Source organism: Malus domestica, chromosome 06, assembly GCF_042453785.1.
Source record: "Malus domestica chromosome 06, GDT2T_hap1".
Lineage (NCBI taxonomy): Eukaryota > Viridiplantae > Streptophyta > Magnoliopsida > Rosales > Rosaceae > Malus > Malus domestica.
The window spans coordinates 10,374,471-10,446,559 of NC_091666.1; the positions used below are offsets into that span (position 1 = coordinate 10,374,471).

Below are 72,089 nucleotides of genomic sequence, written 5' to 3' on the forward strand. Positions count from 1 at the left end.
CCTTCTCAAGTAATTCCATGAAATGTGTGACTTGCTTTATCAAGTCTATTCATTTAAATTATATGGTGTCACACACCATACTTCAAGTTTTAGTCATACTAAGACCTTCAATGTAGTCATACAAGAATTATCCAAGTCTTTAGTGAAGCATGGCTCCTTCTAAGGATATAGAAACTCAACCATTCCTTCTAGGTGGTTGATATAATTCTTTATCAAAACTACATAGAGCAATATTGTTACATGAGATGTTGAATTTGGATTGTCTTGTTGTTAAACCATATGTTGTGACTCATTTTGAAACTTATTCCCTTTTGTTTCATCAACTTGTCCATATGCTTAGTTATTTAGCTTGTTCTCTTAAAAGAGAATGATGGACAACTCCCAACATATAACCATTTTATGCTAGGTTGACGAAACCAACATTCAAAGACTATTCTTTAGAATGTTACACAACATAGAATTTTAACGTTTAAAGAGCTTGAGTCCTTTTAACAATTAAAATTACAAACTCTTAATAATAGTCAAGTACTATTATTCTTTAGACAACTATAAACCAATCACATTCAAGTTTATATCCATTTTCACACCTCCCACTATTTCTCATGACTTTAATGAGAAATCATTTCATACATTCAAAATGTATAAAAGTGGATTATATTGGTAGAAGACATTGTGTAGTAGCTTAAAAAACTTTTAAGCTCATTTGTTTCAATCTTCACTAAGTTAATGTCTTGTTATTAAGTGACTAAAGTCTTTAAACATTTTATAGATTTAGACACTTCTTTCTTGGTTTAATCACTAACACAATTGACATTTTAAAACCTTTGAAGAATGCCCAATTAGTTGTTCAAAAACTACTAATTGAATCAAGAGTGATCTTGATCATTGTGTTTCAAGTGACAACCATATAAGAAACAATTTTCTTATTTACTTATATCATTATAATGTGATCTTCCTTTTCATCAAGAAAGGATTCTCTAGACTTTTGTCAATTCATATAGAACTCATAGGTAGACAAATGGAACCAAATCTAAAGATTCATTGTATCCTTTTATGTCCTACATGTGAGATCTATCCATAATTGATAAATCTAAAGTTTGGTTATCACATTACAATAAGTGATATAACTCTTGTATCTCATCTAGGATACAACAAGACAATTTTCAATTCATAACACTACTTTAAGGAAATAGTAAATTAAAAAGGCATACTTCACATTACATTAATATGATAGTTCAAACATTCATAATGTTTAATACAAAAATATTAGCTCTATACATTTAGAGTCTAATTTAAATACCTTTATACATTTAGGCACTTATAGTGGTCTTCCATCATATGAAGCCACATAATAAGTTCTTATCAAAATAAGAAAGTTTAAAGACTATCTTTAAATGCCTAACAAACTTCCTAAGTAGTAAGCAAAAAACATGGTGGCCGAACTCTTCTCCACACTTTTCCTTGCTTGTTCCTCTTCTACTTGGCTCATCCACCTATATACAATTATACAAGTGATTAGCCCTTTATATCAAATATAAATATTTAGAAGATCTAACATTTAGAATTGAAGATAAGAACATAAACCATACCTTGTGGCTTGTCCTTAAGAGTTGCAAGGTATAACCTGCAATTCCTCCTCCAATGCCCCTCCTTTCCACAGTGGTGGCAAGTCCCTTTGGGCTCCTTTGCCTTCTTTTTCCTCACTCCTCCTTTTGGCTTAGGAGTGGGTGACTTCTTCTCCTTCCCTTTGCCTTTGCCTTGCGGCACGGCCTTGGAAGAGGATGGCTTGTTGTAGGCTACTGCAGCAGTCCCTACAACGTTCTCTTTCTTCATAGTCTTCTCGGAAGTTACTAACATATTTAGTAACTCAGAGAAAGTACTATCCATCTTATTCATATTGTAGTTCATTACGAACTGCGCGAATGAATCAGAAAGAGAAGCCAATACGAAGTCCTGGGCCAATTCCCCGTCAAGTGGAGTACCAAGGTTCTCCAATTGTTCAATGAATCCTATCATCTTCAGTACATGTTGGTGTACTGGAGCCCCCTTGACCATCTTGGTCTTCACAAGTTCACAAACAGTGCTAAAGCGACGGTTGCGCGTCCCTTCACCATATAACTCCGTAAGATGGAGTATTATGGAAAATGCACTGTCCATGCCCTCGTGCTGTCTCTGTAGCTCCTCATTCATGGAAGCCAACAGATAGCACTTGGCTTGTGTGTCATCCTCAACGTGCTTGTCATACTTAGCACGTTCATCCTCAGTAGCCTCAGGGCCGAGAGGTATGTGAGGTGGAGCCTTGTCTAGCACGTAAACAATCTTCTCCAATGTTAGGAGAATCTTGACATTACGATACCATGATGGGAAATTGTGCCCCTCTAGGCAATGTTTGTCGAGTATTTTCGCGAGTGTGCTTCCAACCATATCTATATACATAAACAAATAAAATAATTAGATTGATTGTTGATTAAGTCAAACGATTCGGGTCTTTAAACCGAATGACACCACCCACCATTTTTGGCAAATTCCATATCCCTCATGATGGAATCCGGGAGATTTCAAAGAAAGCTCCTAGCGGGTTATGGGAGACTCACTATTACCAAGCCCACCTCACGATTATACGATGTTGGCTAGCAAAAATAATAATGAGAGGGTACGCTTACCCATTCACAACAACCTCTTGTGATTACCCATCTATTTGGCCTCTAGAGAACAATGCCTCACGATTATACGATGTTGGCACCATTTCTCTTAGTTAAGTTCTTTCCCACCATGCCGGTTTAGATAGGGGTTCAAGCATGACCTCACGATTATACGATGTTGGCCACACTCGTTGCCTACCTTCACCTCATCAAATGTTTTAAATAAACTCCTCCTGAATATAAGCATGCACTTTGTCACTTCCCCATTATAGGGTGAAGGCGGTGTACAAGTCATAAACGCTTGGAGCCTACCACGGTGGAAGGCCACGAAAAAGTGTTCAAAGCACTCTTACGCTTACAACTTAATATTGTTTGGTAGAGGGATTTTAAGGTCTCATCAATTTTATTTATTTAATCACAATCAAATAAATAATGTCCTATTACAACTACTAGTCCAAAGTTAATGAAATTAGTAGCATATGATATCCCCACTATTCGTTTTCATAAAACAAATCAATATCAAAACATTTTTCAAAATATTGGAGATATATATAACTACTAATTGTTTTCATTATAGTTTAGTAGCGTATGATACTCCCACTATTTGTTTTGAGAAAAACAAATCAATATCAAAAACGAATTTTTCAAATATTGGAAGTAACTACTACTACTAAGGTTTTTGCATTCCTTTGAATTTGGACTTTATAGTTATCTTAGGCTCTTGGATGACCATGGACTTATTAGGTTATTGCAACAACGAGCCAACATTGTTGAATATAAACTCGGGGAGGTTGTGTCAATTTAATTACGTGCTTATCAATCCAATTAAAACATTTTCATTGAGCCATTAGAAATGAAAGACAATCATTCATTGCTAATTTGGGCATTGGACCCTTTTAATCTTTAATCTCATGTCAAAACCCTCTTTTAGTTATGTCTCTTTACTAATAGTTAAAGAAACTCTAGTCTAGCACTAGAGGGAATCAACTAACGAATAAAGATTAAGAAGTAATAAGAATTACAAACCGATTTGTACAAATTCCTATAAATTACATATACTAAAAGGGGAGAGATAGATTAATGTCAAACGTGACAAGGTCCAATTAAACAGTAATTAAAACACATTCCCAAGGTTCAAACAATTTGATTTTAGCGCCTTATCTCATAGCTCAATTATCGTTTAAGGCATAAGTCCATAGTCACCCATTTTATAACTACTTAAACACATTTAAATAATCATAATGGAATGCAACATAAACATTTAGATTTAGTGCATATGGGCATAAGAGTATTATGAGTTTAAACAACTAACAAAATTAAAATCAAATATTTTAACTTTCTAGTTAGTAGGGGCCTAAATGTAAATATGAAAAGTTAGGGGTAAAACCGTAAATATTTCAAAGTAAATATCAACTTTTCAAAGATTACAAAATAGCCCCACAAGTGGATAAATCCACTAGGGGAGGCCGGCCACTTAATGGAGATGGGAGATCTCTTACACAATCTTACACAACATGCATTAAAAGCCACATTATGTAGAAAAATTAAATTTTGCTTGTCACTTGGTTTTGCCATTAAAACTTAGGTGAGATGGGTGATGGAAATCCTCCTAGTCAAGTCTAGGGTTTTATAAGTTTTAATATGGTTATGGATGGTAAGAACATCATCCAAAACCATAAAACCATGCATGAAAACCAATTAAAACCATTTTCACCCAAAACCAAACTATGAACACCAAGAACAAAACCATGAACACTTTTTCAAGATTTGTATATTCTTGGTGATTTTTCAAACCTAAAAACAAAAGTGACAAGAACCCCTTTTCAAGCTTTAAAAAGGATGTGTGAGTGGTTTACAATAAAACACAAACACAACCCAAAACCACCCCCAAAACCGTGCCAACCACAAAGAACAAAAACCCCAAATTTTGTTCATGACTTATTCTTCATTCATGCATACAAAACAACTTTTACATGCACATCTTTTCAACTCTTGATTTATATTTTTCAACCATTGAAAATCAAAAGACAAACATACTTTTAAATGAAGAAATAATATGTCAAACTAGTTCTAAACTCTTTTTTTTTTTCATTCATGCATACAAAACACTTTTGCATACATATCTTTCTCAACTTTTGACTAACATTTTTCAACTATTGAAAAACAAAAGATAAACATACTTTGAATGAAACAATAATATGTCATACATAACATTAATACCCATATGCATAAAATCCAAAAGGACACATTATACATAAACCTTTGGCTCTGATACCACTTGAAGGGAAATCTATGAGATTCATGAATGGGATTTCTTAATGACTATCATGCATATACAAATCAAATTTAATATACGAAAGCAGCGGAAGCATTTATAACATATTATCAAAGCTATAGTCATGCAAATCCCCTTCAAGGTTCATAGGTTTATATATAATGCATCAAATAAATTTTTTAGAGAAAAGAACAAAGTGAAGGTTTAGTCTTATACCTCTTGATCTAGACTTGAGACCAAGGATGGACCACCTCCAAGCCCTTTGTTCCTTGAACTCCTTGAGCCTAGCTTCCCTCCTTGCCTCCTCCACTTTGATAGAATGAGTGCTCCTAGGTTCTCTTCAAGTTTCCAAAGTAGGAAACCTCTAAAGATCCTCACCCACTAGTGTAGTGAGAAGGATGAAGGAATAACCAAAAGGGTGAAAGATTGTTAGCTAAAACACCCTCTAGGTGGCCGGCCTTTGTGGTCTTAGAGAGCTATCTTTCTTTTGCCTCTTTGTTGTTCAAAAACACACAAAAACCCTAATGAACAATATCTCTATAAAGTTCCTTATATAGACAAAAGAAACCTAGCCAACAACTTGACTAAATATCTCACCCTTTCCACACCTAATATGGCCGGCCCTCTTTGTGTTGTTTGGGCTTTGGGCTTTCATTTATTTCAAGTCATCCAATGCTTGAATAAAAGCCCAATGGGTTTAGGCCCAATGGGCCCAATTAAACCCGAACGTTTCTTTAAGCCCAAAACGATCTTTATCACTTTTATGATTTCTTTAGACTTTCTAAATTAATCACAACACTTAATTAATCCAATTAATTGTTTCCATCATCCATTAATTACTCACTACAATAGTGTATTGGTGAACAATCTTTTAGGTTCTAATTAGCAAGGCAGTGAGGTGATTTGCATTAATCCAATTGATTATATTAAATTCAATCACTTAGTGAATCAAAACTTCATTTTAATTCACCTTTCTTCTTTGACGACTACATTTAATCATCTAGAAGAACTCACAAGCTATGAGTGACATCTAACCATATGTCATAGCTACCCAAGCTAATGTAGAAGTTTATTCGGAGAACCTATTCAGTTGGAATTACAATGTAATTCGATCCTTCTCTAAAACAATACTCTCAATCACATCATTAGGGTATGGATATATTATGTCAAACCCCTAATGTGATTATTCCTTCTTATATGATTCAATTGAGTCGTATAGGAACGCTTTCCTTTATTACGCTCGATACTTCGGCCGAAGATTCCCGAATCATATCTTAGAGTATTCTTCCTCTCTTATCGAGGATTAGAGATTCCTTGTTGCGCATACACTTGCCTTCATGACTAAGTGGCTTAACCCCAACTATGCCGTTGACATTCTAATAGAGTGACTTTTGACATAATCAAAGATCAAGTACTTAACCACAAGACAACGACGATGCCTCAGGTCAAAGGACTACTTACATTATTCCAACCATTAGAGTTACTTGCTTGACATGTGAGTAGACCTCCATGCAAGTACTCTCGTTCGATTGTGTTCAGTGAACTCATTCCCTTAATGAGCACCTACATACTTGTCTTAATGTCACAACACGAATGGGATGAGACTTTCCATCCTTCCAATTGAAGCGGACACAGTATGTACCGGTCTACGCATTGTCAGTATCCCTCCGACAATCCAATGACCAGGAACCTTTTTGGACATTTGGTTATGTGAAGAAGGTCGCTGTAGTCTAACATCATTAGATTACTTCTTCAATCGATCCATTGTCCATGGATACACTATTTAGGACATATATCGTTTATTGAGATAGTCCTAATTAGTATCTTTGCCATTTGATGTATAAGAGTCATCCATACATCGATTCAATTGTCCTGAAAGGTTTCTTCCAAAGATTGACTTTCAGGGCATATTTCCAACATTGTGTTGGTGCGTATTGCTTGGTATAGAAGCCCGGAGGTTGCTGCCTAAAGCCTCCTTGTTGTTGGGGTTGTTGGGGCTCCCTCCACCTGAAATTTGGATGGTCTCTCCAACCTGGATTGTACATATTAGAATATGGATCGTTCCTTGGCTGGTTTTGACCTTGAAATCCAATTGCATTGGCACTTTCCCATCCACCATTTTCAATCAATTGCGGGCACTTTTCAGAGGCATGTCCTTGGATAGAACACACACCACATACACTTGGTTCTTTCATCCTCATTCCTTCGGCCATCTGAGACACAATGGAAGTAAGATTAGCTAATTGCAATTGAATGTCGGATGTGGAATTTACCTCATTCACTTGCTACCGTAGGGTGTCCCTTTGACCAACGCCTTCATATTGTTGAGCATTCAATGCTCGGTTAGCAATTAAGGTCTTGGCAGCCATGGGTGTTTTGTCCACCAAAGCTCCTCCCGCTGAGGCGTCTAGCATTTGGCGTTCAATTGGTAGAAGCCCTTCGTTGAAATATTAAAGAAAAAGCTCATCCTTCATCTGGTGCTGTGGACATGAAGCATCAAGGGTTTTAAAACGCTCATAGTAAGTAGGAAAGGATTCACCTTGGTTTTGCTGAATGCCACTAATCCTTTTGCGTAGTAGAATGACTCGAGAGGTTGGGGAAAACTTCTCCAAAAATGCCCGCTTCATACTCTCCCATGATGTGACAGTTCCGGGGGCTAGCTCATACAACCAATCTTTAGCCTTTTCTAAGAGAGAAAAGGGAAAAGCCTTCATTTTCAGAATGCTTCCATCAATGTTCACAAGGGTCATGCTCGAGCAAACAACCTCAAACTCCTTCAAGTGTTTATTAGGATCTTCCATGGACATCCCGTGGAACTTAGGAATGTGATGCAACAAACTTGATTTCAATTCGAACTCGTCTGTCTTCCCTAGGGCAGCCGTGGGGTATTGGATGCATAGGGGAGCGGCATTGTCCAATCCTGAAGTGGAAAGCTCCTTGATTGTTCGATTGTCCGCTGCCATGTTGGGATTTTCCTCTACAACCTGTGCCGTGGGCTACTCTTGCTCTTCTACTTTGTCTTCTCTAAGATCTGGTGCAGGTTGAGATGGTTGGGGTTCTTGTTGATTCCTTGCTCGTCTCAAAGTTTGTTCAAAATCATCGTTAAAGTCACGGATGTGCTTATGAATAGGTTGAGAACTTCGAGTCATAAACCACCTAAAACAAGAAAACAAGTAACGTCATCAACTAGGAACAAAAACACATGAAAATAAACAAAAAGAAATAACAAGGGATTAGCAATTTGTTAATCCCCGGCAACGGCGCCAAAATTTGATGCGATGAAAGTTAAGCACTCAAATTAAACCCTCTTGTTGTCAAATTGTAGTATAAATGCAAGTAGCGATCGTTCTAAACCGGAGATTATGAGGGCTTGCTAAACCTCTAAACTTACTCAAAAACATAAAAACAAAGTTAAAAACGTTTGAATAGACTCAAGGGACTCAAAACAGATTCTAAAGACTCAAAACAACTTAAAAACACTCAAAACTGCCTAAAAACACAAACTGGGCAGATTTGACTCTAACACAACTTTGGACGAATTTAGTGTTTTGACTTAAATCAAAACACTCTAAAACACAAACAAAATAGATTTTAAACACTTTGGAACAAGAAATTAAAATGGGGGTTTTGATTTGGATGAATTGGAAATAAACAAGCAAGTTATAAAACTAGGCAGATTATAAAATGAATTTGAGAAATAAAATGATGGAGGGATTAGTTAGAGGTCCGTTCTTCACACATGACACACTTGTACATGAATCGATTTTCAATTGCTTTTCAATAAACTATGATACTCAACACCCCAGATTAACCGTGATGCACAAATTAACCCTCAGATTTTCCTTTACTCATTGAATTGGATGAATGCATGCGACAACCCAAATCATTCTCTAAAAGTCCCCTATATGAATGCATAATAGAGATACAATCAGAGATCATTACGTTCAATGAAAATCATAAGTGTTGATGAGGCAATTATAACTATGAATGCATGATACAATTGCCAAGAATTCAATTAACGCGATTGTGATAGACAACCTTCACTACTCATGAATATAAACTTGTAACGATTAAGTGAAACTCATTTATATTCTAGCATCTAATACATGCATGAAAATTAAGTATGCATCCTTAATAAACATACAAGAATCAGTTATGAATAAAATAGATAATTGAATTGCAATCACAACTTATCAAATCACAATTGGAAGAAATCAATTCAAATCTCAAGCATGTTCATGGCTTCAAACTTCCCCCTAACTAAATAGGGGTTTAGCCACTCATAATTGCAACAAAATTAGAAAATAAAAAGTAGACATTGAAAGCAAGAACAGAGTACACCTAAAATGCTCCAAAGTTCCAGGCTTGAAACGTCAAGGACCCTTGTTTTCACCACCTTGTTGTAGCACAAGTGTCTAGGATGTGTATGGATATATGGATGGAATGGATTTGCACGACTAAGAGATGAAAGTGTATGGATTGGTGAGATGTAGTATGGCTAGATGAATGGATGGAGGTCACGGCAAGGAAATTGTGTTTGTGAATGAAGTTGTGAGATGTGAAATGTAGTGTCTTTGGATGATGGCCTCCAAATTATGGTGAAGGGTGGATATATTTATAGGCTAGGGAGAGGAGTGTATGGAGTTGTAATGAGTGGATGTAATGGGTGTAGTGGGTGAGTGTTGTGGTAATGAGTGGATGTAATGGGTGTAGTGGGTGGATGTTTGGTAATGAGTGGATGTAATAGGTGTAGTGGATGAATGTTTGGTAATGAGTAGTGTTTGGTAATGAGTGGATGTAATGGGTGTAGTGGGTTGTGGTAATGAGTGGCTGTAATGGGTGTAGTGGGTAGATGTTTGGTAATGAGTGGATGTAATGGGTGTAGTGGATGAGTGTTTGGTAATGAGTAGTGTTTGGTAATGAGTGGATGTAATGGGTGTAGTGGGTGGATGTAATGGGTGTAGTGGATGAGTGTTTGGTAATGAGTGGATGTAATGGGTGTAGGTGAATGTGTTGGGTGAAATGAGTGGATGTAGTGGTAGGTGAATGGATGTGTTGGGTGAAATGAGTGTGCTAAAATGGTTATTTATAGGGAGAGGATGATGCACAAACTTCAAATTTCGTCCATTCCTTTTGCTCCAAGCATATGCCATCCATTCCATGCCCAAAAATGCTCCAAAATGCACTTCTTTGCCACATTAACCCTTTGGACCTACAAACACACGAAAATAGCTTAAAATACTAAAATAACTACGAACTAACAACATAAATGCCAAGAAACAAGCTAACTAAGTCGCATAAATATGCTCCTATCAGTAAGATAAATGGAGTTCATATTGGGTTAGATCATTCACTCCCATTTCAACACAACCTTCATCCAAACACATCCATTCATCTTCACATCCATTCCTCTATACAAACAAACCTTCAAACACTCACCAACACCTTGTGCCGTAGCAAAGGAAGGGAAGGAAAGTGCTTGGACGTGCTTGCTGTCCAACTTGGATCGTTGGAGCGCTTAGGTGTTTTCTTTCTTTTGTTTCTAATGTTTAAATTCATTTCCTTTCATTTTGTTGTAAATACGAGTGGCTAAACCCCTCTTGGCTAGGGGTGATTTCAAAGCCATGACTATTTTTATTGCAATATAATTTGATAAATTCTAGTTATGAACTCTTGAATCGTGAATGCAATTGGCTTAACTATTTGATCGATAACTTATTTGTATTTGTTGATTAAGGGTCGACACTTAATTGGCATGCATAAATCCGATGCTAGAATATAAGAAAGTTTCACATAATCGTTACAAACTTATATTCATAAGTAGTGGAGGTCGCTTATGAACGATCGCGTTAAGTTCAATTCCTAGCATGAGTGACATGATGTCATAGTTGCAAGTGCTTTGTCAATGCTTATGATTTTCATTAAACGTAATAATCTTTTATTGTATCTCTATTATGATGTCATGTAGGGAACTTTTGAAGAATGTTTTGAGTTGTCGAATGATGTCATCCAATCCAATAGAACAAGGAAAATCTGAGAGTTAACTAGTGATGTCACGGTTAATTTGGAGCATTGTCATTCATAATTCAATGAAGTAGTAACTGGAAATCGAGTTATTTGCATACATGTCATGTGTGGAGAAAAAGCCTCTAGCTATCCCATCCATCATCTTATTTCTTAAATTTGTTTTACAATCTGTCTAGTTTTTCATACTTGTTTGTTTGTTTCAACTTCGTCCAAAACTCAATCCCCCTTTATTTTAGTTTGTCTAATTAGTTAGAATCTATTTTAATTTGTGTTTTTAAATGTTTTGATTCAAGTAAAAGTCAATTTTCGTCCAAAGTCATTCCTAGTGTCTAATTTAAGTTTATTTAGTTGTTTTAAGCTGTTTTGAGTATTTTAAGTTTGCTTTGAGTCTTGTGAGTCTTGTTAAGTATTTTTAAGTTTAGTTTTATGTTTTTGAGTCAGTTTAGAGGTTATTAGCAAGCCCTCCTAATCCCCGGTCCAGAACGATCCCTACTTATACTTATACTACAGTTGTCAAAAAAGGGTTAAATTTGTGTGTTAAGTTAATTTTCGCATCAGGTGGTGGGGGAGTTTTGGCAGAACATTACGATTAGCTACTACTCGTCGTGTCCTTAGCCAGAGCTGATTTTGGGCCTACAGTCCCATTCGGATTTTGCGGCGATCACGCTGCTGGTCCAAGATGAGGTAGGCAGGCTTGAGATGCTTAAGGACGGCGATTGGGTGCCAGTGAAGCCTTTGGGCGGCGACGCTGTTGATGTGCTCTTAGCTGACCAAACTGAGTAGGGAATTATTAATTTGTCTGTGGGGACTTTCATGATACAACCTACTATCCCATTACCCACTGAAAAAACCATCAGACAGCTCAACCACTCCCACAAAAGAAAAGGAAAAATGACCTCTAGGAAGGCTAGAATGTGCAAGAAAAGAAGAACTTCTTTATCAAAAGCTACAGCATCCCCCAAAGGACAGATGTGGAGCCATACAATGCCACCTTTTCCATCCATCAACTTGTCGAAAAAGCGGAAAGCAAAAGTAAAGCAGAAAACAAAAGGTCCCAGCAGCAACCAGGCCGAAAGCAAAAGCAAAGCAGAAAAACAAAGTAAAAGCAGAAAGAAAAAGAATATAAAAAGAAGCAGACATAATTGCAGTGGTGATGGCATGCATAAAAGGGAATTATGGGATTGACCCATTGAGCTGAGGGTTGGATTTATTTTTGAATGATGTGATTTATTTTTCTTATCTTTCGGAGACATCTGTATAACCCCATCAGAGGGTAATAAAAAAAATGGCAAGCCCAAAATAATGGGCTAGAATGTTATGTGGAGGGCGAAGGCCCATATGCCCAAAAGAGCCAGGCCCTCTATTATCACCAACCAGGTGATCAAAAGTACGTCCAGTACTACAAAAAATTATTCGGCAGCCTACCGCCATTATCACCAACCAGGTGATCAAAAGTACCTCAAGTACTACAAAAAATTATTCGGCAGCATGCCACTATTATCACCAACCAAGTGATCAAAAGTACATCCAGTACTCCAAAATTATTCGGCAGCCTGCCACTATTATCACCAACTAGGTGATCAAAAGTACGTCCAGTACTCCAAAATTATACATGAGCATCACTCATGTCAATCATACATAAACATTCATGAGCATCACTCATGTCAATCATACATAAACATTCATGACCATCATTTATGTCAACATTCATAAGCATCACTCATGTCAACATTCATAAGCACCACTCATGTCAACATCCATAAGCATCACTCATGTCAATCAACATAAACATTCATGAGCATCACTCATGTCAATCAGCTTCGAAAGCCTTATTTACAGGGTTTTAGCTTCGAGAGCTCCAACTTCAAAAGCTTCATTTACAAAAGCTCCAGCTTAAAAGCATCACTTGCAAAGCTTCACCTACAAAGCTTCAGTGCATGGTCTACAAAGACCGCCTCCGAACAACCACCATTTCGGCCCATACATGGATTGAATTTGAAGTCTCCGGCCAACAGCCTCTATTGGCTGAAGACTTGGGGGACTACACTATGTACCATATATTGGGCTTCCACAACTGGGCCTCATGAAAAATACTTGGGGGACTTAGCCCATTATTTATGTATTGAGGAAAGAGCTCTTATTCTATAAAAGGGACTCCCTCACTTTCATTAGAGAACACTTATTATTCATGTACTGAGGAGCGAGCCCTTATTTTATAAAAATGACTCCCTCACCTTTATTAGAGAGCATCGCCGCCAGCTGAGCAACCGCCTCGCCACAAGCATCACTTCTAACCCATTATTCATATACTGAGGAGCGAGCCCTTATTCTATAAAAGGGATTCCCTCACCATCATTAGAGAGCATCGTCGCCTACTGAGCAACCGCCTCGCCGCGAGCATCAACTCTAGCCCATCATTTATGTATTGAGGAGCGAGCCCGTATTCTATCAAAGGGACTCCCTCACCTTCAAATGCCACAAGCCGAGCCAACCAAGGCAACATAAGCCACAAGCCGAGCAGCCTCACAACATGTGCTACTTCTAGTTGAGCATCATTTCAGATTGAGCACCGCCTCATATCGAGTATCAGTTCAAGACGACATCTAGTTACTTCGGCCCACACATGGACTAAATTTCAAGTCTCCAGCCAAAAGACTCTTTTGACTAAAGACTTGGGGGACTACTGTTTGTACCATACTTAAGGCCTCCGTATTTAGACGTCGTATAAATACTCGAGGGACTCAAGTGTAGTTATGTAATGAATGAAGGGGCAAATATGTACTAAGTGAGGAGCCCTTAGTCTATAAAAATGACTTTTCACCCTCACAATCCAGAGGCTCTCATCCTCACAAACAGAGAGCTCTCTCAAACTCTCTCTTTCTCTGAGGGACTCCCCTTACCTTTGTAACCCATACATACAGTTAGAGAGAAATACAATCAACATCAGTGTGGACAAAGCCCAAACATTGGGGTAAACCACAATACATCTTGTGTTCTTTACTTTCTTGCAGATTCACGGTCGGATTTACGTTGTTCCAAGACCCCTCCGGTTTTGTGCATCAACACACTATTTACAAGGCGCTATTGATTGTGGTCTTTATTATTCTGTTTCACAAATTCTAGATTTACAAGCATATAGTGATGCTAACTAGGCCTCTGATCAACTATTGATTTTGTTGTGCTTCTGGGTAAAAGAAGTATTTCTTGTAGTTCTACAGAGGCAAAATATAAGCGCTTAGCCAATGTTGTTGCAAATGTTGCTTGGATTAGATTAATTTTGATGGATTTGCAAGTGTTTCTGCTTCTCCACCACTTTTGCATTGTGATATTGTTTCAACATTTGCTCCATTTTCAAATCCTGTTTTTTCATACAATGATTAAACAATTGGAAACAAATCTCCACTTTGTGAGAGAAGGGGTACATAAAGGGGACTTCCAAGCAGTATATTTCAACTGGTGAAATAGCAGATATTCTTACAAAGGGCATTCATTGTCCTACATTTTTCCAACATTGTTACAATCTCAAAATGGGATTTCCCAGTTCAGATTGAAGGGGGGTGAACATGTGACATGATCTTGTAAACTTAAATTGTTCAGTAGATAGAAAGGTTGCTTATTCATTAAGCTAAATGTGCTATATATAGTTAGCTCACTTCTCTCTTCTTTTACAGCTTCATTCTTCGTTAATTCTATGATGAACTGTTATGAGTATTAATATAACATCCCACATCGCCCAGGGGAGTGGAACATATAAGCCTTATATTTATATTCTCATCTCTATCTAGCAAAAGGCATTTTAGGAGCTTACTAGCTTTGGATTCCATCGGAACTCCAAAGTTAAGTGAGTTCGCATGAAAGCAATCCCATGATAGGTGACCCACTAGGAAGTTCTCATGTGAGTTCCCAGAAACAAAACCGTGAAGGCGTGGTTGGGGCCCAAAACGGACAATATCGTGCTACGGGGGAGTCAAGCCCGGGATGTAGTGAGGGACCGAGCCGGGATGTGACAATTTGGTATCAAAGCCAATTCATGGGCAGAAGTGTGCCGACGAGGACGTCGGGCCCCTAAGGGGGGTGAATTGTAACATCCCACATCGCACAAGGGAGTGGATCCTGTAAGCCTTATATGTATATTGTCATCTCTACTTAGCATAAGGCCTTTTGGGAACTCACTGGCTTCGAGTTCCATCGAAACTCCGAAGTTAAGGCGAGTTCGTGCGAGAACAATCACATGATGGGTGATCCATTGGGAAGTTCTCATGTGAGTTCCCAAAAACAAAACCATGAGGGCGTGGTTAGGACCCAAAACGGACAATATCATGTTACGACGAAGTCGAGCCTGGGATGTGGTGTGGGGCCCGAGCCGGGATGTGACAATTAAGTGATGAACCAGCTCATGTTCGGATACACTAAAAAAAATTAGTTTATATATACAAGAATGGAAACATAAAAGATTAACTAAACAGTTATAATTTAATTTCAAAACTCAATATATTAAGTCAAACTTAATAGCATTTACAGTATTGTTAACCTATTGTGAGGCTAAATATTATATTTCATTTTTAATGGGGATAATATCATTTGTTTATAAAAAAACCCACTACCAAAAAATCAAAATAAATTATGATGAAGTGGCTAACTTCTTAAACATAAGATAATTAATACATAGGTCATCATTTAAAACCATGCATTATCCATCCATTACGCAATGAACATAGGACGGCCTTGTTTTTTTCTTCCCGTAAATATTATTAATTAATACAACCACAGTTATCTGACACGTTGGTTGTCCATCCCTGTCTCTTCATTTTTTCTGACACGTTGGTTGTCCATCCCTCTCTCTCCTATTATGCAGGATAGAGACTGTATAATCATCCAGCGAGCAGACCAAGCAGCCAACCAATGTATAATTAATACAATCAAATGTTAATCCAACATAAAAGAAGAAGTTATATTTTGAGTAGGATTCTCTTCTCTCTTATTCTCACTTATTTTTTTTTCTTTCTCTCACATATTATTTTTTGTCTTATTATCTTTATAAAAAAATTAATATAAGATGTTGACGTAATTGCCGTAAACGTTCAAATAGGAAGGGAGGGAATGAGAGAGAGATTAAGAAGGAGAGAATCCTACTCTGTTATATTTTATTTACCAAAAAACAAAAAAAACATAAAAGAAGAAGTTATGATTCATCCCCTTTTCACATGCTGTCAGCTGGTTCATTTTATTGTATAATTATTTCAATGATTTATGCAAAACTAAAACTTCGTGCTCCTATTTTTGTCAATTTCACTCCATTTAAATGAAGTTTAGTAGTTTTTCAAGGTTGCATTAATAAAACGAAAAACATCACCAATCAGAAATACAGTCCCAGGATAACGTTTGCCTGGATAACATTTAGTAGTTTGTTTACAGATAAAATTTAATCCACTAACGCTATTGCTCTACTCAATTTGTTTTAAACCACTATTAAGTAAGAAACGAAACACTTTTGTAAAGAAGTAATGACATATTTACTTACAAGGAATATATTTATAAGAAATGAGTCTCATTTTCATTGCCCTAAGTTGGTCGTGCATTTGGCATTTCCAAGTTTCAAATTTCAATTTCATATTTAATCAATTGCATCCAAAATCATACAATGGTAAACTTCTAACTCATGACAGATAGTTCTGCATATCAAAGTATTAAATCAAGAATAATGTGGTAGTGTTTTATTTGCTCACATATTGACCTAAAGTATATTTATTTATTCTAACACTTAAAATTAAAGCAGTCATGAGTGTAGTCATTGTATTGGTTAGAGTGGATTTTACACGATCACTCGAGTTCAAATTCTCTTTTTTTATACTTTAAATTAATTTAAATTAAAATATCGTTTGTAATAAGAAGATAAAATATTAACATGTCACCTATAAATATTAACACTAATGCTTTTGAAATTATGAAGTATATGTTGAACTATTTTGTGTTCAAACTTAATTATTGTCTAGCACTCTGTTTCTACCAAGAGTTGTCTCCCAAAAACCCCGGAGCACGCACATAGAGAAATGAAAGAAATGGTAAGCACTCTTACCTGAAAATATAAAAGAAAACACCACAACGTTAACGCAACAATTGGAGGATACAACTAAGCTAAACTAGAAAAATCAATAGCCAAGCCACAAACCAAAATACCAAAGACAACCATATAATTTATGTCCAACAAATCACAACCATATATGTTCAGAAGTTCCATGACTATTAGAAAGTGGGTGTGACAAAATATGAGGCTCCCAAGCAACTAAAAACAACTATTTGTGCGTATACCTAGGGGAAACATTTAGTACTATAATTCAATTGCACTTTCTTTTTCTTTATATACGCCGTGAAAGTTATAATGTCGAAGTAATGGCATGCGGGTGGAAGAATCTACGGTTATAAACGAACTAAGGAAAAAGAAGCAAGATAATTTAAAGGGAACATCATATTTCATTCAGGGAACGAGAATAGACGAGATTTATATATATATGAAAAAATGATTTCAAGACAAGGGTATTTGCAAATCCAGATTTGAAAAGACAAAATAATAATCAAGATTTAAAATCTAATATTATTAAAGTCTCCTGTTTATGTGCTGATAGTACTATGCATTCATCCCAACTTGCAAACCAGAGATTTTAAGTTTGACTATAATAAATCACAAGTTAGACATTTAATTATGGTTGGCCTATTAAGAGGCCTATTAAATAAATCCTCCATTAATATTTTATTTTTTAACAAACGATATCATTTGTACGTGGAATGGGAATTTGTGGGATTGAAACCGTACCATAATGCATAAGCATTATTGTTTTTCGTCATTGCAGTCAAGCTTCATCTACATTACTATTCCATCTAATTAGCTGGATATCACCTCTAACTATTTCAGCTACACATCCCTTGTAATATGTAAGGAACTTGTAATTTAGTTGGCTAATAACATCCACTCTTGCACTTGAGGTTTCAAGTTTGATTCTTCACTCATCCAATATTTCTTTTTAAGAAAGAAATAGTAGCCATGTGTAGATATATGTCCCATCTGGGAGTGATTACAAGTCAACAAGAGAAAGAGAAAGTTTCTTTCTTCAAATGGAAAAACTTTCCTTTTTCTTCTTTTTTTTTATTACTCCAGACTGGGCTAAGAAAAACAAAATAGCTTAAACTAGGGATGGAGCAGGATGAAAATGAAAACTTAAATCAACCAAAATAATCCCCCATTTGCACTAACAAAAACCTTAATTAGGCTTTGTTTATGTCTAGTGAGATTAGAAGAGATATTTTTTACATGTCTAATACATCCTTTACCTTCAACTTGTACAGGATTTGAAAATTGCATCCATGTTTCATATAAGGTATAATGAATATAAAGAGTTATCCAATTCAAGTCAATCATAAACACCAAACAAGACCTATGACACTTGAACATCGATTACAAAGAACTTCAAAGCTAAAGAAATATACACAATTGAAAATAACTCTTCTACTCTTTCTTCTCTCCAATCTAAGTGGCATTCTTATATTGGAGATTACAATAGTTCTATTGCAATCTAAGGCATGGGAATCAAGTCGTTTTCCATTATTTTATAGTTACGAATGTAACATAATTTTCCATACAAAATTCATAACTTAGCAACCGAACATATATTGCAGCACAAAGATAAATTACACTGATGTCGTTCTAATCTTTGAGTCATTATCTTGACTATTTTTGTTGTTTTGGGAATGTACCATAATGACAAATGTTCTGCAGTGGTAACTTAAATCTGTCCGCCCGTTTCCATTTTGTGTAAACCTTGATCCCTTCGTGTAAACTTTTGTGTAAACCTTTGGAAATGTAGCATAACGACTATTTTTGTTGTTTTTGTTGTTTATACAAGCATATGCTCAAACATCCATACATTTCCACTATGTGTAAACCTTGATCCCTTCAATAACGCATGGGATTAATAATATTCCAATTTATAGAATGATTATTTGGTCTTAGAATGTGCGACAAAATCAAGCTAGCTAGGCTACAGGTGTCATTTCAAAAAAAAGGAGGTCTGTTTGATCAATGATCCATATCGATTTATATAGAAAAAAAAAAATTCTTATATAATGCACAATTTAATATGCTGCCACTGTCATCTTCTATCTATGCAACCTCTTTTGCTATAAGCTCCCACTATAAAAAGGCCACAAGCCTTTGCATCCATTGTGCCAGACTCTCGCCCTCCTTACATATATAGTTGACAAACATTTTTGGCCTGAACCAGAACAAGAAAATTAGTGTCGTTAATTAGTACGATGAGTGATAGTACTACCCTCCCAGATACACAAGGAAAAATCACCCTCCCAGATGCATGGGTCTACAAAGGCTGCCCAACCGAGCGGTCAAAAACTGGCGGCTGGACGGCGGCCGCCATGATTCTAGGTATAACTAGCTACCCACCCTGCCTATGTTTATGTGCTCCCTTCACTCAATTGCTTCTTGCATACACAGTGCTGGTCTTTGATATTTATTTATAAAAAATTTTAGGTGGAGAGGCATGTGAGCGGCTAACAACGCTAGGAATTGCTGTGAATTTGGTGACTTATTTGACGGGCACCACGCACTTGGGCAGTGCTACCGCGGCCAATACCGTCACCAACTTTCTTGGAACTTCCTTTATGCTCTGCTTGCTCGGCGGTTTTGTGGCAGACACCTTTCTTGGCAGGTAATTAGTTTTCAATTGACTTCACATTTTTATTTTGGATTTGCCAATACCATAATCAATGTCCGCTCATTCTTGGTGTATGTGCGCTTTGAATTTACTTACAAATAATCATTCATGATTTATCTTCTCATACGAAAGGATCTCATTTATATTAGATTTAGATGTTAATTAATTATAATATAATTTGAAAAACTTCTCTTACATTACTTTTCAAATCTCGGCAGGTACCTGACAATAGCAATATTTGCCACCATCCAAGCAATGGTAAGGCTTCTAATTTACCATTGGCATTGAGAAGAGACTCTCACCCAAAATAAATACATAATCAATTCATTTCTAGGTGTATTTCTAAATACGTATCTTATACCATTGATGAAGTCCATTAACTAGGGTAACTTGCTCTTTTGTATAAGCACACACATTAATCAACCCTACTTGTTTTCGTGTTGTTTTTTATTTTTTCTTTCTTTAATTTCTTGTTTTGGTAAATAGGGTGTGACAATATTGACCATCTCAACCACAGTCCCCAGCCTCCAACCCCCCAAATGCACCGCTGGAACCGGCTCGCAGTGCCTCCCGGCCAGTGGGAAGCAGCTGACGATCCTCTACACAGCCCTCTACCTCACCGCCCTCGGCACAGGAGGCCTTAAAATCGAGCGTTTCAGGGTTCGGCTCTGACCAGTTCGACGAATCGGACAAACAAGAAAGAAAATAAATGACGAACTTTTTTAACTGGTTCTTCTTCATAAGCATAGGCTCACTCGCTGCAGTCACAGTTCTTGTTTACATCCAAGACAACTTGGGGAGGCAATGGGGTTATGGAATCTGTGTCTGTGCAATTGTGCTCGGCCTCATTGTGTTCTTGTCAGGCACACGACGGTACCGTTTTACGAAACTTGTGGGCAGCCCTCTGACCCAAATTGCAGTGGTGTTTGTGAACACGTGGAAGAAGAGGAATATGGAACTGCCGTTGGACTTGACTTTGTTGTACAACGTTGGTGACATAGATGATGGACTCACGGAGAAGAAGAAGCAAATGTTGCCTCATAGCAAGCAGTGCCGGTTAGTGTTATCAACCCTAATTCTTACGTATTTAACTACTTCAATTTGCATCAACTGTTTTTTAACTTATTCATCACATCCTTTGTTTACAAAATAATGTGTTTATATGACTTCTCAAAAGAAAATACGATTTAAAGTGAACTCAAATTTAAATTATCTAACATTGTTAATTTATTTGATGAATAAAATTTGATAATTTCTTTTTGCATCTTACAAGCTTTGAATTAATTACAACGTATCTAACCATATAACACGTTAAAAAGTTGAATTAACAATCTATCTAACCATATAATACGTTGAAAAGTTTAATAATATTACATATAAAATTATTCCAGAGTGAAATTTACATGAAGTCTGTAGTGTTTATTGATTAGTCCAAATGTGAAATTAAACTTATTTGTGCATCAAGCATTATTGACGAGTCAATTATTTAGGTTAGCTCTTAGCTGCTAATACTAAAGACTTGAAATAGTTATTGAAGAAAAGATTTAAAATTATTGAACGTAAAATACTACAAAGAGTGGTGTTCGTGTACTTTGTCCCTACACTAGTTAGGGGATGTGACAATTGTAAAGGGGCTTATCCTCTCTTTTCTTTTTGGATCATTACATGCACCAACCAATAGGCAACTTTAATTATCCAATCAGTGAATACATATGAGGACACCTAGTTTTTGAAAGGATGAAATGATGAAATGATGAAATGATGAAAAATATATACTGTTCGGATCACTGAAAAAAAATTACATATTGCATCGTACAAAATGATTGTCAAATCTAAAAATGAGTGTCTGATATCCTAACCCATTTGATATAAGATTCTTGGTTATCGGCCTGCAGCGAGAGAAACCTGGCCATGAAATAGACAGCTAACTGACTTTTGTTTGAGAACCCATGCAATTTATGGAATACTTATCAACTAATTAATATGTATCACTAGATGTATGTACCCATTCAACCAAACTTATCTTTGCTATTATTCCTATGTAACAATTTGTCCATTCATGCAATTATCGGGAGATAAATTAAGTTTTCCTCATTTGAAACAAACAACCAAAATCATTTTTCTTTTTCATAATTCATTTCTAGCCTTGGGATCATTTATCCATTTGTGATATCATAATTCTATGTGTCTTATTTATTTACAATATGTATACGAAAAAGATTAAATTATTTTATATATATGGACAAATAAGTTTTTACAAAGACATTCTAAAATGAGTATCGTTTAATTTAATGGATATAGATTTTAGATTTGGATGATTTTTAGTATAGATAATCTTTAAGAGAAAACCTGAAAGATACACAATTGGATCGTTGAAATACATAAGTGTGCACTAAAACAATATATGTCAAAATGTGTGTCAACAAATGTACTTGTCCATCGATTCTAATCCATATATATAGAGAGTTACGGAACTTCTATATATCATATATTTCAATAAGAAACTATATAATCAACAATTTAGATTCTGTTGGACACAACTCATGGACCAATATTTTCTCACATATATTTTGTTACATATAAAAGGATAATACTTGCATCCGATCATGTGGGAATAAACACATTCTTTTATTTGTGAATAACGCATCTTGACCGAATAAATTCAATAATCAGAACATTTCAATTTATTAATCCTTATTTGAAGACCACTCCTACAAAAAATCATTCAAATTGGGGATTGTTTAACATATTAAACAAATGGACAGTTCATCATGATATGTTATTTGGTACCTTTACTGTCGATTTGTTTTATACATTTGAATGACTAAATGACTTCAAATGAAGATTAAGAAACTGAAGATTCTCTAATTTGTATAGTCAAAATATGTTATTCACAAACCCCAGAGGAAATGAAAGTACTATCCTATGTAAAATGGTGAGTGCATATGTATGTGTAGTATGGTGCTATATATAATTTGGAGAGAATCAAAAGGAGTATAGATCCTCTCCGGATCTAAAAAAACAAAGTCTAAGTATCAAATGATCCGGACCGTTGAAATTTAATCTAACGGTTACAAACAAGGGCCCCCTCTAAAAATTATAATAATTGTAACCATTTGATTAAATTTCAACGGCCTGAATCATTTTATTCTTAGATTCTGTTTTTTTAGATTCAGAGGATCTGTACTCAATCAAAAGCATATCACGAGGGACGGGGCCAGTCTGTCCTGCATGAAATTCAATCGATCCTCACGCTATTTGTGTTTTGGAGTTTGGTTCTAGTTATCGCCATCCCCAGTCATCCAAAACCAAAAGTCATCATGTTCCCCAGCTCCATCGGTCACGGACATATTTCCTTTGCTTATATATTCCACTACCTCCTTCTGTCCCTGATTTGCGTTGTTCCCTATGCATTCCATCACACACTATTATCATTTGAAAAATCTTTTCTTGGCACAAGAGAACAACTCCCAAAAGTAAAAAAATAAAATAAAACAAAAGTGATGATCATGTGGCTCACAAAACTTCCCTTGTGCTTGTTCACATGACTATGTTCTTATATTTGTGTTATTATTTGGAACAAATTTCTTTTTTTCCCATAATTCTGCACCTAGAAAGATGTTCAACCTTAACTTGGTCACACATGTGCAACGTAAAACTACAGAAAATGGAAATAGGTAAACTAATTAAGAAAAAGTTAAGTGGAACGTTTCTTTCACGTGACAAATCTAATAATATGAAGAAGAAAAAAAACTTATAATACCTGTCATGTTTTAATGAGACTCGATTAATTTATTACTCAACCTTTCATGTAACAGGAAATTTTCCATGAATATTTTTCTTAAACGAATGAAGATCTATATATGTTTAAATAAAATATCGTTCACTACACCACTGATGGGAACTATTTATTACATGCATACAAACGATGCTACCATGAAGAAGTACAGTTGGCTGATAAGAACATGTATTAGGGTTTAGGGTTTTGTCAACAATTTGAATTAATTGATTTCTCCTAGTGCAGTTTCTTGGATAAGGCAGCAATCAAGGAACCAAAAATTGAAGGTGGTAAAACCACGATCGGAAACAAATGGAGTTTAACAACCCTAACCGATGTTGAAGAAGTAAAATTGATCATCAGAATGTTACCAATCTGGGCCACTACCATAATTTTTTGGACAGTTTATGCCCAAATGACCACATTCTCAGTGTCCCAAGCAACCTCCATGGACCGCCACATCGGAAAATCGTTCCAAATCCCGCCGGCATCACTCACTGCTTTCTTTGTAGGCAGCATTCTATTAACTGTCCCAGTTTACGACCGGATTATAGTCCCAGTTGCAAGAAAAGTACTAAACAACCCTCAAGGACTAACCCCATTGCAACGCATCGGGGTTGGTTTGGTCTTCTCAATATTTGCCATGGTAGCAGCAGCACTCACAGAAGTGAAGCGTCTGAACGCCGCAAGATCACATGGGTTGACAGGCAATCCAACGGCTGAGATCCCACTGAGTGTTTTCTGGCTGGTCCCACAGTTCTTCTTTGTGGGGGCAGGAGAAGCCTTCACGTACATTGGGCAGCTGGACTTCTTCCTTAGGGAGTGCCCGAAAGGAATGAAAACTATGAGCACAGGGCTGTTTCTGAGCACCCTCTCGTTAGGGTTTTTCGTGAGCTCACTGTTGGTGAGTATAGTGCACAAGGTGACAGGGGGACACGAACCCATGGCCGGCTGACAATCTCAACCAAGGAAAGCTTTATGATTTCTATTGGCTATTGGCACTTCTGAGTGCTTTGAATTTGGTTGTTTATTTGTTTTGTGCCAATTGGTATGTCTACAAGGACAAAAGATTTGCTGACGAGGGCATAGAATTGGAGGAAGTAGAGATTTGTGTCCATTAATATGGTATATTTTTCAATTTACTTCCCTATCTTGTGTTTTTTTTGTTACATTAATCTTGTATGTATAAAGGATAAAGAAATGAAGAATCATTAAAGCTCGTTAATCATCACCGGCTCCACGTTTTTATAATTTTACTTTGGTTATGTTTTAGAATATTGTAATAATGCATGTACTTAAATAATTTATTAACCGCCTCTCTAATAGTTGCTGCTCCAATCCACATGTATATGAGATTGATCTCTATTAGATCATCTTCAATCGGAATTGTATATGGAGATGTATACCAATTCCGGCTTTGAGGGTGAGCAATAGTGTTAAGACTGCAGAAACCTTGAAGAAGAAAGATTCAGAATGCAGAAAGAAGGAAGAGAGAGAATTGAGCTGAGAGAGAGAGAGAGAGAGAGAGAGAGAGAGAGAGAGAGAGAGAGAGAGAGAGAGAGAGAGAGAGAGAGAGAGAGAGAGAGAGAGAGAGAGAGAGAGAGAGAGAGAGAGAGAAAACTAATCGTTGTATTTCTTGAATGTTAAGCAACAGTTTACAACAATCTGTTTTACTTGGTTACAAAGCTTTCTCACTAAGTTAGAGACTAACTACCTTATAACAACCTATGTAATCTCTTGACAAGTGTCACTCATTTTTTCCATAGATTCATCTTTCACTTGGATACTGGTTTTCTTCACTTCACTACTCTTACATCCCCCCCTCAATCTCATGCTTGAATGATCTAAGCATGAGATTGCCACAATGTAACTGAAACAATGGTGCAGACAGTCCTTTGGTCAATATATTAGCAGATTGATCAGATGAAGAGACATGTTGAATTTGAAGATCACCTCTTGTTACTCTTTCTCTTACAAAATGGTAATCGATTTCAATATGCTTGGACTTAGCATGGAATACTGGATTTGTAGATAAAGCTATGGCTGAGACATTATCACAATGAATTATGGGAGGCAATAATGCAATGTGAAGATCACAAAACAATTGCCTTATCCAGGCAAGCTCAGCTGCAAAGATGGCAAGGGCTCTAGACTTAGCTTCGGTTAAAGACCTGGAAACAGTATGTTGCTTCTTTGAAGCCCACGAAATTGGGTTTCAACCAAGAAAGACAATGAAACCAGATTTAGACCTTATGTCATTAGGATCTCCAGCTCAATCGACATCACTATATGATTGCAGATAGATAGGTCCTGGTTGAAATTGAATTCCATACTCCGAGGTACCTTTGAGATACCTAATTATTCTTTTCACTGCAATAACATGTGACTCCATAGGATTGTCCATAAACTGACAAGCTTGATTAACTGAAAAGGATATGTCAGGTCGAGTAAAAGTGAGATATTGAAGTGCTCCAACAATACTTCTATATTGCTCAGGACTATGATATGGTTTCCCATCATTTTTTAGCAATCTATGATAGGGAAGACATGGAGTAGCATAAGGTTTGCAGTCCTAAAGGTCAACTTTGTCAATTAACCCCTTTATATACTTTGATTAAGACACAAATAAACCATCAGAAGTATAATGTATCTATAGTCCTAAGAAGTAAACTCCCAAATCCTTCATATCAAACTCTTTTGTAAGATCTGCAATAACATCAGACACTAACTGAAGATCACTGCCTGTGAGAATCACATCATCGACATAGAGCAAGAGAACAACTGTGCCTTGTGATATATGTTTAACAAATAAAGAAGGATCTGCTTGAGAACTTTGAAATCCCAATCCTGGCAAAAAACTTGTAAACCTTTCATTCCAAGCTCTAGAAGCTTGTTTCAGACCATAGAGGGATTTTTGAAGCTTGCAGACATAATTTAAAGGATGATTAGGACTTTGAAAACCTTGGGGTTGTTCCATATACACTTCTTCTTGGAGTAACCCATGCAAGAATGCATTTTTAACATCCAGTTGTCTAAGAGTCCATTTAAACTGAGCTGTCAAAGCTAGAATCAATCTAATTGTTGTTGGTTTAACTACGAGACTAAACGTTTCACCATAATCTATGCCTTTTTCTTGACTATAACCTTTTGCAACAAGCCTTGCTTTGTATCTAGATATTAAACCATCTGCATTCCTTTTGATTCTATACACCCACTTGCATTCAACAAGTTTTTTATGTGGAGGGAGAGGAACAAGGGACCATGTGTTTTGAGAATGTAGAACAACAATTTCCTCTTGCATTGCAGACTGCCACTCTTGTACTTTTGCAGCTGCTTTGAATGTTCTTGGTTATGTTGGTGTTGAAGTTGTAGCTACTAAAGCAGAATAAGCCTTTTTCTTGACAATTCCACTTTTTGACCTTATCTGCATTGGATGCAGATTCATATGGATGGGAAGATCAACAATTAGTTGCTCTTGTTGGAAATCAGGATCAATAGGGATATGGAACTGTGTAAATTCATGCTGGCAAGGTTCTGTGGGTGTAGATTGTAAGTGTGTATTTGAACCATGTAATAAGGGTGTTTAAATAAAATCTGAGGTATTACATGATTGTGTTTCCAAGAACTCTGAGGCTGTAGATGTAGTCAAAGATTATGTGGCACTACATGATGATGGACTCAAGGACTCTGGGGCTCGAGATGAAGATGAATGCGTATGAGATGATGGTTATATGGCTTGATTATAAAAGGAAACTAATGGGATTTGATGATGCAGATAAAGATAGTGATGATTTGTGTATTGGTTGTATGACATGAGATATAGTGGATGATGTGGTTGAATATGGAAACTGTGTTTCATCAAAAAGAACATGTCTAGAAATATAAACCTTGTTTGTGCTCCTATCTAGGCATATAAAACCTTTGTAGTTTTCTGCATATCCCAAGAAAATACAAGTTGTTGTTTTTTGTTGTAGTTTTGAACTGGTATATGGCTTTAGTAAAGGATAGCATGCACATCCAAATACTTTGAGATGTGTAATAACTGGAGTTTGACCAAGTAACAACTTGTAAGGGGATTGCATTTGTAAAGTAACACAGGGCATTCTGTTAATCAAATATATGGTTGAAGAACAAGCAAAAAACTAGAATTTGGATAGAAGTTTAGCTGTTTGTAATAATGTGATGGCTGTTTCCAGAATATGTATGCTTTTCCTTTCTGCCAATCCATTTTGCTTTGGGGTGTATGGGCAAGATTTTTAATGCAAAATTCCTTTTGATGCTAGAAAATTTTGAAACTGGTGACTTTTATATTCACCACCATCATCACTTTGAAATATCTTAATATGTGCAGAGAATTGGGTACTTAAGAATGTATGAAACTTAACAAATATTGGAAATACTTCTGCTTTATTTTTCATTGGAAAAATCCATGTGTATCTAGTACATTCATCAATGAAACTAACATAGTACTGAAGGAAATTTTGTGAAAAACATGTTCATTTAAGCAACATCTATAGCATGCAATTAACAATTAAAAGGCGGAATCATGCTTGTATGCACTTAAAACAAAATATTAACCATGAAATTCAAAGCCTAGTAGAAACTTACTTTCAATTCTCCCTTTAGTGATTATACACGTTTAGGGCTTCCACAAACCATGAATGACACCTAGCAGCATATCATGGTTACCCAAGCTAATCAGAAGAGGTGGAGAACCTATTCAGTTTAGGATTACAAATGCAATACGGTCTTTCTCTAATACAATACTCTTGACCACATTGTTTGGTTTGATAGTTTATTCATGTCTACTATCCAATGTGATTCGTGTGCTTATATGATTACCTTGAATGTGATTTGGAACGACTTCCTAAATCTCATTCATACTCTGGCCAGAGATTCTTAATCATATCATAAAGTATTCTCCCCTAAACGGTTTGAAGGTTAGAGATCCCTTGTTGTGCATTCACTTGCCTCCATGGCTAAGTGGCTTAACCCCGATGATGTCGTGGACACCCGCGGATGGGGTGACTTTGACATAATCAAAGATCAAGGACCTAACCACAAAACAACTATGATGCCTCAGGTCAAAGGACTACTTTGCATTATCCCAACCATGAGTTCTCATGTGACATGAGTATGAGAACTCTTCGTTGATCGTGTTCAGTGAACTCATTCTCTATTGAGCACCTACGTACTTGTCTTGATGTCACACACACCAATGACTCGAGACTAGTCACTCTCCCTGAGAGAAGACACAGCACATACTGATCTTAACGGACTGTCAATGCCCAATTGGCAATCCTATGATCAGGAACGTTTAGGATGTGTCTACGAAAGAATGGTCTCATGAATCTAACTTCTTTAGATCGCATTCTCCTAATCACATATTCCTTGGACTTATCGTTTAAGCGTATAACATTTATATGAGACGGCTCAAACAATAATCTTTGCCCTTAATATTAAACTAGATTAGTTTAACATGTGAAATGTCCGTAAAGTATCATCATATGATTGGTTTTAGGGCACATTTCCAACAAGTGCCTAGACCCTTCAAAAGACAACACAGGGGCAGGTCCCCATACATCACTATGAATTACCTCTAATGGATTTACAGACTTATTTGCAGGAAAAGAGAAAGACAGTTTTGTAAATTTGCCTTCCAAACATGGTGTGCAAATAGTTTGACAAGTATCTGTGTATGCAGAAGCCTTAGTGTGCTGCAACATTGCAGAAGTGATTGCATTTGATGGATGCCCTAATCGTTGATGCCATAAGCTTGTGTGAATTGGTTTGGCTAGATAGCATGTATGTATTTTGGAAGATGCAGGTAATGTCTTCTATGAAGAATAAAACGGGATAGGATAATATCCAGCTTTACATAATCCCTTGAGGAGTATTTTCCCTGTGATTTTGTCTTGAAACCAAAAGGAAATATCATCACATAGGAATCTACATTTGTTATCCTTGCAGAGTTGATATATGGATAATAGATGTTGTGATAGTTTAGGAACATGCAATACATTTTTCAATGTAAAAGTATGACAATGAGCTTGCAGTTTAGATGTACCAATACTGGAAATTGTCAAACATGCACCACTTGCAGTGGTTATTGTATCAGTGCCTTGATATGTAGTAGCCAAGTCTAGATTTGCAAGCTCTGAGGTCATGTGAGATGTAGCACCAGTATCCGCAACCTAGAACTGTTCAGGTGGTGCAAAAAGATCGTGACTTGCTTGCATTGCAGTAAGATTGACTGAGGGTGGTCTCCCTTGATATGCAAAGTTGTTTTTGTGATAACATTGAGTGGCTGAGTGCCTATAATTCCAACAGATTTGACACTAATTGTTGCACCATGTCTAGTAGTTGGTAAATTGTGCCTTTGAAAACAATCTGCAGCATCATGCCCCTTTTTGTTGCAGATTTGACAAGTAGGAATCTCATTTGGATGATCAGAGCAAGTATGTTGAAATATTTTTGGAGCTCCAAGAATTCCAAGACCAGAATTGTATGCTAGAGAGTTTGACCCTTTGTATCCACCAAAAGAAAATGAATTGCCATTGAAATTTCCAAAGCCATATTGTGAGGATGACCCTTGTCCAGAGTTGTATTCATTAGAATGAGACCCTCTATTGAGATTGTACTCCTGGCTTGAGGATCCTATGTCAAAGCCCTAAGACTGAGATGGATTGTGATCAAGACTAAGAGCTTTTCCTTTTTCTGATTCAGTGCTTGCAACCATTGCAGATCCAAAAGGCACAGAGGACTCCCAAGACTATCCAATTATGGCTTCTTCAACAAGAAGTTGTGATCGAAATTCTTTCAAGGAGATCCCAGTTTCTCTTCCTTGAATAACACATCGAAATGTATTGTAATCCGCAGATAACCCTTTTAGAGCAAGAATGATTATATCATCATTGTTGAATAGAACACCAGTTGCAGCAAGATTGTCCCTTGCATCTTTGATTTTCTGTAGATAGACAGATATTGAATCAAATCATTTTTTAATGTTCTGAAACTCTGTCTTCATTTCAAAGATTGTTGCCTTTGTAACTGTAAAGAATCGTTCTTTGAGAGTTGTCCACATTGCATGAGAACTAGTACTTAAAAAAATGCAAGAAATCTCAGTAGATAACAATATGGCTATGAGAAGCTGCATAAGAGCACGATCGTGCATTTTCCAAACTTGATAGGCATCTATTTCAATTCCTTCAAGATTTGCCTCATCAAGAAACCTTGGGGGACATTCCTTGGACCCATCAACAAAACCAAGAATGCCATGACTTTCGAGCAGAAGATTGATCTGAAAACTCATACAAGGTAGTTTGAATCATCCAATTTCACTGTAACAGAAGATGACACAGTAGAGATGAGACTTGTAATGGGTGATTGCCAAATTTGCAATTGAGCCGCGGTAACCATTGTTGTAACAGCAAGAAATTTCTTCACTTCGGACTTTTATCGAACAGTTGATGTGCAACTATTTGTGAGTCGAATATCTTGAGAACTGGGATGTTGATGAACCCAAAAATCACACAGAATTAGCAAATCAGAGGGTTAAGAGAAGAAATATCAGATCGTATGCGAAAGCTTTGGATCCACCTATGGCGAGGATACCATGTTAAGACTGCAGAAACCTTGAAGAAGAAAGATTCAGAATGCAGAAAGAAGGAAGAAGAAAGAGAGAGAATTAAGCTGAGAGAGAGAGAGAGAAAAAAACTATTCGTTGTATTTCTTGAATGTTAAGCAACAGTTTACAATAATCTGTTATACTTGGTTACAAAGCTTTCTCACTAAGCTAAAGACTAATTACCTTATAACAACCTATGTAATCTCTTGACAAGTGTTACTAATTTTTTCCATGAATTCATCTTTCACTTGGATACTGGTTTTCTTCACTTCACTACTCTTACAGGAGCCATGCATATGTCCCCCACTATTTTTGCACCCATATATATTATATAATATATAATTTGTTCAACAATAAACAAATAGAAGATAGCCCAGTAAGAAAAAGAATACTGGATTGTTTCTCTCTCATAAGTCCATAGGTCATACTACTGGTCCCCAAATAAATGTGATCATTCAATTACTTGAATTGAAGTGTTAACAATTAAATTCATATAAGACATTTAACATGTATTATAATACGATTTTATATTGAATTGGCTTTCCAAAAAATATTAGTGTCTTAAAACATCATGTTAAGAAGAACCGTATTTAAAATTTCTGTACAGAACTTTTAAATTCTCAGAGACAGTTCTGATGTTTAACACATATACATCACTTGTTCACTGGAAAATTTTTTAATAGGCAATTTTAAAAGGATATAAAATAAGGAAAACTAATGAAAAGAGTTTGAAAATTTTGAGTTTTAACAATAAGGACAAAATAAAGGGTAAAGTGAATAGTACCAAGATTGACTTTTTAGTGTAAAAATTTAATTTTTCGTTAAAATAAACAGTACCAGGAGCTTTTCGTTAAAGTTCCCTATAAAATATCCATCTTAACATGAAAATGTAAATATTTATATAAAATTACATCTTTTATCACATCTCCAGGATAGGGAAAAATACAATATTAGCTCTGAGTTCAAGAAGAGGTGTCCAAATTCAAATTTACATCTCCCAATTGGAGTAAAAAACCACATTTACATGATTAAATCTTCCTAAAATATAAATGAGATACAATTTTACATTTTAAATTTGCAGCTCGCCATTGGAGACGCTTTTAAAAAGGTGGTCAGTGATGTGAGTAAAATATGATTGGGTTTATATTACAAATGGTCTCTAAAATTGACGCATACCATCAAAATGATTCCTAAATTTGACAATCAATTAATGTAGTTCTTGAAAATAGGCATTGCAAATCAGTGTAGTCCTTTCGTAACAATTCTATCAAAAATTCTATTATGTACTGATATGGCACATAAATGGGTCTAGCAAGTCTTTTTTTTTTTTTTATCACAAATGGTCACTGAAATTGAAAATTGATCAACATAGTCCTAATATGATTTAAATGGAATGACCATATTAATTTGTGACACCTATTTTAGGGACTACGTTGATCAATTTTCAATTTTAAGGACCCTCTTGATCGCATGGATTAATTTCAAAAATCATTTGTGATAAAAATTCTTACATCTTGTGGGTCCCATTTATGTGCCACATCAACATGTAATAGAATTTTTGACATAATTGTGACAGAAGAATTATATTAATTTGTGACACCTATTTTAGAGACTACATTCACCGATTTTCAATTTACAGAGACCATCTTAATGGTGTGATTCAATATCAGAGATAATTTATGATATAAACCCAATATTTGGATTTAAATGGCAGACTTCCAACCTGCGGTCGAATTAGAAAGGGAGAATGGAGCTGATGATTACTGAGTTATAGAGCATTCACTTGGCCTCCATAATTAGATTTGGACCACATTATGCAAAAACCAGCGGCTAGATTTCAGTCTCAAGCATGGGATGAATCTTGTCCATTGGAATTTAGAGAATTTGGACCTCTAAATTTAATCGTTTATCCGAAAGCCCGGATCACTCTCACTATAATTCAACTACTCCACTGTTCCAACTCGAGTGGCATATAATTATTATGAAAAACTAATATTAGATTCCAAGTCTAAATCATGTTGAAAACCAAAGGGGAACAAGTTGGTGCGTCTGTAGATTAACTTTAAAACGGAAATCATAATTTCAGCTGTTTTATCATATAACTCAAAATTACCGAAAAAACCATAGTTGCATATTTTGATGAGTTAAGGAATTATTACTCCAATTAGATTAAAGTTAGGGGACAATTACCACCATATTCTCAGATATATAAGACTGAGATTGAGTTTATTCGGAATCGAGTTCACCCCGATGATGGTCCTAGCAAGAACACTACTTGTTAATAATGGGCAGCCCAAAGTTATTACATTACGGAATGGTGATAGAATTACATTTTACTTTTTATTCCCAAGAAAATACAATTAAATATGAAAATGCTCAACCAATGGTTGGCACCAATACAAAGAAAACGAAAACCACAACATGTGACAGATGAAGAGAGGGAGGGAGAGGGATTAGACAAGTAAGCTAATATCCCATGACACTGAATGATAACATTACAAGGGTGTATGTATATATATATATAAGACTACGATCTAACCATCAACGTACAGCCGAATGAAAGGGAATTCTTCGCTTAAATGCCCGAATGCTATCAATCTCCTGACCGCTCTTGAACAAATACACCGAATCAGGAAATGCCAAGCTATAACGCTCGCAGTTTCGGCTGTGACCATCTCAAGGCAATTTATGTTTCCTGCATTATAAGAAAATTTACACATAAAAAAGTCTTGACGTTTCTAGTGAACGAGTTTAGTAGAGTTAAATCATATATCTACGGGAATGGAGACGTTTGTGGATATTGCAGTTTTAAGAATGTATCAAACATGGTTTTGTAGACAGTAAGCACCTACATGAATTTTAATCAGGACCCTTCTGTTTGATCATCAAGGCCTTCGTTAAATTCACCAAAAATGTCTGGGCATTCATCCCATTTTCCCTGCTTCCGTGTTTCCCAATAGCCACCAACATAGCGGAAAGGTCCACCTTCACCTTCTCTCTCGAACCACCTGGGTTTCCACCCGGTTTCTTGTAGTTTCCTCGACTGTGCATTGAGAGTTTCAAGGATTATCACCAGCATTAATAGTAATAAAGAAATACTTCAGTTAAATCATATGCCATCTGCTTGTAAACATATTTATTGGAAACTATAATACACTGGAAGTATTCCTAAAGATCTGTATATTTTTTAATGCATTAAATAATTTTCCGTATTTGCTCTTCAAATCTGTAAGGAACTCAATAATATATTGTGAAAGCGTAAGAGGAGTAAATGGGGCAAGAGCAAAGACATCCATTTTTTCTCATGTTGGAACTGGGTGAAGTTGCTGAAGTCGCTTGCAATGCAAACCAATAACAAAACTGACCAAAGAGTCATAACTTATTATATATCAGCAATATAAATTTTCCAACTGTCCAACATAAAAGTTGTTTCATTGACACAGTTGACTCTATTTTGGCAAGTGACTTGGTCTCTAGTATGGATTATTCATCATTTGGTATGATCATAGTATGAATTTTAACTTTGATCGCATTAAGTATAGGACTAATAAATATTCTGATTGGGAAGATCATAGAAAAACCATAATCCATGACCAAGGAAAACAATACGAATATCGGATTACCTTCTACACGTAAAACCTAGAATCAGTGAAAAGAAAATCAGCTGATGAGGCTGGCATGGATGTGTGTGTGTGTGTGTGTGTGTGTGTGTGTGACCAAAAGATACAGAAAGAAGCTAAAATTACCATTCTTTGCCTTTTTTCCAGCCGCTGTTTCTCTGCATTTGCCTTTTCGTACTCTCCATTCTCCAGATGCCGTTGGTCTGGCCTGAGCCTGGAATCAGTGGGTGGGAGCTTCTCCTTAATTCGTGATCAAATACCCAGGATCAGACAAAGCTATAAGAACCAATGAGAGATGCATAAGGGAAAAATGAGTAAGCATATGAAACATTTGATGTATTACATCATGTCTACCTGCAGTCCAGGTGTTAGTTCATTCAGTGTCATTGCGAATGACGTTAAGTTGTATCGTGTGACATCAGGAGGTTTACTACTTTTCCACAACAACGAAGCATCTGAAGGATTTAACTTGCCACTCCCATCACCATTAACATAATGCATGCTTTCATCCCACTTCCCAAATAACGTAGCAACCTTTTGCCCCATGACATCTTCCACAAATCCATGGACCTATGTGGATGTAGAGTGTACAGTTGCAATTAATCCAGCAGCACAATATCAGGCCAGTAAACAGCAATGATAATGATTCAACATTCTCTACTACAACATAGAACCATCGTACTGGACAGAAAAATAAATACGCCACTAACCTGGTGAGGATTTCGGTCAAGAATCGATTGCTCTTTGAACTTCAGTTTGCATGAATGCTGACAATTACCACGTATATGCATTGTACCATGGTGATCACAATACACTTTACCAAGAATTAGATTATATATGCTTGTTGTGACCTATTAGACAACGTAAAGATATTTAAGCACTTGTAGCATACATAAAAAAAACGTAACATAGAAATGCACACCTTGGTGGTTATATTACTCAAGAAAATGATTCTAACGATCTGTCAATTTAGAGTAAAAACACAACATAGTAATGCATACCTTGCTCCACTGGAAAATTTCACCATCATCAAACTGCAAGCTCAGAACTCCAACAGGGTCAAGCTGAATTGATCGCCCCCAAAATTTAGTGCGGATATTGCTGTCAGCCCAGAACTTCCACCCTCTACCTTCACAATGGCAGGCAATGAGTGTTGGATGGTGACTAACCTGTATCAAGTAAAATTTTATTTAAATATTTTGGATTGAGTAGGATATAAATTTAGGAAAAAAGTAAACATTTATATAAAACCACTGTAAGAATATCAAGATAATAAATAGCCTTCCCATGCAAATATCACCCTTATTTTCACTTATCACACCCGTGCTCGTTTATTTTACTTCCCTTACCTTTTCGGAGAAGAAGCGAATTCCTTTATCAGGATAGTCAGCTTCATAAGTTTCCCCTAACAAGGGATTGAATGGCTTGCAGTGCCGCCCTACAGATGATGCATATCCAGAAACCGCAAATGCAGCAACATTTAGAACCCTTTGGAGACTGTTTCCCTAATAAGATAAAGGACCAAAAACGAACAATGTGAGATATTTCAAAAAAGTTATAATCTTGGAGGCACTAAAAAATATTCTAGTGCACATTCCAGGCAAATAAAAACTTGATTTACTATTCTAATGCAAGAAATTGACCGATGGTCTATTCTTCCTGCAATCCTTCTAAGACTTACTAAACATATAAGTATGGGCAGTCATCAATACAGACAATCTCTACCACAAACATGAAATTAGTACTGCAATGTATAATGAGGAAAAAAGCCCACACTCCCCAACCTTACCATTTTCCCATACTCATATGCACGGTCCAAAAGATACGAGTACTCCAAATCCTCACAACACTTCTGAAGAGATGATATTGGCTCATTAAAGTACACAGGAAGGCATACTCGAGTGAGATCCTTTCCCACATTGTCTTTAATCATAGACCAAAGGCTGACCCCTTTCTCCTTCTCAACTGGAGTGGGAAGCTCTTTTCTTCTTTCAACGTGTGGGTATTTATAATCCTGAACTTCCTTCTCAGTTTGTGTCTCCTCACCTTTATTAGATTGACTTTGAGTGTCACTTTGCTTATTACTGTTAGTTACCACTCCTTTCATAGACCCACAACTTATGATGGGTTCAGTGAAATACTCTTGTGTGTCATGAAATGGCATTTCGTCTTCATCTGACACTTCCTCATGCTCTTGTTTCTCAATATCGTCAGATGACTCAGTTGTGCTGCACTCTATAAGGCAAAACAGTATTAACACAATCATGAATGCTAAGAAGTGAAGATAAAAGAATGCTCTGAGATTGCAGAAATTTTGAATAATTAGGCATTCAGAGAGTTCATTAGCAAAAGAAATTCTTTGAGACAAAGCGAGAACAGATAAAGATGTTTTTCCCAAGTCCTAAAAATAACAGCCACCTTGAGCCAAATGAAAACAAGAAGCTCAAACCTAACCATCCAAATTGGTAATCAGTCAACATTAATTACAGAATATAGCTCTATTGGTTCAAATAAAACTATCTGTGTACAGATAGATTATCAATTTACCATAATTTTTACATGCATCAATTAATGAGATCACTTGTAAACAATGTTACATCAGGCACGGCAGGTTCTATTACAAACAGCTAGACTGTGACATGATTTCTGCAAACCGCTCTTTTTGCATGCGCACACACATATACTTATGCACAATGTGTACATCCTCAGCGCAACTCTCATATTGAAAAGAGGTTTGCAAAACTTCTATTAAAGAATGGATCTTCAATGGATTAGCTTAAAACAAAAAGGATTGCGTAGGTCATGTCTAACATGTAGTCACGAGTCAAACTCTAACATCTCATGGAGTGCTTTACTATAGGTCTGAAGAGATCAATTGTATACTCAAGAATAACAACTTTCTTTGTTCATTATACAAGGAAGGTGTATCATATTCAAAAGTAGAAAATGAAAGAATGTATTAAAAAGTGGATAGGTAGCATAAGTTGGTTACCACTATATTTTCCCTGTCCCAAACTAGAAAACTCATGCTTCGTCAATTGGTATTCCCCATCATGAATTCCAGAGGCTTCAGCTTCATAATTGGCTGCCTGCATACGAAAAAGTATCAGGCATAATGATATTGCAAAAGCGGTATGCTTATCTATACTATTTATTAATAGAACACTCATTGTCAACCAAATACGCAGGGATAGATGATTTTAACCCTACACAGATAACTTACTTCAATTTAAGTATGTTATTACCATGGATAAATTTATCCAACAAAAGCAATAAATGAAAATAAAACAAAATATAAAAACCCCACTTTCTCACACTCTCATCAGCTTCTCTACTGAACTCATATCTCTCCTGCAACTGCTAATCACTTCTCTCACATTCTCCTCAAGTTCAACCGCTTTTTGATTCAAACCACCCAAAAATATGTCAATCCAAAAAAGCAATTAAAATTAAAAAAGAAAGGTGAGGATAAATAGATCGTTGGTTCTCTCTTCTCGCTCTCAGAGTCAAAAACTTCCCTCGCGTTCAAATCTGTAAATTTTGCAATTAACTTTGCAGATTCTCAAGCATTTATGTTTATCAACTTAGCTAATTATTTAACTTTATTGCAAGACGGCAATATCAATAAATGGCTACATATGTACTTTAGAGTATGTTTGCATATTTTCATGTACGGACACAATTTTGAACTCCGAATCAATAATTTTCCCTGTGCTACCTTCAATTCTTCTAAAACGAACAACCAGCAATCCTACCTTAGGTCTTTGACATTCCCTTTCAAAACTGAGGTTTTGTATGTTTTTGCTTAAAAGGAACAACCAGCAATCATCTACATACACAATTAGTATTTTTTTTTAGTTCAGTCACTTTTTTAAATTCAATGCTTTACCATTCAATAGGTACATGATTTTTGCTTCATTTTTGTGTTTTTGAATTTTGGAGTTGTTTATACCATATTTAGAGCCTCCGTATTTAGACCTCGTATAAATAATCGGGGGACTTAAATGTAATTATGTGATAAAGGAAGGGGCAAATATGGAATTAGGGGAGGAGCCCTTATTCTATAAAAGGGCCTCCTCACCCTCACAAACCCTAAGCCTCTCCTATCGAGAGCAAAGCTCTCACACTCTCTCCCTCACTTCTCAGAGAAATACAATACAATCAGTGTGGACGTAGCCCAAACCTTGGGGTGAACCACGATACATCTTGTGCTATTTACATTTCTTGTAGATTCACGGTCGGATTTACGTTGTTCCAAGACCTCCGGTTTTGTGCATCAACAGGAGTGTATTTGGATATGGAATAAGTTGAGCGTTTAGTTATATTTTAAGTTATAGACCACAATTTTAAAACGCTTTCAAACTCCAATATGGACCAAAATTGTGTTTCACGACAAAAAATATAATCAAATTTAGTTGCACACACCTCACGTGTGTGCCGGTTGCAAATAACTGAAAGATGAGAGGGTAAGACAATAATGAACCATAACAAACCGTTTTAATACTTTGACATATATCGGACTGGCACACCAAACACCAGAAAGAATAAAACTATATCTATGAATGGAAACATACTGTAATGCTCAACAAATTATTCAAAGGAGAAATGACTACCACAAAACATCCAATGGCTCAAAGGAAGGTATAGAAATGGTAATGATTAAAGGCTATAAGCCCACAGACCACGTTAATTGGGAGCAGTTCATATGAAACATACTCCAGTAAATTTGGAATGAATCTTGCTTGCATGTACTTGAGATTGTTTACGAATTAAAAGTGGTTATAAACTCGGTAAGCATATCCAAGTGTGCTAATTTAATCCTTATAAACGAATATTCCTGGTACTCTAGAGTATCTTATATTAGGAGGTTTGTAACCGTTATGATCCCGCAGTATAGAATACCTTGGAGCATATTAGAAAATCCCACTTATAAATCCACATATTAATGTGAAATATAGTAACCCTCTCCTGCCAGATTGTTGATTAAGACTATACATTCAGACACGATCTGCTTGCAAGAGACCATTACATATATATGCACTCAAAAGATGTGTAATTGATCTTCCAAGACAAGCTTTGCTGCTGATTGGTGGGTCCCACACAGGGTCCAATTCAATCAACAGTTAGCCAACTGATGCTATATTTCTTCCTACCAGCAGTTGGGGACATGGAAATTATCAATTTTTGGACTGCTAGACACAATAAATGAGTGCATCCATGACAAGCACCTGTTCTATGAGAGATATTTGCGAATGAAATTCCACTGACCATAAAAGTAAAGTAAAGTACACTGTTTTAATTAGTTGAGATATAGATGTCACAATATATCAGTAAAAGTAACTACAAAGTTCAAAACTGAACTCAAGATAGTGAGTACAAAGATAATTAATGAATGCAGTCCTAAAACAAAATTCTATCTTCATTTTTGTGCAGTCCTAAAACAAAATTCTATCTTCATTTTTGTGTTTTTGACCAAAATTCTATCTTCATTTAGAAGATCCAGAGTATCCAATACTCCGAAGCACCCTAGAACATACCATACTAAAATATTAGATCAAAGATTTGGATCATTAGTTTCCGGATGGGACAAATTCGAACCAAACTAAGTTCCAACATCCAACCAGGAAGAAGATTTTTCATTACTTCAATTGTAGTTAGAGCTGTTTGAAAGTACGATTTGAAAAGATACATGGCTGACTAAAATTTAATTGTGACAAACATATCCCTTCAAGATATCATGTGGAAGTGCAAGCCTTCAATTAACATTCGAAAAGTGTGACAAATACTAAGTAGTAGTTACCTCGAATTGCCTTAATGTGTCCAGTAAATTTGATCGTTCTTCACATAGAACCTTCAGCTGTCCATGTAATTGAGAGAATTCCGAGAGCATTATCCGCTCGCAATCCTGTACAACACCCTCACCGGTTCCTTCTTCAAGCAGGCGCTTTTTCAGTCCTTCGGTTGATACAGATAAATCAGTTGGTACAAGAGAGAGGTTATCATTCAAGGATCTATGAGGAAAAAGACTCCGAGTTGAGACCAAAGCTTGTAGCCAAGCCGCCCGCTCGCTCTTTGAATTAGTCCTTAAATGAAGGGTCTTCGTAGCAGTAAATATGTAAAACTTCCGATCGTCAGACTTGCTTTCTCTGAAGGATGAGATCTGCAAAACAAATTAGAACAAATCATCTCAGATTACACATAAAATACAAAGTACTACCACTCAGTGTTCAACAAAAATACAAATATATAGTCGCTTTGGAAAACCAACAATAGAAAAAAGCAATTGCCTTGTAAATCAAAAGGAAAATGAAAATCATCAATGCAGAAAACACCTTCAATCTGCAGACAACAACAAAGTGTCGAAAGCGAGATCATTCGCTGTCCTTCCAAAAAACCGACCAGAAATTCTACCCAAAACCGGAAAACCCGCCTCGGTTCTAAGCTATCACTGTACAGAAAAATCATGAGGACAGAATTTAAGCATTTCCACCAATAACACTAAAACCTAGGTTTTGAAAGGGACTAAGAGGATGCTTTAAAAATTAAAACAAATCCACCTAATGGTCTCAAGTCTTCCCACAATGTAATCAAACCCATCGTTCAAACCGCTACTCTAGCATTAAATGATAAAAACTCAACTTGTAAACTAAGCCCACACCAAGTCAAAAGCAAACAAAAATACCCAGAAAAACTCACAGAATCCTTCCCACTTCCATTTTTCAGATCAAACACCGTCCCCACCGTCCGATCACTGCCTTCTTTCCATGCCGTTTCCTTAAAAAAAAAATATTAATATAAAACCCCAAGTCACCTCCAAAAGTAGAGAAAAACCCAAACTTTACTTTTTTCTCCATTTTTGGGTGCTTCAAGTTACACTACGATGGGACGTGAGAAATTAAAATTTGGAGAAAGGGTTAAAAATTTTGCTTGAATCCAACGAATAAAAACCAGGGGTGATATGATCACAGGGTAACACCTAGGCCTGCAACGTACCCTATGACCCCCCCCCCCCATATCCACCTGGTGATGTGACCCACTCACACTAACATCCAGTTAACTGTTATGAAATTGAAATTCACAAAACCCAGGACACGACGAACAATGCGGTGAACCGCCGGTCCACACCCGGTTCCCGCTCAGATATCAGTCAATGCTTCTTGCAGATTCAGAATCGAACCAAATTAAATAAAATTTAAAAAAAATATAATTAATCGGAACGACCTGAGAATTGACAGAATAGAGAAAAGGTAACATTTTTGGTAAATTTTTAAATCAAGTTCCTGTCCATATTAGAGAGCGGCACTGAAATAGCGCCAAAATTGTTTCGGCGTCCGCGGTTGCAGCATTGCTGCTCTGCAACCGACCGCAGAGGAGAAAAAACAACAAGGGCAACGGTGTCGTTTTTGGTACATACATTTACCTTGAGGTGGACGATTCCAACGTTTTTCGGGGGCTTGTTGCTCCGCCTTCCGGTCCCGCTGTCCATCTGGGAAAGTCGGTGAGTGGAGATCTCGCCAATGAGTCGAACGTCGTCGTTTGGGGTCAACAGGCTCAGCGTTTCGGGTCGTCGTATCTTGGCGTAGGAGAGGACGCCGTTGCGGAGGAGGAACCACCTGGATCTCCACCCCTTGCTGTAATTCGTCCACTTGTGGAGGACTCCGGCGACGGTGGCCTCAGATCCCGATGCCCCGATGGCGGCATTTGCGTCAGATCCGACCTGCGCCGCGGCCAGACTCGCTGGAAGGCTCCGGGTCCGCGAGAGAGGCATGTCCGGCGACTGGTCGCCGAGACCCGCGCTCTCGAGCGTGATGCAGCAGAGCGGGTGCATCTCTTTGACCCGCATTTTCGCGAACCCAAACGAAACGACGTCGCGTTGCAAGTAATTCGGAAAAGAGACGATTGGAAGCGATAATCGAGCTAATTCCCCATTTTTACGTGTTGAAGAAGTACCTGCAACGAAAAGAGACTGACTGATAAGAACAATGAATATATTTATACACACATATACATACACATATATAAATAATTATATCTATAGGTGTCGGGTACCATCAATCAAAATCAAAATTAAATATGAGCAGGGAAAATGCAGGCATGCATATGTCGATCATCGTCGTTTTCAAACACTCAAAATTAAATTAGGATTCTGAGACTCAGAGTAGGAGAGAGAGAGCTGTTGTTTCTTTCTCCCTCTAGACTCTATATCTCTGGGTTAGAGACCAACCTGGGGAGACTGGAGAGCTCTGAAACTGAGAGAGCTTCGGGGAGAGAGAGAGTATATGAGGAAGTTGGGGATTATTAAAATCACTTAGACCGATATGTTATTTTAACAAGTGTTTATCGGATTATCCGATAACGATCTAATTAATTATTTTGTTAACTTAAAAATCTTTTAATTTTATATTATTTTGTGTCGGATTAACGGTCGTGTCAGAAATTGTAAGACTTACATCTAGAGAGTTTTTTTTTTTTCTAATATATTTTTTAATTTGTGACTTTAAAAAAATATATATATGTATATTATATGTATTGGTTTGGCTTGGATTGAAGGCAAAGTATTTTACATAGAAAATGTGAGCGAGGGGTTAGTTGTCGACGTTTGGTGGGTATACGTACACGATGAGAGAAGAGAAGTGGGTGTGAGACTGAAGAGAGTCTCTGTGTCTTGGGGGTGCAGGTAGTAATTAAGGGGTAGCAGAATGGTAATTTATTGCATCGGGAAATCAGATTACCATTCTAGCTGGATACGACTTCACCCTTTCTTCATCTGCGCTTAAATATTTGATGGGAAGACGAGAGAGAGGGGAGTTCTTCTCGCGATATGAGGGAATCTACCGGTAAAATCTCACCGTGTACGACAATAAAATTTTAATTAATTTTTTTTTTAAAATACATCTAACAAATTTAATTTATAACAAAAAAAATATATCGGTTAAAAAAAGAGAAAATTTGACTTTGTCATGTCAACTATCTAATTAACATTTCACATTTATCTTTTGACATCTTTATTGAAGATGCTCTTGTATGTTACGTGTGAGTATCTTTCTATATGAAATTATATCTTTGGCAAGAAATATCGTAGAAATTGTGTATCCGTTTTATAAAAATTTATTCTTTAAAGTTAAATTTCAAATTTATTATAATTATATATTATCTTGAGTATTTATGTGAGTCGAACTTAAACTTTTTTTTTATAACTAAGTAGAGACAAAAACAATTAAACCAATGGAAATTTTATTTAAACTCATCTAACCTATTTCTACATCTAACTTATTCTTTGCATCCATTTGATTTTTAACTAAACTATTAATATATCTTTAAACTCATATTTAATACCTAATATACCCCCTTAAACCCAATTCAATATGTGGATTTATTTTTACACCCATTTCTTCAACAATTGCTTCATAAGTTAATATCTAAATAAGCTTGATCCTAAAGATGGGCGTTCAGTGGACCCATCATTCATGTGATTCTGTGGTGATGAGCAGTGAAATTAACTTATCGATCACAAAACATACAACTGATTCTGCCATTTTTGTATCCTGTCTTTTCTGGTAGGCGTATTACATGCACAAAATATCTTCTTTACATGAAACTATGAATATTTTAGAATTCTGTGTGCAATATTTCTGGTTAGGTTGCAGACAACTTTATGGATTGCAAGGAGAACGAAAATATGAAAGTGATTTGATAAGGTAGCGGTTGGCTCATCGATTGACTTTGGTAATCCATTTTCAATAATTTAAGGAGTGCTGCTATATTATATACCGTAGACTTGGGGTGATATATGAGCGGATGAATTTGCTCTTATCGGTACGGTGAGAAAGGAAAACTCGAATTAGAGAGGTGGTTAACAATGCGATCGGAGAGAAAAAAAATTCATAAATTGAGTTATATCTTGGTTGGAGAATTCAAAACTTCAAAATCATAATCCATCAATAAAAAAACTTATTTTTCTCTATGAGAGTTATTAGGGTTTTAGCCAAGATGAACGTAGGATAAACAAAGAGTGATCGTAGGGTTTAATTATAGTGTTCGGGTTTATTAATAAATTTGAGTTTTATTATTAATTTCATTTTGTACTCAATAGTAATTATGCAATAGGGTAAAATAGACAATTAACATTTAAAATTTAAGTTAAATGTAGAAAGAGGTTAAATGGGTTTAAATAAAATTTCCCTTAACCCAATTTACTTTTGGTTAATCTGTTTAAACAGTTTCTTAACATTTTCGGTGGACCAGTTTAGGTGTTTTCCCCCAAATGTCATATTTGTGATTTACAATTCATTTTATATCAAAGCAAAAAAATATTTCATATTAGAATTGTAGGGGGTGCCTTCATTAGATTGTGGAGTGGAAATAGAACCATCCTAATTGTCAACATGGCAGTTTATTAATTACCGTTCAACAAATCTTGTTTGCTAAATTTAGGATTTTATGTAATAATTATTTTTATTTTTAAATTTTAGCTTTTATTTTTGTTCGAGAAAAAGATGGAAATTAATTGAAGAATTTAAGAATTAAAAAAGGATGAAACAAGGTAGTTGGAGGGAAAAATAGACGAGTATACAAATTTTATTTGAACTCATACAACCTATTTCTACTTTCAGCTTAAATTTTAAATAGAAAGTGTCTTTTTACCATATTGCATTATTACCATAAAGTACAAGATGAACTTAACAATAAAACAAAATTGTATCAACAAAACCCAAAACCCATTTATCAAACTCTTACCATAATACAATCTTTCTCCTGCGTTCTATCCGGCTAAAACGCTAAGATGCTCTCATAAAGAAAATGAGCTCTTTTTTACGAATAGATAGTGATTTTGAAATTTTGAATCCTCCAATTAAGATATGTATCGATTTATGCAACTTTTTTTTTAATTATAAGTTAATCAACTTTAACTTCTCCGTAAAGACATTGAACAAAACTACTAGTCATCTTCACTGTCATCACGATAGGAAACAAGTAGTAGCGGAGCCAAGTTAAGGGCTACCGTTGGCTATAGCCCATGTAGTTTTCAGTGAAAAATAAAATTTTACATGTAATTTTTATTGATTTTTGAATGTAGTCCATCATATATTTAGTCTTTAATCCAAGTTCTCTCGGTTTAATTATATAAAAATATATAATACAGTTTACAAACCGTCTCTTTTTCTTACATCCTTTTTCTCACCGCTTCTTGTACATGTACAAGTTTGGATTTGTTTGAATTTTAACATGTATTTGTTTAATAACGAAAATCCTTGGTTCACCTTGTGAAAATTTTCGTAAGCCAGCTAGTACTCTGAATAATACAGTATCAAGTTTCTTTGTTTATAAAGATTTAAATCTTTAAGCTAGCCCACCCGGTGAAAAAGTGAAAAATTCCTAACTCCGCCATTGGAAACAAGACATGTCTGGGCAACAACAATGGACTTACCAATAGCACCATTAACTGACACACCTCGACCCAGGATATCCACTAGGACTTCGAATTGAGCTATGTTGGCCGACACCTGGAAGGTGACGAAGCCATAAAGTGTATTGATGTGGAAGATGTGAATAAATTTAAACCTAAAAGTGCCTAAGAACAAGAGTGCGTGGTAAGCGGGTATTAACCCATTTCACACGTGATGACAGAACATAAGTACATTACAGTAAAATAGGGTGAGAATTATACCATTGATGGTAATCATCTACCCCAAGATTTGCTAATAATCCTCGTCGGTACAAAAACTTTGCTACTAGAACCTAGAAGGGAGAAAAACAAGGGTGAGTGGGCCTAAAAAGGGTAAATTGCCAAAATGGTCCCTGAGATTTGCATAATTCATCACTTTGGTCCCTGAGATTCCAAATCGATAAAAGTGGTCCCTGAGATTGTCCATCATTCATCATTTTGGTCCTTCCGTTAAAAACTCCGTTAAGTGTCCCGGAGCTCTTGGTCAGAAGTTTAGGAAATTTTCAAAGCTTCGTAACTCAATTGTTTCTTAACCAAATTCGACCCAAAATATATCAAAATGAAGATAGGAAAGTTTAGAATAAGATTATACCTATTTCGAAGCCCAATGGTTGCCGGAGATGTGAAGGAAAATTTTTGTCCTAGCTAAGAACATGTGAGAATATTTGAACACATATGCAAACTATTAACACATTAAAGTAGGCATGCATTCAAAACAATTCTAAAACCCATGACTTTCAAAGCCTAGTGAATGGTGAACCAAAAGACTCTTTAACAACATTAAAGAGAAGGAAGGTTTTAGAGATTCATTACCCTTAAAGCTCATCCTTGTTTACACAAGGGATTCACCCAAGTGGAGGGCCTTCAAGTCACCTCCTAGCTCCTTGGATCTTCCTTGTGATTTCCTTCCTTTTGATGCTCCTTTGCTCCTTAAGGATGTGAGGAAAGGATCTCCAAAAAACACCAAAGGTTTGGTGTCTCTAAGTCTCCACACCAAGGATGAGGTGTGAAGATGAAATGGATGACTTAGAGAAGAAAAGATTGCTAGCTATTTCTTCCCTATGTGGCCGGCCTCCTTGTAGAGAAAAAGAGAGAAAATGTTTCACCTCTTTGCCTCAAGGAAACCCTAATGAGGTAAAAGCTATAAAGATGTTTTTATATCTCTTTTCTTAGGTGAGTGGCAAACTTGCAATTAAGCAAAACTTCCCACTACCCATGCTATGGCCGGCCATCTTAAGTGATTGGGCTATTTGCCCATATTTGTTTTAGTTGTCATACAACTTAAACATAATGAGCCTAGTGGACCAAACCCTTTTGGACCCCGAAGCCCAAAACTAACTTAAAAGCCCAATACGAACCTTTCGTAAAATTAATTAACTAATTAATTAATCTTGACCATTCTCAATTAAACCATTTAATTGCTTATCCATCTCATTTATATTTCTTCACTTTCATCCTTACTCGGTGTACGATCCATTAGGTTCCAATTAGCGAGGCAGTGCGCGATTGTTACTCTTAACGATCGATTGTGAATTGAAACAACATTTCAATTCTCCCTTTGTTGAAGATTAGTGTTTGCTAATCTTCAGGGCTTCCACAAACCATAAGTGACACCTAGCAGTATGTCATGGCTACCCAAGCTAAGTAGAATTGGTTGGAGAACCTATCCAGTTACAATCACAATGCAATACGGTCATTCTCTAATACAATACTCTTAATCACATTGTTTGAGTGATAGTTTGTTTCATGTCTACTATCCAATGTAATACTTCTCTATATGATTCAATTGAATATGATTTGGAACATACTTCCTAAGTCATATTCGTATGCTTTGGCCAAAGACTCCCGAATCATATCTTAGAGTATTCTCCTTCCACCATGGAAGGTTAGAGATCCCTTGTTGTGCATTCATATGCCTACATGACTAGATAGCTTGACCCAACAATGTCGTGGACACTCTCGATGGAATGCCTTTGACATGATCAAAGATCAAGGACCTAACCATTAGACATCTATGATGCCTCAGGTCAAAGGACTACTTTGCAACTTACGAGTTCTTACATGACATGTATGTTCGAACTCTCTTTTGATCGTTGTTTAGTGTACTTGATTAGTCTTTCAAGCACCTATGTGTTTGTCTTAGTGTCCAACACTAAATGACTTGAGACTAGTCATACTCACGCTTGAGTTGACATAACACATACTAACCTTAGCGGATTGTCAATGCCCAATTGGCAATCCTATGGCTAGGAACGTTTTAGGAATGAACATAAGAGAAATGTCTCGTTAATTTAACTTACTTAAATCACTTCTCTCTTAGATCAAATACATTCCTTGGATTCCCTTATTGCTTAAACACATGATACAATAAATAGTGATTAACAATAAGCTTTGCCCTTCATTAAACATATAATAGTTTAATACATTAAGTATTCCAAAAGCTATTACATCAAATGAGTGGCTTTGTGGGCATACTTCCAACAAGATGGCCGGAAAATAACCTCAAAGTTGACTAGTCCAAGCGAAAACTAGAAAACTCGCCGGAAACTGGGTAAACTTTAAACGTTCATAACTTCTTCAATACTCAACGAAATCAAGTGATTCAAAAAATGAAAATCATACTTCTCAACGAGACAAAGAGAATGGTACATTTTTTACTGCTAGATTACCGTGGTTTGGCTAGAAAACGGCTAACTCGAGACCAAGATAGCCACTTTTGAGCCGTTTTTCGACCAACCCACAACAAGTTAGCCTTCGAAAAAGGTACCATTCTCTTCATCTCATCAAGAAGTATGATTTTTGTTTTTGAATCACTTAATTTCGTTGAGTATTGAAGAAGTTATGGACGTTTAAAGTTTACCCAGTTTCCGGCGAGTTTTCAAGTTTTCACTCGGACCAGTCAACTTTGAGGCTATTTTCCGGCCATCTTTGGTAACCATTGGGCGAAATAGGTATAATCTTATTCAACACTTTCCTATATTCATTTTGATATATTATGGGTTGAATTTGGTTAATAAATGATTGAGTTACGAAGCTTTGAAAATTGTCCAAACTTCCGGCCAAGAGCTCCAGGACACTTAACAACTTTTTTAACGGAAGAATCAAAATGATGGATGGTGGGCAATCTCAGGTACCACTTTTATCGATTTAGAATCTCATGGACCAAAGTGATGAGTTAAGCAAATCTCAGGGACCATTTTGGCAATTTAGCCGCCTGAAAATAAAGTTTTAATAAAAACCTTTTGAAAACGTTATAACCTCTTACCGTAAAACTTGTATAGTTTATAGAAAATAATAATACTAAGTAATTACGAAAATGAATGCACAAGTGCAGTGAAAACAAAAGCATGCCATGCTATAGTATCTCATCAATAATAAATGTAAGTCAGGTGTGAAATCTGTCTAAACTAGCATGCCAGTTGGAGTCACCTAATGTGACCTATACGACTGGACCTATAACTCATCAATCTATGCTAGCACACGAGTCAGAGTCACCTAGTGTGACCTGTACGACAGGCTGGGTATAAATATGTACGCTCTAGTGCTACGATCACGTGATGGCTAGCGATAAATCGCGGGTCACCTATGAGTTGGAACTGCCTAATGTAGTTTGTACGACATGCTAGCACCTACTTAGATCCTAGTTGAGCGTGCAATGCGGAAGGTGAACATCACGTGAAGGACTGTGCCCTAGCCCGGAGCGGGAGCACTAACACCGGGGAGCAGCAATGATGAGCTCTAAATGAATATATGCATGCTCATATAATTCAACCATTTCAATCACATAATAACTCACCTAAACTTACCTGCGCCTCCGTAGGATCATTTGGCATAACCACAAATCTCATCACAATGCAATATTTAAATATAACACATTTAAATCATGGCATGCTATGCATAATCAATTTAAAACATTTCTGGAAAACCATAAGGTGTGTGTGTGTGTGTCACGAACGATCGGCGCCTAGAACAATTATCAAATCACATCTTAGAATTCTTATCAATAGAACACGTAACTTACATATCCTATTTGGGAAGATTCGTACGTTGGATTCCCAATCCGTAAGTTTCTAATATCCTCAAATATTACGAACTATAACGTATCAAAGTTTAGTGATGATTCAACGGTTGGATCGTCAAATGCTATAATAATCAAGTGGCGAACCTTAATGGAACTAGGTTCAAACGTCAAAAATTCATCAACCAGACTTCACATAAAAAATTGGAGAATCAAATTTAGCCTAGGAAGGTTAGGGTATGCCTCGGCCCGTGCACCGTCGTACATGGCGGTCGGCCTTCCAGACTTGTCGGAAAAATCAACTATTTCTAAAAATTTGCAAACTTCACAGAAATGAAGATCTCAACAAGTATAACAAGTGTTATACTTGTGGCCAAGTCCAATTTGGTCAGGAAAAGCTTCAAATCGCCACGAATCCGCCGGAACCCTAGAATTTGGGTGTTCTTGATTTGTCCTCAAATCAACTCCGATGCTCAAACCAATGATTGGGCATTGTTCCTGAGCTCAAGGGAGGGCTATTGGTGGTGACAGTTGAAAGAAATCATTGCAGAAATGGCGGATTCGTCGTCGTGCACCCCTCGGAGCCGACGTGGGTGTTCTTGTGAAATTAGGGTAAAAAACCCATCAATTATGGGTGGAAATTGAAGAAGAAGGGCCAGTGAGAAGTTCCCAGGTGGTGAATGGCTACAATTTGGCAAAAAAATCGACTGAAAATAGTCGAAATGGTTGCAGAACTGGTCGGGTAGGTGGGGAGGAACCAGGTCAAGGGTGATCCGGTGCTCCCTCACTCTCTCCTTTTTCTTCCTTTCTTCTCTTTCCCATTGATCACTCACCCTCTCCCCTCTCTCCATTCGTCCTCACCTATCCCTCATTTCTCTCTTTTATTTTCCATCTCCACCGACAATCTCTCATTCCATTCAATCTCAGCCACACACGTGGCTTTCCAGATTTAGCTTCAAAAATTTGGAGCCTTCCTAAAAATAATTAATTGATCATTTTGTCCTCAACTTCGTTCGTTAATAACTCATTCGTTATAACTCTAAATTGCATTCTGTTTGCGCCCACGCATTCGTAGCGATAAGTACTACGAGGATACGCCTAGAAAATGAGTCTTACATGACATGACATGGCAGTAAACGAAATTCAACCTCCTCATCTTGAAGGGCAATTTCATCATTTCACTCTTCTAAAATTAATAAAATCGTAAAAGTAGAGATGGGTTATCACATTAACCATCTTCCTTGCCTTTAAAGTTTTTCTGTATCTACATGTGGGGTTTTCATTGTGTTTGTAGGTTCTTCACTACCTCCTTGGTCGGTCGGTTTTAGGTTTCTTTGCTTGTGGCTGCACTTTAATAACCATAACTAATTGACGAAGAGGAGCAATTTAATAACCATACCTAATTGACAAGGAGGTGGATTCTTCTTATCAACTAATTTCTGTCCTTGGATTATAGGAACCAAAGGTGCTTCCTTAAGCTCTTGCACAATATTGCTAGACTTCGCCATCACTGCAGCCTAGAAACTCAGAGAAAAAGCCAAATTCAATAAGTTTATAGCATGGTTGTAAAGATAAATTTATATATTGAATTGGGTTTGTGAGGGTAGTTTAGGTAATAAATTTGGGTTCAAAAAGATATTGATAGTTTAATTAAAAATAATATAAATGTAGTGAGTAAGCTGGGTGTAGAGAACGGTTATATGAGTTCAAATAAAATTTCTCTTCTACAAATATGGTAAGAATAGTATGTTCCTTTCATATTTCTTGCAGGATCCTTATTCTTCTTCATTTCTTTTCTATTTCCTCTATCTATGCTATGGTGTGAAAAATGTTAACTGAAAACAAAATAGTTTCCAAATAAGCAATAATGTAACAATATTTAATATGAATCTCATTATGTATGAGTAATTAATAATTACACTTCCACTTCATCATTTAATGAACAAGTTTGATAAACAGAAAGTTTATGCACACATAGATGAAAGTGGTGAATTCTTCTAATCGTTAGGGCTTTCTTCTTTATCCCAATGTATTCGAGTTCAAAAACTTCCTCTCCTTCCAATTAATATAAATTAGTGTATGATATTCTTGGAAATATGCCCTGAAAGTCAATATTTGGAAGAAACCTTTCAGGACAATAAATGGATGTATAGATGACTCTTATACATCAAATGGCAAAGATACTATTTATGACTATCTCTATAAACGATATATGTCCTAAATAATGAATCCATGGACAATGGATCGATGGAAGAAGTAATCTAATGATGTTAGACTACAGAGACCTTCTTCACATAACCATCATGTCCAAAAAGGGTTCCTGGTCATATAATTGTCAGAGGGACACTGACAATACAAAGACCAGTACATACTATATCCCCTTCAATAGGAAGGATGGAAAGTCTCATCCCATTCGTGTAGTGACACTAAGACAGGTATGTAGGTGCTCATTAAGGGAAGGAGTTCACTGAACACAATCGAACGAGAGTACTTGCATGGAGGTCTACTCACATGTCAAGCAAGTAACTCTAATGGTTGGAATAATGTAAGTAGTCCTTTGACCTGAGGTATCGTAGTTGTCTTGTGGTTAGGTCCTTGATCTTTGATTATGTCAAAGTCACTCCATTCGCGGCTGTCCACGGCATAGTTGGGGTTAAGCCACTTAGCCATGGAGGCAAGTAAATGCGCAACAATGGATCTCTAATCCTCGTTATTAGAGGAAGAATACTCTAAGATATGATTCGGGAATCTTCGGCCGAAGTATCGAGCATAATAAAGGAAAGCGTTCCTATACGACTCAATTGAATCATATAACATGGAATAATCACATTAGGGGTTTGACATAATATATCCATACTCTAATAATGTGATTGAGAGTATTGTATTCGAGAAGGATCGAATTACATTGTAATTCCAACTTAATAGGTTCTCCAAACAAATTCTACATTAGCTTGGGTAGCCATGATATATGGTTAGATGTCACTCATGGCTTGTGAGTTCTTTTAGATGATTAAGTGTAGTCGTGAAAGAAGAAGGTGAATTAAAAGTAAGTTTTAATTCACTAAGTGATTGGATTAAATATAATCAATTGGATTGGAGCCAATCGCCTCACTGCCTTGCTAATTAGAACCTAAAATGATTGTACACCGATACACTCTTGTAGTGAGTAACTAATGGACGATGGAAATAATTAATTGGATTAATTAAGTGTTGTGATTAATTAGAAAGTTTAAAGAAATCATAAAAGCGATAAAAGATCGTTTTGGGCTTAAAGAAAAGTTCGGGTTAATATGGGCCCATTAAGCCCAAACCCATTGGGCTTTTATTTAAGCATATGATGACTTAAAATAATAAAAGCCCAAAGCCCAAACAACACTAAAGGGGGCCGGCCAAATAAAGGGAAAGGGAGAGAGAGAGGAAGTCAAGTTGTTGACTTGTTTCTTTGTATTATAAAAGGAACTTTATAGTGAAAAATTAATTAGGGTTTTGTGTGTTGTTTTTCAGAAAAGGAAGAAAACATCTCTCTCTCTAAAACCACACAAGGCCGGCCACCATAAGGGAGATTTAGCTAATCATCTTCTCTCCCTTTTGGTTATTCCTCCATCTATCTCACTACACTAGTGGGTGTGGATCTTTAGAGGTCTTCTACTTTGGAGACTGAAGGAGAACTAAGGAGCACTCATTCTAACAAAGTGGAGGAGGCAAGGAGGGAGGCTAGGCTCAAGGAGTTCAAGGAACAAAGGGCTTGGAGGTGGTCCATCCTTGGTCTAAAGTCTAGATCAAGAGGTATAAAACTAAACCTACACTTTGTTCCTCACTAAAATGTTTTGATGCATCTTATATAAACCTATGCATCTTGAAGGGGATTTGCATGACTATAACTTTGATATTATGTGATAACATGCTTCCGTTGCTTTCGTATATAAATTTTGAATTGTATATGCATGCTAGTCACTAAAAATCCCACATAAATCTCATATTTTCCCTTCAGATATCACTTGCAATAATTAAAAGAAATTGTAGGAAAGATATAGAACTCCTTTGGAAGTGCTTTTAAAATGACTGAAAGCACTTTTAGTGAAACTGATTAAAGTGTTTTTTCGAAAAAGCATCAAATATGTGCTTCATACAGAAAGCACTTAAAGTGCTTTTGTATGCTCCACTTGAATTTTTACTAAGGATTGGTTTCAAAAATATTTTCACCAAATGAGATTTTAGTCATTTAAAAAACACTTCCAAATGAGCTCATAGGCCATCGCAAAAAGGATTTGTTGGAGATGAATTGCAGTATTCCATGATACTTTATAAAATAAATTATGGTTGTTGTTAGCCTATTACTAATGGAGAAGGATTCTCTCTTCTTCTTCGTTTTTCCTCCCCTTCCCTCCCCTCATATTTGAAAGATCATGATCAAGCCAAGTCAACATCTTATATTAATTTTTTATAAAAAGAGAAAGACAAAATAGAGAATGTGAGAGGAGATGATGGAAGGAGATGGAAAAATGAGGGGAGAGAATCCTAGTCCATTACTAATTGGTTTGCTTGGGTAGTTACATAGGAACCATCACACCATCAAATCAAACTGACTGCAAATTAAGTTGTATCTAACTAATTAATCAAGTTTAATCAATATGCCGTCGCTTTTACTTATGATAAAGGTAGCAAAACTAGGTTTCCGAAGAACATAGGGATAATCACTTCCACTTGACCCAAAAGCCAAGAGAGAATAATATTAAATCATTTTACCAAATTACTTTAGACTTCCCCTGACCCAAAAGTCTCATCATTTCCCTGTACACTTGTTCTAATCATAAATGTTTATTTTCTTTGTCATTTTCTAAAATATCATTTTTTTTATAAATTTACATCGGTTTGAAAATTCTTTAGCCATCTACATGTGTCGAGCCAATCGACAATTATAGTAAAATTATCAATTTGTTTATTGGGTAAATTACACTCATCTTATGAGATTTCTCGTGTTTTCACAAAAACTCTCACGTTTGAAATATTACACTAACACGCTTTAAAGTTTTAATTCACTTTTACAAAACCCTTTTAAGATTCATCAATTTAAAAAGAAAACAAATAAATTATGTTTGTCTATTTTCTTTGTCATCTTCTGAAAGATCAACTCTATTAAACTTATATTAGTTTGGAGATTATTTAGCTATTTACATGTGTTGAACTGTCAAACTAATCGACAATTATAGTAAAATCGTTAATTTGTTTAGTTCATATATGGAAGATCATACTGATTTAGTATCAAAATCGTTATCCAAAAGGGTAGAATTGAAGACCTCTTATTTACATAATAAAAAAATATCATTATATCGCAATACTAAGTGAGGATATACTAATATGATATATCTTGTGGAAGATCAGTCTAATGAATTATGCATATCTGATTTGGGTGTTTGATATTTGGCTGCTGAGATAACAAAAAGAAAAAAGAAAAAAGAAAAAAGAAAGAAGATATTTTGGCTGCTAATGCAAATGTAACAATACGATTATATATTTAAATCAGTCTAATCTTTTAGAAAAACGACCATGCATATTTGATTTGTTAATTGTTACAAGATCTATTATTGAAGGTATGCTGATTTGTTTGTTGTTCTCTTTTTGTTTTTTTTTTTGGTTTTTTTTTTTGTTTGGGCGAGTGGGGGGTGGGGGTGGGGGGTTGGGTTGTGGGGCCTCTATCCGGAATGGTAAGTTGTCAAATTTTATTTCATAATTTTATCATTTTTCTAATCGAGGTAGGATTTATATGCGTTTGCAAGCTTTACTTTTATAAGTATAGCATTACTTGTTTTAGAATACCTCTATCAAGTTAGTTGCTTATATTAGAGATAATGGCTGAAGTTGCGCTGCCAGTCTCGAACCCAGGCCACTGGATTGTGAAAGTAGCACAAAACCAACATGCTACACGAGACTGGCTTCCCCTTTCCCATATTTTCCATGAATTCATTACTATATTTATTTTAAAATCCATAGATGTTTTAAATAAAATAAAATTTCATAAGAACTGTGAAAAGCTTATATAGAACAGACATGGCAAACGTTGTTGTGAGAGAAATTTACTCAGGAAAAATCACACGGGAAATTTTTGAAAGCATGAACAAGCAGCCACACATCTCATAAGAAATATCACAACTCCATGGTTAACCAACCCATAAAAAATACAATATACAATTCCTAGCTCCAGAGGGCTCATATCCAGCGACAGGAAATATAACACTCAAGAGGAGTAAATCTTGCAAGTTGGAGAACTACCATAAAGGTACCAAGCAAAACCGCACAACCCTCTATATATTTTGTAATTGATGGCAAAAAGGCTTTGCTACAAGTTATCTCTAACAAACGTCAAGTTTCCTTTTTATAGGTTATTCCCAAACACCCAAAACACACCAAAACACACACACGCAAGACTATATTTGACAAAACAAAAGAGCAACCAAAACCGAGACGTATTGAACTCCCAAACCAAAACCAAAGATCGACGGCGGAAATTCTCTCTAGCAGCTAGGGTTTCTGGTATGGTACAAGTTTGAATACTGATTCAAGTTAATATCAGAGTGAAAGCAAATCAAATCAGAAGCACTCAACCCTAAAAATAATGGTGTCTTCTCTATGTGAGACCAAAACCATCTATGTTCTCTCTTCACCCATGTGTCCGTATTAAGGGCGTCTTAATGCCCCATTTGTCCTAATCACAAGTCGCTTCACACATTCATCGTCTCTTCAAACAAACAAAACTCCTTCTAAACTACATCACAAGGAAGGGGATTGTTCAAAGTACATTTATAATATTTGTTTTTTCTAATTTCTTGGTGCTTTTGTAGGGTTTTTGGAGCTGATTGACATGGAAAAAATGCTTTGTTTTCCACGATCTAACATATTACAAATGTTATTATAATTATTGGTCTAAATAATTTTGGAAACTCATGGGAGTTGTTGAGGGCGATGGGTGTGGGGATCCACATGGTCTTGTGTTAAAAGGAGAGGAGAGCGCCTTAAGACAAGGTTAATTAGTTTGTGAATCGTAGTGTCTATGTCACCAAATCTCACATACATCAGTAATAGGGTATGTATAACATGACCTTCGGTTCTCAAAGTAAAAACAAGAACTAAATACTAAAAACAAAATTTTTGCCAAATGAAGAAAGTTGAGGTTCCATCATAAAACTAATTGACAATATGGAGAGTGACCCAACTACTTATAAGCGCATGCAAGGTCTATCATCTCATCAATGTGGCATTCATTCTCAACACGCATTTTCATGTGTGGCGAATTTTCAAACCTAACATGCGAACAACACAACTCGAGTGATGTGAAACACGTGTGGCCATTGGGCTTCACACGTGAGACAACTTGCTCTGATACCATGATGAGAGTTGAGGTTCCACCGTGAAACCAATTGGCAATATGGGAAGTAGCTATAAGCGCATGCAAGATCCATCATTTCATCAATGTGAGATTCATTTTCAACATCAAATGATTCCAAAAAAATTTAAGTGCTTAAATGTCATGTTACACGTATACGTATATGTCATATGGTTAGACCTTCAATTTTGATCAAACAATTAGATGAGACAATTTGTTTTATACAATGATATCGGGAGTGAGGATTGAACTTGACTCACAATGAGGCAATAAGAATTTGGAATCAAACTCAGCATTACTGAAAAGTAAACTTAAAACCTTTTATTCATTAATAAAGAAGAATATTGTTAAACAACTAGTGTTTTAAAGGGAAAGAGATTCTCTTCGGATTTCTTCTTTTAAAGTTACGGATCAAGTGATCCGGGGCTTTGAAATTTGATCCAATAACTAAAAATAGAGAAGTTAGTAAAGACTTTTAAAAGTTATAATAATTTTTGGCCATTGGATCAAATTTCAAGGACTCAGATCACTTGATCCATAAGCTTTGAAGGAAGAGATTTCTAGACGATCTCTTTCCGTCTTAGAGAAGATATTTTAAGTTCACCTAATAATGTTGTGAATACTATTAGATCGAAAAATTCCTTCTGCATTAGCATTAAAGGATTTAATTAGGCCAACTCTCTTTTCTTTTGTTTTCATCTGGGTTACGTGAGACCATAATTTTTCAAGGTTGAAGTAAGATGAATCAGAACTCGAATCCGGTCAAAGACTCAACGAACTTATCGAGTTGCACAGACGGTTCAACGATGCAACCATTATCATATTCTGGATAAGTATTGACCATTCTTCCAAATAAGTATTGACCATTCTTGTTCCACAAGATACGGAAACATGATTCAATATGGATCCAACCAAGTTTCTCACATTCTTGGAGATTTCTACAATATGGGGATTTGGCGTGCACCGTAAGTAATCACACTCTTAAGAGAATGCAATATTTACTCATAGTTTAATACAAACTCAATATCCTAAAAGGATCCTTTCTCAACTAGCATAAATTCACCCTTTCTGGTAATGCCATTATCGTCATGGTATTAAATATCGATAATATCGGCGATATTTCGCCGATATTATCGTTTTTCTGAGGTACCGATATTTTCCCACATATCCGTATCATTATCGTCAAAATATCGCGATATTATCGATATTATCGATAATATCGCGATATTTTCGATATTATCGAAAAAATCGTCGTGGATCCGTCGTCGTCGTCCCCCAGCTGCCCAGATCTCTCTGCAATCCATGCTCAAACCCAAGATCTGCGCCTCAACGACGCCGATTCCCCTGTCGTTGCCGATTCCCCTGCCGTTGTCGAAGTCACAACTCGTGGTCTGTCCCCACGGCGAAGCAGGCGTGGTCTTGGGTTGAAGCAGACGTGGAACAGAGACGGAGGCGAGCGCGGCGCCGGCGGGGCAGGCTCCGTGGGGAGGAGGAGAATGGGTGCCGATGTTCGCTTCTCGCTGGCGTCGTGGTGGTGAGGGTGTGGGACAAAGCCGTCGTCGAAGCGGGTGGGGTGGAGGTGGACGGGGCGGATATGGCTAATCTCGGTGACGATGGTGACGAAGCCGGAGGAGGAAGAGGAGGAGGGGAGGCGGCGGAGGGAGAAGGAGTAGGAGGAAACGAAGAGGGTTTTGCAGGGCCTTGATGCGGTGGCGGAGATTGCGAAGAGGGAGATGAGGGCGATGAGGAGGAGGGATCGTTGACTCGTTGACGCCATGGATTACTAGCACAAAGGAAGACGGGGAGCCTCTCGTTCTCTCTGTCTTCTCTTCTTACGCTTTTCAATTGCCCTTAGATTTTTAAAGAGAATTAAAATGTTTATAAGCCCCAATTGGATGTACCGCTTAATTTAACTAATTGACACAACACAACAAAACCAGTTAAGATTACAAATTAACACAAAAGACGACTTGATGCGACGTCATATCTAAAAAACTTGCCGCAATAAGCCCCAATTGGTGTGTTTAAATTTCTTTCATTAATTACTACATATTTTCTACACTCACAATGTTTGTCAGCTCGCTATATAATCAACTTAAATCAGTTAAATCCATCATGCAATGCATTTCCTTCCAATTTTTTGTGATAAACTAATAGATAATTGACTAAATAAACATCCTGCAAAGTTTCAATAAAAATTTCCAAGTTTTTCTTACAATTTCCGTGGTTTCCATGTAATTTTTATCGATATCGATATTATCCCGATATTTCCATCGATATTTCCGTGTTTTCAGACTACCGATATTTCTGATATTACCGATATTTTCTTCCTTGATTATCGTATACTTATTATCTTGCCTCTTCATTGAGTCTTAAACTGCTTATTAACTTGACCATCAAAGAGCCTTTAGCCAACACTCCATTGATCTCCAGGTTGCCTTATAGTTGTCTGTTGTTTTACAAGTACTCGAGTTAGTGCATCTCATTCACACATGGTGGTGCGCGAATTTGGTTCTAATAGGTTATATGTGAACTTTCTAAAAGTGGACTACAATGGATATTGAAGAAAGTTGAGGTTCCATTATAAAACTAATTAGTAATGGGGAGCAGCCCAATTGCTTATAAGAACATGCAATGTCCCCCTCCTATCAATGTGGGATTCATTGTCAACAAGTCCCCTCACGTGTGGCAAATTGTCAAGCCTAACTTGTGGACAACAGAAACGAAATGACGCGGAGCACGTATGCCCGTTGCGTTTCACATAGAGGACCAATTTATTTGATATCATGAAGAAAGTTGAGGTTCCACTATAAAACCAATTGACAATATGAAGAGTATCTTAATTACTTATAAGGACATGCAATGTCTCTCATCTCATCAATGTGTGATTTATTATCAACACACCCCTCACATGTAGTGAATGGTCAAGCTAACACGTGGACACTACAAACAAGGTGACATAAAGCACGTGTGGCTATTGGGCTTCACACGTGAGTCAACTTACTTTGATACCATAAATAAAGTTCAGGTTTCACCATAAAACCAATTGGTATATGAAGAATAGTCCAATTACTTATAAGCACATGTATGATCCCTTCTCCTGTTACTACAAGATTCATTTTAAACTGGAAATCACTTTTGTTTGTGTATCTGGAGGTAAGGAGGGTGGAAGCATCATTTCCAAGTTGTATGGGATGGTGTAATGAATCTATTTCTATTAATTAATTAAACTAAATTACAGAAGCTTTATGCACGTTATGTTTGGTATCTAATGATGCTAGTAAGTAGTGCCAAGTGATTACAAAAGACAAGTCGGAGACAAGCTAGAGCAATAAGAAAATAGCGAAAAATACCAAAAATTAGTGCGTGGGCTGTACTTGTACCTCACATGGTTTATGTAGGTACTAGTTAGTTCTTTTTTCTTTTCCTTTTTTTTATATTTTTTTTCAAACATAATTAATTTCATCAAATAAAAACTAATACAAAGTTAGAAAAGTTCAAAGACAATCTAAAACACTCAAGCAAAAATACAACCCAATACATAAGAAATACAAGGCAATAGGCCCAAAAGGAGAGCCCATAACTACCTTAAAATATAAAACCTTAGATCTAAAAAGAGAGACGAATTGCCCCCACCTAAACAGCCAAACCACCATTGCCAAGCCACCGCCACCGAGAAGAAGGCCCAAAGAACCAATTGTATGCAATAGAAAATGATGGTGGAAAACCACCCGCACGCTATAAGCACCCCATAATCCTACTAAATTATGCTAATTGCACTTTAAGAGCCCACCCAAATTCAAAACATGTTTCCAAATGAGGTCAATGGAGGAAACATAAGGTGATCCGAGTGGTGGAGGTTGGTGGATGGTGGCTCGCGGCTAAGAACAACAATTGGAGTGGAAGAAAGCATGAATCCTAAATTTGAGATGAAAGTCGCCATAAACTGAGACATAACTCAAAGCAAGGTGAGGGTTAACTAAGAAACAAAATCATCACATGCAAGGGTCAAAAGCAAAGCAAGGAAAGTAAGGGAAAAGGAAAATTGTAGGAAAGTAAATTAAGAGTTGCCACCTACTCCAACCAAGAGGAAGGGTTGGCGGCTAGGAACCAGACTTGGTGGATGAAAGACCTTGGCGAGGGAGAGAAGAGAGATTGGGGCCTTTTCTTTTCCTATTTTTTTGGGACAGTCAAAGTTAAATTTCTTTTGAGTTTGGACAAATAAAAGATAAATTGTTTGTGACGACCCGTCCCTAATTTTCTATGTAATTTCTCCTCGAGTATGTGAATTGACATTTATGTCCTTGTTGGCAAGTGACGTGGACGTGTTTATTTGTTCTTGAATTATTTTTCTCGCTATCGTAATTAAGTTGTACTTGTCACTATGAACTCATGAGCGTGTGTTAGACTCGAATTGGACTTGTAACGTTAAAGTTACGCTCCATCAAAGTACGAGGATAATGGGTAAATTGGAACACGCATGTGTATTAAATTATTAGTGGTAGAAACACTGTGCTGGATGGATTTTCTGATTCCTTTTACTGTAGGAAATCTGAAAAAAAAAAACCTATCCCTAATTTCTTTTTAACCCAACCCGTGCCTTCCTTTGTCACTCACCAATCAAACTTTCCCATTTTTGCTCTCACCAACCACATCTCTTCCCACTTCCCTGCACCCAATCACTAAAAGAGAAAAATCACACACTCTCTCTTCCTCCCGAAGTCTCTCATTCTCTATAATCGCCATGAACGAGCACCAAAGCTTATAGATCGGTCCCAAAAATCACACCATTATGTTCATTTCGATTCCATGAATATAACCATACCACTGGATCACGTGTTGATTGAGTTTTGGACGTCAAACTTAGAAGGTCCGAACTCAGTGAGTTTGAGTTCAATGAGTTTCAAGCCGAGTCAAGGAGTTTTGAAGGTTGGGGAAATTTCCTTTTAACTCCCCCAGGCTCCTAGGACAATTTTGAAGAAGCTTTCACGACAAAACAACCAAGTTTCGAGGGGTCCAGTTTTGGCAAGATCTTTCAAGCCATTTTCAGGCCACCTCCGTCTATTTTTCAGACTTTTGGAATAAACTAGCGAAATTTTCCAATTTTCAGCAAGGACCACAGGAGAAGACGACGGAATATTCCGTTAACTTTGACGGAATATTCTAATGGCGTCAGGGGAAACATATCCCGAGGACTTAAGGGGTCAGGCAAGGATCGGGGGTTACGATCCGATAACGTGTTTGTGAGTGGGTAGTTTGTTTTTATACCTATATATAATTATAGTTTCCATGAGTGCGTATTTACTTCATTTTTATGCTTATATTGCCAAGTATCGTTATTGTGATATTAAATGTCATAAATGTTGCTATATGGTAGGGATATTACTGTCTGACATTCATACATATTTGTATATGCTCATCTTCTTGCACCCCAGTGTTAGTACTCTGCCTCAGGGCCAGGGCCAGTCCTTCACTTGTATGTTTACATCCGCACCATTCGCTCACCTTAGATCCAAGTTAGGTGCCAGTCCTATCGTACAGATTGCATTAGGCAATTCTGACTCCTATGTGACTGTGCTTCTGTACCAGCCTTCACGTTATCGTAGTACTAGAGCGTATTGATTACAACCAGTCCTGTTTGTGTCAGAAATTATCTATACGAACTCGTGTGTTTGCTTAGATGGATGAGTACTTAGTTATACTTGATTATCACATGATTACATTACTGCGGCATTTGATATATCATGACTCGGCATATTTCTAGTTATATTGTTGTTGTACTGTTGTTTACATACTTACACAGTATGTTTTAAGGAAAATATACTTGTTTTACAACGAGGGGTTATTATATTCAAAAATAAAGGTTTTGTTACAAACATTGTTTTGCTGACCCACTCAACTTTGTTTTTTTCCGCCCCTCCAGGACCTAGATAGCTACACTCTTTATGGCATTCGAGGAACCTGAAGGAAATTTTGTGAAAAACATGTTCATTTGAGCAACATCTATGGCATGCAATTAACATTTAAAGGCGGAATCATGCTTGTATGCACTCAAAAACAAAACATTACCCATGAAATTCAAAGCCTAGTAGAAAGGTGAAGCAAGACTCAACTCAAGAACAAAGTGAGTTGAGATATTTTATACCTTTGTTGATTCCTCTTTGCATAAGCAAAGGCTAATCACCCAAGGAGAGGGCCTTCATTCCTTGCTTCTTAGTTCCATCCATTTCTTGGAGGAGGATGGTTGAAAGGATTCTCCAAGTTCCCAGAGTTGAGAACCTCTAATTTTTCCACACCAAGGATGGACTTGAAGAAGAGATAAGTGACCTAGAGGATGTAAGATTGCTAGCTAAAATCCTCTAGGGTGGCCGGCCTCTTAGAGAGAAAGGGAAAGACATTGTGTTCTCATATTTTCTCTAAAAGAAACCCTAATGAAGAAAAGGATATAAAGTCATATTTATACCTACCTTCATTGGAGTGGCAAACTTGTAATAAATCCAAAACTCACTCATTTATCAATATGGCCGGCCATAGGGTGTTATTGGGTTGTTTGGGCCTTTGTGAATATTTAGTCATTAAGTTGTCATACAACTTAAGTCAATGGGCTTGACGTTCGAAGCCCATTGGGCCTTGAGGCCCAAAACTAACCCGAGGTCTTTAACGAACTTTATTCGTTTGATTAATTAACATATTAATTAATCCTTGCCATAAATAATTAAACCATTTAATTATCCTTACTCATCTCCGTTGTTTCTTCAATCTCTACCTTACATGGTGTACGATCCATTAGGTTCCTTTTAGCGAGGCAGTGGGCGATTAGAACTCTTTCAAATCGATTGTGAATTGAAACTTACTTTCAATTCTCCCTTTAGTGATTATACACGTTTAGGGCTTCCACAAACCATGAGTGACACCTAGCAGTATGTCATGGTTACCCAAGCTAATCAGAAGAGGTGGAGAACCTATTCGGTTTAGGATTAGAATGCAATACGGTATTTCTCTAATACAATACTCTTGACCACATTGTTTGGTTTGATAGTTTAATCATGTCTACTATCCAATGTGATTCATTTACTTATATGATTACCTTGAATGTGATTTGGAACGACTTCCTAAATCTCATTCATACTCTGGCCAGAGATTCTTAATCATATCATAGAGTATTCTCCCTCAAACGGTTTGAAGGTTAGAGATCCCTTGTTGCGCATTCACTTGCCTCTATGGCTAAGTGACTTAACCCCAACTATGTCGTGGACACCCTCCGACAGAGTGACTTTGACATAGTCAAAGATCAAGGACTTAACCACAAGACAACTATGATGCCTCAGGTCAAATGACTACTTTGCATTATCCCAACCATGAGTTCTCATGTGACATGAGTATGAGAACTCCTCGTTGATTGTGTTCAGTGGACTCATTCTCTATTGAGCACCTACATGCTTGTCTTGGTGTCAATCACACCAATGACTCAAGACTAGTCACTCTCCCTGAGAGAAGACACAACACGTACTGATCTTAACGGACTGTCAATGCCCAATTAGCAATCCTATGATCATGAACGTTTAGGATATGTATATGAAAGAGAATGGTCTCATGAATCTAACTTCTTTAAATTACATTCTCCTAATTACATATTCCTTGGACTTATCGTTTAAGCATATAACATTTATATGAGACGGCTTAAAACAATAATCTTTGCCCTTGAAATTAAACTAGATTAGTTTAACATGTGAAATGTCCGTAAAGTATCATCATATGATTGGTTTTAGGGCACATTTCCAACAATCTCCCACTTGCACTAGAGCCAATCAGCTTGGTCATCAATGATGATACCTCTTCTGTAGTCATTTCAAAAATAGCTGAGTAGTAGGCCTAGACAATGGATATCTATATGTTATCCATAGAAACAACGTTGAGAATAACGACGTCACCATTATACATGAATTAGTGTCGTAGTGTCGGTACACTAGAGACACTTTTTGGTTGGAACCGAATAGAGAGTTCATAAATGAACTTTCTCATCCAAACAACATTGTTGTAAGCTTCTTTATGGCAATATATTTTGCATGCATAATGGAACACACTAAAGTCATTACTTTTAATGTTTCCATCCAAATATCTCTTTAGTCATAATAAAGAGATATCTAATTATCTCTTCATTCATAATGAAGAAACATCCAATGATGGATTAGATTCCTAATCTAATACATTTACGCTTCCATTACGTTACTCTAATTCTTCCTCATTCTTGAGGAATCTATCCTTTATTATTTCTCAAATACTTAAGGGTTCACTTGACACTTGCCATGGTTCTGATCCTGGACTTGCATTGATATCGTCTTGTACCGATCTTGGTACAACTCATATCAACGTTTTTCATACAATATGAAATACATAAATCACCCTTTTGCGTATACATAAAGGATTCTATTTACGCATTATTTCTTTGGGAGTCAAATGTTACGTTCCCTTTGAGAAGAGCTACCTCCTAGTCTCACTAGAGTTGTTCTTCTGATTGAAGTTTATCATCATATGAGAAACTTCCTAGCATCTTTTGTCTATTATTAGGGATTGATATAATCCAATTATATCTTGAAATCTATCATTGTAGATTTCCATCCCATGTATATAGATTATGTCTCCCATATCCATTCTATCTTTATAGAATGTTTAAAGTCATAACTTTAACGAAGAAGTATTCTTTTCATTTCCAAAATTAATATATCATATATATGTTAAATTTTTAGGAACATGATTAACTCCCACTAATCTTTTGTAAACTTAGTAAACAAAAGATTCATTTACATCTTTATGAGAAATCAATTGATTTCATCTTTCTCTCATAAGATGCTTATAGCTCCCACTAGCTTGCTAAGATCCATGATGGATGGATCTCTACAACTTACATGTCTTGTGATTCATAGTTTTAGACATATATTATCAAGACTATCTTAATAATGGTTTCGGAAACCCATATTATGTCCAAACATTGAATCACCATTTAGTTGTAGCTAGCAATCTTCAAATTAATTGAAACCAAGACTACGTCAAAGATGGTTTCTTCAAAGTTAACCAATCTCTTTGATTGTAGTCACCTTAAGCTACCAATTAGCTATAAAGGTTTCATTATTTCGGGTTAAATGGTATTTTACCATTTCCTTGAGTATATGTCGTATATACACTCAATGTAGTCATAAGGATTTTCATTCCTATTTCTTTCGAATTAAGAGATGTAACTCTATGACATAATCATAAAGTTCAAACTATTCAACTGAGACAGTTTATAAATCCTTCTCGACTACCTTGGAGCTTGTGGTATAGGAACTAGGTTGTTATATTTGTTGATCACTATCTTGTCTCTCAAAGAACCCATTCTTTGAGTTCTATCCCTCATTCATTTGCTCTATCTTAGGCAAATCCTAGTGTAGGATTACAATGAACTACCCAACAAACAACATTTGTTAGTTGGTTTATAGAAGTGATATCCAAATGTCAATTTAAGGATACCCACAAGATAATTCTTTAAACAAATATTGCTTATTAGCACACAACCCCAAATCTTAACATGATTAAGATTTGTCTTTCTTTCCAACTACATCCTATGGAGTCATGAAAATTTTGGAAGATCTTCTAATTACCAATCATATTGTCTTAGAAGTATATATCCTATATATGGGTAATTGATAACATCCAACAAACTAAATCTTATTCGAGTTCGTTCTTATCTTAATGGAGAAATCCATTATCTTATGATGATTCTTTCCTTGATATCTTTCAAGGAAACTGTTCTAAAGTGTTACCTTTCTTTGGATCAAATCTAAGGAGGTAAATACTTTAGACATCTTACTCATCAACTTATATTCTTGAATTCTTTGAAACCTTTTGCAAAGTATTCGGACTTGTGTTTATTCAAAATAAACGATAGTCCAACCGAGAGCGATCTTCGGTGAATGTCATACAACATGAGTAGTATTTTGTTGTGGACAAGTGCCACTAACATCTAAGTGATTCAACCTCAACAACTTTGTGATTCTTTCTTCCTTTCCAAAAGAATAAAGATTCAAACATTTTGCCTCTATACAATTTTAACAAGAAGGCATTGGCTCCAGATATAACGATCCAAAGAATCCATCTATGACCAACTCGTAATTTATGTTTTAGAGGTATCACAACTTAGTTGGGATTAGTCACTACCTTGCAACCTTTTGGGTTTTAAGCATCGTTATATTCTAAACAGTTAACACTACCATATCATCTCTACTATAGAGATAATCAATTAGATTACAATAATCTAATCATTCATTAATAAAGAACAATGTTTTGTCAAACAAAACATTCATCAATTTCTCATATGGAATTAAGTTCCTTTATTCAAATTGGAATGTAAAGACAATCTTTGTTTTTCCATTTTCTTTGGTAATTCATATGAGGAAGTAAGTACTACCTGCTTTCGCATAGATCTATATTTGGTTCACGTTTTGAATGTGAAGTACTTTCTCTTCTCTCATTAATCTTCTACTTCTTATTAGCCACACTTTTACAACGATTGTAAAACATAGTTACTAATACGGAATCAAGCATTCAAGTAGAAGAACCAACTGTTTTGAACTTTTCAAGAACAATTTACAACACCTTCGAAAGGTGTGTTCTTGACACTTGCAAGACATTTCTTGCAAATACCCATTCCAATGTCCATCCTTTCATAAAGAAAGTTTGTTCCCTTGGAGTTATTTCGCCTTCTTCATTTGACTTCTCCTTTGACTACAATAGTCATGGTCCCTAAACTCCTACTATCTCTCTTGAAACTTATTTCAATTGTGTTATATACATCAAACAATTTGGAGAGTGTGTGGTTATTTGTTCACTATATAGTTTACAATAAACTTAGTGAACCATTTGGATAGGGACACAAAGGTGAAGTCCTTGCCTAGTTTCCGTCTTTAGAAGTGGAGTAACACTTCAACACTCAATGATTCAAGATCATCATAAGTTCATGTTGATGAACTATTTTTGTCAACCAACCATTATGTTCTAAACATAATTACAAACTTTCAAGAGTTGTTCAAGGCAACTCTCATTTCTTCATACAACAATTTGTAAGTGAAGAATTATGGCACATAAAGTGTCCATGCCCTTGTGCTTACTTCTCAAGTTCTTTGTTCATGTAACAAAGAAACGAGCACTAATGCTTGCGTTAACTAAGGGTTGTTCAAAGCAACTCTTACTTCTTCATACAACAATTTGTAATTGAAGAATTATGACATTAAAAGTGTTGTCCTCTTTATGATAGTCTTATCTAACATGTTCTTCCAATGATACATTATCAATAGGAAGATTGCAAGGATGAGACTACTTAGGTACATATACAAGCCATTAAAGACAATCTATGGGATTGTGGTACCATGTCCGGAAACTAAAGCATTCGGCTTTTCTTTGTCAAGTTTTGGATAGCGTTTGCAAATATATTGGTAAATAAATACATAACGAATATAAATTGATTGATTTTAAGCCATTTGATTCGGGTCTTTAAATCAAATAGCATCACCCACTATTTTTGGCAAATTCCATATCCCTCATCGGAATTCGAGAGTTTTGGAGTAAACTCTTAGTAGGGTATGGGAGACTCATCATTACCAAGCCCACCTCACAATGATATGATGTTGGCTAGCATCAATAATAATGAGAGAGTACGCTTACTCATTTGCATCTCTTGCAAGTACCCATCTTATTTGGCCTCTAGAGAATGAAGCCTCACAATGATATGATGTTGGCTCCATTGCACTTATTTAAGTCATTCCCACCATGCAAGTTCGAGTTAGGGTTCAAGAACAACCTCACAATGATATGATGTTGATCATTCTCGTTGCCTAGCTTCACAACATCATGTATGCATATAGAACTCCTCCTGAGTGTAAGCACGCACTTTGTACTCCCCCATGATAGGGTGAAGTCGGTGTATGAGTCACAAATGATCGGAGCTTACCACGGTGGAAGGCCACGAAAGAGTGTTCAAAGCACTATCACGCTTATCAACTTAATAATGGTTTGGTTGAGGGTTTTAGGTCTCATCATATATAAGCATGCATTTTAATCTTATTAAAACAATTTGGTCCTATTACAACTATTAGTCCATGTGATTGATTTAGTTGTATATAATACTCCCACTATGCTTGTAAAACATTTTTTAAAGCAAGAGTATATGGTACTACTAACATAAGGTTTGCATTCATTGATGGACTATATAGTTGCCTTAGGGCCTTAGGATGACTATGAACCTTTGATTAGATCCAACATGAGCCTAGTGTTGAATCTCGGTCTAGGGATGGTGATTGATTTTAGTTACGCGTTTAGTCATATTAAGGTGTGTTTTTCCTATTGGGCGTTGGACCCAACTACTCCAATTTCATGCATATCAAATAAAACAAGAAATGAGTACTTCAAAGTAAAGAAGAGCTTATGCTCTTTTACAATATTTGATCAAAACAAATTACAACCAAAATCTAATCTACACATTCCCATGGTTCAAACAAATTTGAGATGGCCTTTCACATAGCTCAATTATCGTAGGCTTAGGTTCATAATCACCCTTTCTTTAATTAATTAACGCTTTAACTAATTAAGCTTGAATGCAACATTTTCATTTGGTTTTTGTTTCCATAGAATTGATTTAAATGGAGCTAAATGAAATGAAAATCCAATTCTCATTTAAAGATACAAAACTATTTTGTTCTTAACTAATTTGCGCCAAATGCAATAACCTCAACTTTTTGGGATATGTTGCAAAACAAACTTTTGAGGTGACTTTGTAAGAACACAAAAGTCCACTACTTCATGTAATTACAACTAGAACCCAAAAATTTCATCAAATACAAAAACTTCATTAAAGGAGCAAAACAATTTGTCCTTTAGTGATTTTGGGCCTTTACGTAAAAACGTAAACTTTCGGGTCAAAGTACAAATACACAAAAGTATCAAAACTTTATGTAATTGCATAAAAGCCCCAAAAGTACTCTACATGTAGGGTGGCCGGTCATGGTGAGAGTTTTGTCATAAAAATTTTGAAATTTTTCAACAAAGTGAAAGGTGATGGGTTGAAAAGGTGATGGGTTGGTTTGAAAAAGTGATTTCCATAAAACATGGATCCTTGAAACAAGGAAAAGGTGTAAGTGATTGATATGGTGTGAATGATAGAAAAGGATTGAAAATTCAAACCATCTATCACTAACAAAAACTTTATGTAATCAACCAAAACTTTGAATCAAAATACCTAACCTTTTTGTTCTTGCCAAAAACATAACAAGAACAATGAAGAACATCCATGAAAACCCATAAGAGCTCCATAAACATTTTTCACCCAAAGACACCCCAAAACTCTCAAACTTAAGGGAAAAAACATATTACCATACTAGGGTACTTAGGGGTTCCTAATGTCACTTTAAAACACTTTTAACAAGACAAACATGGACCCAAAAATCCACCCTTTGGATCTGGCCGAATTTCCCCAAAAACATGGCACCAAATTTTAGCTCCAAAATTCATGCTCATATGAACTACATCTACAACATTTGAGATGGCAAATTTTCTAACAGAATTTACATTCAAAGAAGCAAGAATAAAGCATGTAACAATTACAACATTCAAATCAAAGACTATGAACTATAAAACCCAGAAGGATTCACCACCTACTAGACTTACGCTCTTGTACCACTTGAAGGAAATTTTGTGAAAAACATGTTCATTTGAGCAACATCTATGGCATGCAATTAACATTTAAAGGCGGAATCATGCTTGTATGCACTCAAAAACAAAACATTACCCATGAAATTCAAAGCCTAGTAGAAAGGTGAAGCAAGACTCAACTCAAGAACAAAGTGAGTTGAGATATTTTATACCTTTGTTGATTCCTCTTTGCATAAGCAAAGGCTAATCACCTAAGGAGAGGGCCTTCATTCCTTGCTTCTTAGTTCCATCGATTTCTTAGAGGAGGATGGTTGAAAGAATTCTCCAAGTTCCCAAAGTTGAGAACCTCTAATTTTTCCACACCAAGGATGGACTTGAAGAAGAGAGAAGTGACCTAGAGGATGTAAGATTGCTAGCTAAAATCCTCTAGGGTGGCCGGCCTATTAGAGAGAAAGGGAGAGACATTGTGTTCTCATCTTTTCTCTAAAAGAAACCCTAATGAAGAAAAGGCTATAAAGTCATATTTATACCTACCTTCATTGGAGTGGCAAACTTGTAATAAATCCAAAACTCACTCATTTATCAATATGGCCGGCCATAGGGTGTTATTGGGCTGTTTGGGCCTTTGTGAATATTTAGTCATTAAGTTGTCATACAACTTAAGTCAATGGGCTTGACGTTCGAAGCCCATTGGGCCTTGAGGCCCAAAACTAACCTGAGGTCTTTAACGAACTTTATTCGTTTGATTAATTAACATATTAATTTATTAATTAATCCTTGCCATAAATAATTAAACCATTTAATTATCCTTACTCATCTCCGTTGTTTCTTCAATCTCTACCTTACACGGTGTACGATCCATTAGGTTCCTT

General features: G+C 36.3%; 1 protein-coding gene and 1 pseudogene across 7 annotated transcripts; one reads left to right on the forward strand and one right to left on the reverse strand.

The window, feature by feature from the left end:
• Nucleotides 1-19,137: 19,137 nt before the first annotated feature.
• LOC103431062 (protein NRT1/ PTR FAMILY 6.3-like) lies at nt 19,138-24,673 on the forward strand (annotated as a pseudogene).
• An 8,674-nt stretch (nt 24,674-33,347) lies between these two features.
• LOC103437211 (oxysterol-binding protein-related protein 2A-like) lies at nt 33,348-43,032 on the reverse strand. Of its 7 annotated transcripts, none has more exons than XR_011581961.1 (13): nt 42,917-43,032; nt 42,107-42,642; nt 41,389-41,466; nt 40,493-40,852; nt 37,685-37,781; nt 36,482-36,927; nt 36,042-36,197; nt 35,694-35,861; nt 35,403-35,543; nt 35,047-35,262; nt 34,819-34,968; nt 33,925-34,115; nt 33,348-33,767 (listed from the first exon to the last, which is right to left on the reverse strand). XR_011581961.1 is itself a non-coding variant. In XM_070823452.1 (13 exons), exons 2-12 carry the CDS (start codon nt 42,533-42,535, stop codon nt 33,936-33,938), a joined length of 2,379 nt encoding a protein of 792 aa, XP_070679553.1. In that variant the 5' UTR covers nt 42,536-42,642; nt 42,917-43,032; the 3' UTR covers nt 33,348-33,767; nt 33,925-33,935. The 7 variants fall into 7 exon arrangements, 5 of the variants coding, with proteins under 5 accessions (XP_070679553.1, XP_017188467.3, XP_008373891.3 ...); XM_070823452.1 differs by having other exon boundaries at nt 34,819-34,932; nt 42,113-42,642; XM_017332978.3 differs by having other exon boundaries at nt 34,819-34,932.
• Between the last annotated feature and the right edge of the window lie 29,057 nt (nt 43,033-72,089).

What these genes read in the sequence shown, in the direction of transcription:
- LOC103437211 (XM_017332978.3), bottom strand. Translation starts at nt 42,535, where the DNA reads ATGCGGGTCAAAGAGATGCACCCGCTCTGCTGCATCACGCTCGAGAGC. An exon ending in TCGTCCACCTCAAGGTAAAT is followed by an intron (nt 41,467 to 42,106) that starts GTATGTACCAAA and finishes TTTTTTTTTAAG; the next exon opens with GAAACGGCATGGAAAGAAGG. An exon ending in GGGACAGGGAAAATATAGTG is followed by an intron (nt 36,928 to 37,684) that starts GTAACCAACTTA and finishes TTTGCCTTATAG; the next exon opens with AGTGCAGCACAACTGAGTCA.